This window comes from Gasterosteus aculeatus, chromosome 12 (genome assembly GCF_964276395.1).
Source record: "Gasterosteus aculeatus chromosome 12, fGasAcu3.hap1.1, whole genome shotgun sequence".
Classification (NCBI taxonomy): domain Eukaryota; kingdom Metazoa; phylum Chordata; class Actinopteri; order Perciformes; family Gasterosteidae; genus Gasterosteus; species Gasterosteus aculeatus.
This window is the reverse complement of record NC_135700.1, coordinates 22,231,798-22,301,268: the sequence shown is the minus strand read 5'-3', so window position 1 is coordinate 22,301,268 and position 69,471 is coordinate 22,231,798. Positions and strand designations below refer to the sequence as shown.

General features: G+C 44.8%; 3 protein-coding genes across 6 annotated transcripts; 1 reads left to right on the top strand and 2 right to left on the bottom strand.

Annotated features, from left to right (window-relative positions):
• Positions 1-19,289: 19,289 nt before the first annotated feature.
• On the bottom strand, positions 19,290-27,296 carry apip (APAF1 interacting protein). 3 transcript variants are annotated; one of them, XM_040160095.2, is made up of 8 exons: positions 27,034-27,296; positions 24,212-24,280; positions 23,025-23,125; positions 21,932-21,980; positions 21,717-21,834; positions 20,937-21,072; positions 19,844-20,011; positions 19,290-19,754 (listed from the first exon to the last, which is right to left on the bottom strand). In XM_040160095.2, the coding sequence occupies exons 2-8, from the start codon at positions 24,275-24,277 to the stop codon at positions 19,655-19,657; spliced, it is 738 nt and encodes a 245-aa protein (XP_040016029.1). In that variant the 5' UTR covers positions 24,278-24,280; positions 27,034-27,296; the 3' UTR covers positions 19,290-19,654. The 3 variants fall into 3 exon arrangements, with proteins under 3 accessions (XP_040016029.1, XP_077941904.1, XP_077941906.1); XM_078085778.1 differs by having other exon boundaries at positions 24,212-24,442; positions 27,034-27,134; XM_078085780.1 differs by having other exon boundaries at positions 24,212-26,326; positions 27,034-27,133.
• A 6,307-nt stretch (positions 27,297-33,603) lies between these two features.
• LOC120807754 (uncharacterized) lies at positions 33,604-38,225 on the top strand. The gene is made up of 5 exons (XM_040160082.2): positions 33,604-34,950; positions 36,525-37,217; positions 37,309-37,374; positions 37,471-37,549; positions 37,653-38,225. Exons 1-5 carry the CDS (start codon positions 34,716-34,718, stop codon positions 37,822-37,824), a joined length of 1,245 nt encoding a protein of 414 aa, XP_040016016.2. The 5' UTR covers positions 33,604-34,715; the 3' UTR covers positions 37,825-38,225.
• A 100-nt stretch (positions 38,226-38,325) lies between these two features.
• Positions 38,326-57,318, bottom strand: slc1a2a (solute carrier family 1 member 2a). 2 transcript variants are annotated; one of them, XM_078085777.1, is made up of 11 exons: positions 56,764-57,318; positions 47,608-47,757; positions 46,533-46,685; positions 44,916-45,166; positions 44,710-44,818; positions 44,253-44,379; positions 43,909-44,142; positions 43,201-43,395; positions 42,573-42,707; positions 41,897-42,104; positions 38,326-40,895 (listed from the first exon to the last, which is right to left on the bottom strand). In XM_078085777.1, exons 2-11 carry the CDS (start codon positions 47,735-47,737, stop codon positions 40,824-40,826), a joined length of 1,614 nt encoding a protein of 537 aa, XP_077941903.1. In that variant the 5' UTR covers positions 47,738-47,757; positions 56,764-57,318; the 3' UTR covers positions 38,326-40,823. The 2 variants fall into 2 exon arrangements, with proteins under 2 accessions (XP_077941903.1, XP_040016004.1); XM_040160070.2 differs by lacking the exon at positions 56,764-57,318 and adding an exon at positions 49,357-49,635.
• Positions 57,319-69,471: the final 12,153 nt, after the last annotated feature.

Below are 69,471 nucleotides of genomic sequence, written 5' to 3'. Positions count from 1 at the left end.
AGGGATACAGATGTTAAACTAGTTGGTCACACATGGGGGGGTTTTGTGTTACACCGCACTCCCCACAATAATAAAGGAAACAAAGCGCCATCTTCCAGTTTTTTCTCCTTATTTTCTCTTGGAAATGTTTTGACAATAAAATTCCAGGAATTACAGAGAATATGGTGGAAAAAAAAGAAGAAAGAAACTCCAGCTGCACTCATGACGCGATGGCCATTGTGACAATAACGTGCGTTGGATAAACCAAAGAGTTGGACTCTATTAGATTTCGACCTTGAGTATAATTCAAGGCATCAACAAAGTTGAGAACGTATTAAAGTAATAAAGTATCTTTTAGCTCAGGGGGAAATATATTTTAGAAAGAATGGTGCTCCATTGCACTTCTGCAGTACACGGAGCTTTAAGTGGACGTTAGACTCAAAAGGTGTAAATGCACATTTCCTCTTGCATTTACTTCTATGCGTCCTTCTGTCGTATCAGCAAACAGGATTCTGTGATTTCTTCCGACTCCCTCGTCTACAACACATCCCTTTTTTCTAAGCCTGAAATCTGTGGTCCGATGAATTCACTATAAAATGAATAACTTCTGCAGGGTTTCATACTGAGATGAAATAGTGCAAGTTGGTGGATCATAATGAGAAACAAGTGAACTCCCTTTTGTCCCAGTGGTCCTCAGTTAGAGGAAAATACTGGTTCATATGTCTACAAATCCCCCTTTGAGTCAGCTACCAAAGCCTCAGTATGTTGAGCTAAAAACAGCTGGTGGACCATCAAACGTCTCAGTGCTTTTTACACCACTGTAAAAAGTCCAAACTTTCCTCCTCGCGCATAACAGGAAAAGGTATCCGGAGAAACAGGAGCCGATTCCACAAAGATCAAACATGATCCCGGTCTGAGAAGCATAATCGCTAGAAATCTCATCCGAGCAGATTTTCCGTTTCCAAACCGGACCTTTAGCGCGTTTCCCTCTGAGGCATAATTGGACTTTGCTTCAGCCCAATTTTTCCTACGCTGCACTAATATTAATGTGGCAACAGTTACGTAACACTGGTTCTCCACCGTCTCCCCTACGAAGACTGGAGATACATTTGATACATTTTCTGTTATCAGCATTTTATTCAAGCTTTGATGAAATATGAATTTTAATTCCTTGAAATCTCCTGAGCAGAAAAATTGAAAATAAAAGCGCACTAAAGAGGAGGGGGGGGGGGGGGGGCCTGCAACACCCTGCGCTGCTGTAAACGAAAGCCTCAGCAGATCTGCACGATCAAATCAATGTCAACCACATGCTGCTTTGACAGTTGCACTCCCTCATTATGATGCGGACAATATAAAATTACTCCATTTCTTATTTAGCTGCATTCAAATTCATGCAACAGCAACACTGCGTGTCATTGCCAAAGATTGCCAGCCCACAAATGACGAGGGTGGTAAATCGACACATGGAGTTTAAATTATTTTCGACAGCTTGACAGCTTCTATTACTTCTATTTGCTGTGAAGAAGTCACATTTGGAAATGTTTTGGACCACGTTTGTGTTTCTTTGCACTTTCATAGTCGAAATCAATCAAACATTGCCTGATGGAAGTGGTCTGGATTTACTCGAGTGGAGTCTTGAAGTATGTATGTTTACTTTCTGCTTTTATCCAACCAGAAGAACGAGTCTAGAAGAACAAGTTGAATACTTCATCAAAAACACCCTCAAATACTGTCTCTGTCGACCAATTTGCTTCTGGTTTCCAAATGCAAATGTGGCCACATTGATTCTAGCGTCTGTAACGTGATTGGTAAAAAGCACAATGTGGATCACAAGTGGTTCAACTGCTTGAGATGTGATAGAACAAACGTGTCAAATCTAAAACTCCTCTATGCTTCATTCGGTCTTTTGGGGAGGAGGAAGGTTCTTCTCGCTGACTTATTTAGACGTCATGACTTTAAAGTCTGTCAAACAAATTGAAGGACCCAGATGGGGAAAGCTATGTAAAAGTGTTTAACAAATTACAGGCAGAGATGGCTTTAGCTGATTCTTTTCATCCCCCCGTTTTGGTCCACAGCCATTTTTCTGTCAAAATAGATTTGGCCTCCATATATCTTTCTCTCAGTGAAACATCTCCTTCCCCATCTTCTGTCTTCTCCCATCAGCCTGTTGGGGTTGTTTGGATCGGCTGCAGTCGCAGCGCAAGTCCCAGGCTGCTTTCTGGGACAAACTTCAAGAAGGCGGGCTGGAAAATAAAAAAGATGGAAGGAAAAATATTGTGGAGAGAGAGAGAGAGTGTGAGTGTGAGACAGAGGATCCTCTCGCACCGCGGAGCCTCTTCAATTATTCAAATGGCCGCTGTCCCTCTGCACTTGTTCTCTTTGCTTGGTTTGAATAATAAAATGGCCGCCCTCCAAAGAAAGAGATATGCAGGAGACGAAGCCCACGCAGAGAGCAGCCCTCCGAGCAGCGTGGTATTCCTACCACGCCTGGCCTGAATTCCATCCAAGACGAGCCGAGGGACGACGTTGTTAGCATCAATTAGCTCATGCTAGCTGTACGCCAAGGAAGACGTGTGAAGTGGATCGCCCTGATCCGTCGGTCGGTTGGACGCCACCATCAGTGAGTCGCTCGGATTTACAGTTGTTGCAAAGCGCCATTCGTCGGATAATGGGCCTGAAGTTGAGGGAGCCTTGGAGAAAGCATCCCTTCATTCATTTATACGTTCGTATTCATTTACTCATCTTTAAAATGCACTTATAACTGTTTTCGTTGTCCCAAAAGGGGATATTTGTTCTCACAGCCAGCATAACGCGCACAGAGGCAGCGCATAAAATCCTCATTAATATATTTATTCTACACCGTCGACGGCGGCCTCTTCAGGGCTGCTGTGGCAGCCGCACAACAATGTAAAAATACTCATTCGTGTGTAATCGTGTCTTTGGTAAACTCTGAAACTGTGACTCGTAACTTCCCGATGAATGAAGCGCACCCGCCATGTCGTGCGCTCAGAGGTTCGTCGGCCACGCGGCCGAGCTGCTGTCAAAGGATCCATTTCAAAGTGTTTGGAAATTATTTCACAGTTTGGGGTTAAAACTACGGTTTAAAATGAGACTCCAGTGACATGAAACTGTAGTTGTGCGCGTTGTCCAGAGCCGACAGCTTTATATGTTTGTCTCATTTTTTTGTATTGACGACTTTATCGGTCACTCACTTATTCAGGTCACCTTTCTAAATATTGAAGCTGCGAGTACAGGAGGCAGGGAAACACAATACAGCCCATTGTGTAACTTTTTTCTATTGCGGCTCAATAGAAACTCTCCCTCGAGGCGTTTTATTTGCTATTTCTCTTCTTCGTTTCATTTAATTTTGTTGGTATTCAATGATTATAGTAAGCAGCGTAGGAGGGTGAACCTTAATGGACCGGGTTTCTTCTCATTACAGCAGTTCCAGATAACTCATGTGAATGCACATTAGACTAAAGCCCCATTGTGGATTAAAGGGAAAAATAACTGCCGGTGGAGCGGCTGCGGAGGCTCCTGTATCTTTCTCCTTTTATGATCGTATTGAACCATCTATTCACATTCTTTGCCGTGGGACATGGCTTCTATATTGACCCTTGTATCCTTTGCATTCAAAGCATCATTTTTGTTGAGGCCTTTGTGACCCACTTTGCAAAAATGTACGCAGTGAATTCATTTGAAGCATTATAAATGGAATATTTATCAGTATATCAACACTCAACAGCTCGACGTTAAAGGTCTGTTTGTCAATTCACTTCACAGCACCTCTGTACTTCCAACTAAAGATGTTGTCGGCAATTCAGAGGCAAATTTCCCCCCCTGTAAACATTCATATGTAAATGCAGCGGAATCTGCAGAGGCAGTCGGACATCTTTTTGTTCGCTGTTTAACACAAAGCCACAGCGCCGGTATGCGACTTCGTTGTGTCACAAACGGCGACGTTGTGGCCCTGCTCGTGGGTTCCAGTCCCGATTATTTTGGGTGCAGAGAAACAATGGAGAGTTATGCAAAGCTGCCTCCGCCCCCACGCCCCCTGGCGCCGAGTCAAGTACGCTCCCATCGTTTGCACAAACGCCGCCGTCCAACGGGGCCTTGTTCTGCCAGGGTGCGCTACTTTGATTAATTACACCGGGTCGTCGTTTAATTTGAATGACCTCCAAAGGAGTGTACCAAGACCTCGCCACGCGGCTTCCTGCGCGGGCGCCGCTTTCTATGAAGAATCCTAATGAGCCGTATTAGCATAAACACGAAGACAGAGCCGGGCGTTTTAAAATGAGGGCGGGAAAAGACGAAAACGCACGAGGACGGCGAACGACGCGGGAAGCGCACATCGACCGCAGCTCAGGGGGGATTTAATGCGTCACGCCGACGGCGCCCGGAGTCACGAGGCCTCCGCCGGCTGCGAGAGAGCCACGAAATCACCCGATTACGCGCAGGCTGTCACGCGTGATCCCGTCCCGAGCCGGATGCCGGAATGCTCCGCAGGGTTAAAATGATCAGGCGTTCCAATTAAAACGCTCCTGTGTCTCGTAGGCAGGTGTGTGTTGGTGAGGCGTGCAGGTGGACCGGCAGGCGCCGCTGCTCCCGTGGCGGTTCAATGTCCTTCGTAATCAGAACAGACAGCGGCGTTCACAATGGGCCGGAGCCGTGACCTTCCATTTGCTGAGAATCGCCTCTCGCGCCGCGAAGCCAATCTTCTGCAGCGCTGATCGCTCGCACGCTGAATCTTCAGCGTTCGGTTACCTCAAATTTTCTGAATGTCAGACGCATTTATGTACAAAATCAATGTTTAGAGAAAGAAAAGAAGAAAAGAAAGATCTTGGCTTTGTGGGCTTTCTGTAGTTGTATTGGCGATAAAACTTTCCCGTCTGAAGAGACCATTTCCCCCCTCTGGAATCCTGTGAAACGGCTGATGGATGAGCGATATGATCAGGGGCTTGTACCAATCAATACTCAGAATCTGATGTTATAGTGGCCGCCGCCATCCAGGAGCCTCCTTCTACCCACCTGCAGACGCCAACCGGGCCATAAATCTGTGGGACAATGTGACAGGCGGCACGATTAATTATGTAAACAAATAATGCCGCCAACTAATTTAATTATTAGAGGTTATGTCTCCCGGGTTGCTCAAATCCTTCTGAATCAGTATTTTTCTGTGTCGGCAATAGGTGATGTTTCTGGAATGACTAAAGACCACCTGGAGGCCTCTTCACCAATCGATACCAAACCTCATGGTCGACGTTATCTCCCGAGGAGGGGAGGGAGGTGGGGGAGGGAGAGAGGGAGGGAGGGAGGGGGGTGAGATTGATTGTCGTTAAGCACTTTACAGGATGGAAAGAGGATGAGGACGGATCATAAAACGCCCACACACCTCCTACCCATCCCTCTCAGCGGCAACCGAGTGCAGCCGATCGATAGGAGCGGGATCAGCAAAAAAAATAAATAAATAGAAAACAGTAAAAGAACAAATATCTAAACAAACAAGAGAGCAATAATAAAAAAAAGGAGAGATGTTACACACAAAAATGATCCAATCGCCGGTGAAATGAGGAAACGCTGCTATTCAGAGTGTATGCAAATGAGCCTTATTTCAATGTTTTATGTTAATTTGACCTAATCCCTGTAAGATGCATACGTTGTTTTATTGATTTGTTTAGTCAGAGGAGTAAGTCTCTGGATCTTTCTGCAATTAACTCCTGTGTATTCCTGACACGAAAAGATAAAACTGGCTCCAAATGAATGAAGGCAGGGTGGAAGCACTCACCGAGGAGCTAACAAGTGTGCACAGTGGATCTTTAAACGCATGTGATGGATTTAGATATCATATTAAAAAAGTAGGTGAATACCAGGGGGGGAAGTTTAATGTACACACAATAACTCTGAAGATAAGCAGCCAGTTTAATATTACAGGATACGAATGGATTGAGAATAACTATGTTCTCGTGGCCTCTTAGCAAGTATTTGCTGAGATAAAGAAAAAGGAAAAGCATTTACTGCTGAGCTCCTCATTTAAGCACTTTACACTTGCCCTTCACAAATGGAACATCCGCATGTGTGTGTGTGTGTGTGTGTGTGTGTGTGTGTGTGTGTGTGTGTGTGTGTGTGTGTATGATACTCTCACTCATAACTTCAATGGGATTTTTATACATTTTCTCTAAAATCAGCCTCCTGGGTGTTGAATCTTAGAGGACTCATCGTATTACCACAAGTTGACGTGGTTCCTCGGGGTCTGAATGAAATGTCTGTGACATACTTTGGGGAAAATACCACAAGGGTCATTTCAAACCGCCTCACGAAAAGCCTCACGAAATACCACATAGTCTGTGGCGTGGTGGATATGGTCCTTAGTGCAGCCGACCACAGCGGACCAAGGACCAAGGCCGTGTAAGACAGACTCCCCTTTACATCGTGACGACACAATGTGAAGGAAGTTCATTCCAGTCACTCAAGCATCACGTTTCTGACGGTACCAGAACCATAACAAGTCGCGGAGTTGTTGTTGTTGTTGTTGTTGTTGTTGTTGTTGTTGTTTTGGGGCGACCCACACTATCACTTCACTTTAAATCAGCCGGGAAGAGCCTCAAAAAGTTTAGTGCTTGATTTTAACTCTTGAAATCGCTTCGTGACGCATACTGAAAATGTGGGCGAGGTCATGTGACACTGAGTCAATTTGTCTACTAACTGAAATATTGGTTGTGCCGATATGTCACATTGGGCTTTTACATTTATAACCAGCCCAGAAAAGAAATGTAATGAGCAGCTTATCCGATTCAGCTGATCATTTCTTATTTAAACATCTTCTGCTGTTGAATTAAAAAAAAATTGAAACTTATGAATATAAAATAGTCTAACGTTGATCAAATTGTTACTCAAATGTACTGTGAAAGAATTTGGGAAATCGTGAAGTGAAATGTGCTTATGAGACAGAACGAAAACACCATAACAAATCATATGGAAGTATGTTGGTTCTACTTCAAAGCCTTTTCTTTAATTCCTACGCCGTATGGATTAGAATAAACAAGTGTTGAGTGTGCAATGGAGGTCATCCAAGGAAGAGACATTTTTGGATAGTAAAACAAATCTGAAAAAATACTTTTTGATTAAACGTAAACAGAAATGTGGAAATTCAAATAAAAAGGCACATTTTTTAATAAAAAAAGTATTTTCAAACGATAGGTGACATAGTTATGTAACATTTCAGATCTTTGCCTCCAGGGGGTATAACATTTCTTTAAGGAAACATCGGTTCCGGGTTCTTTGGGTTAATCTTGCGAGTTGAACGCAGAATAACGCGGCTCAAAGCGCTGATGGCGTTTGTGCGTCCTGAGCATCTCCAGTGCGTCACTGTTTGATCTGCTCGTGGAGGAACGAACCCACGGACATGACAGCGTTTTCGTCATCTCAGGACGCAGTTACTAACAATCATCAGTCGTTTGAGGGATTTGTTCTTCGTGTCAACTCCTATGACGAAATCTTTCCTGAAAAGCAGCATTCACAGCCGTCAGAGCGATGACTCTTCGAGGCCCAAACTCCCCCCCCGAACCCACCCGAACCCCCCAATCCGTGACCGAGTCATCTCAGCTCGTATAGTCACACTCACGGCTGAAATGATGAAACCTTCTCTGAGATGTAAAGGAATTCATAGACACTATAAATAGATAAACGTGCTTTTATGCCCAGCAGGTGGTAGATGTACGGAGGACGGGCTGACATTTTATGGTAGAATTAAAACACATATAAAAAGAGTACATAAATAAGAATTATGTAAATTACTCAAAAACAATTCAAATAGTATGATTAAGGATGATCTAACGCAAGAATAGAATGAATAATTATGAATATATGTCCATATGTTGAGTGTCAATTTATCTGCAGTTCATGTTAACACAGTGTAATACGAAGGGAAATATCATAGTTAATATAAAAGCACTGCTTTGCAATTCAAGAAAAGAAATCCTCAAAATCCCCCTGCTTCCCGTGGCTGTCACAGAGAGTACTTTTATATTGACATATTATAATTGTGACAACAGACTCGGCTGCTCTGGATTTCAGCACGGTTTGTACCCGAGCAGGACGCCGCCGTCTTTTCCCATGAAAGAGAAAGTCTTCGTCCGCCACAATTAACATGAGAGCATCAAAGCACTCAAACTGACTTCTTAGAGCCGCTGGATTCCGTTTTGGATTCCACAAAGAAACAACACTAAACTGCTTAGGTTGATTTTCGGTTAGAAACGTTAAATAATGTAAATTCTTGATGTTTTATTGAATTGTTTTTTTCATGTTAAGTTCAGCAAGTGACTCATCAATATTCATACGGAGCACATGAAGAAGAACGGAACATCGCTCTGCTCCTTCACTCGCAGATGTCTTCCAAACAAAGAAGTAGCTGAAGTATACTCGTTTCTGAGAAATAGGGGAGAAACGCACCTACGTTAAATTATGAAACGGGCTTTGACGGGTGCGTCGGAACTACAGCAACTATAACAACTTTTTTATTTCCCTGAAAGCAAATGCAAACGAGGTGACTAAAACTTCGCGTTTCTCAAAATCGTCACAGCCGTCACCTGCAAAAAAAAAAAAAAAGGTTCATGATTCATATTTTTGCATTAAAGCCTGTTTGAGTTTAACATAGCTGAGAGCCTTAAAGTAAAGCAGCTTCAAATGTTATGAAACGCCTTTAAAGACAAGATTCCAAAGTATTTCTGAGAGACTTTGGCCTAAACTCCACTGAAGTAAACAACACTACACTGAGCTACAACTTCCACCGGACGGTTTCATGACCCATCACGGTCAAATAATGCAGATCTCACAGTGACTCACTGTTTTTTAAACTTTTTATTTTTCTATCTCCTTTTTTTTTTAATATTCCACGTTTCCTCTCCTCGATGGGAAGAGGGGGGGGGGGGAACCGGAGCCGAGTGGGCCCGGCGCTCGACATCGTAGGTGTGAACGGAGTCGCGCTCCGATGGAGGAGGAGAGAGAGAGCGCTTGTGTGCCCGCTCACCTCATCCGTCATATCTCCGTGCATGTGCGTGTCTACGTGGGCGAGGGGAGACGGGAGGACGCGCTCTCCAGCCGGGGGCCCGGGAGGAGGGCTGAAGGGAGGGGGTGACAGATGACGGATGAGGCGCCGTCACGCTTTCCCGAGAGCTCAGTACGCTCCGTCTTCTCGCGCCACGTCTAAATTATTAGCCCGGGCTTCGCGGGCGCTCTTTCCTCGGCGAGGCTGCACACCCCTTTTGGTTTTTATTGCCAACTCATGAGTTTGTTTTTATCATCCACCCCTGCGTGGGAAGTATCATCTGCATGGCTCTCGCTCTTTGAATTAACGAGTGCCTGCCGGTTCCTGGAGGCCGCGTGGCGCTGCTACATATGCACATCTCCCGTGTAAAATATGTAGCAGCGATGTAGCAAAAAAAAAAAAAAAAAAGAAAGCCTGACGTCGAAGCAGAGCCGGTCATTCCCATCCGCAGGAAGCCAGAAGCTTTACACAGCCTCGTTTTCACGAGACAGGTGCCATGAAACCTCACATCCGACGGTCATCCATTTTTTATTGCCGCGCTCCGACTGCTGCAGGATGTGTAAGCCCGCGCCGTTCCACCACTCGACCAACGCCGCTGAAGCTGCACCTGGTTTGGGCGAGGAACGTGCACCGCCGATAGCAAGCCCCCCCCCCCCCTCCCGGGTGTGCCTGCACATCCCCCGGCCAAGGCCGCCGCCGCCGCCGCCTGCTGCTGCTGTCATACGACGACCCTTGACACAAACGAGGCGCTCACGTCGAACCCTCCGGCGCACTTATTAATTCAACAGTTGGAAAAAACACGCCGGCGGATCTGGCTCCAGATCTCGGCGTGAGCTCGGATCCCGTCCCTCCGTGTTTACAAGACTGTGGCCCTGGAAAGCAGAAACTGGCATGGAAGCTCGCGGAGAAGAGAAAGCGTGCAGTAGACACATGCGCCTGCCAGGTCGCGAGTGCTGCAGCGTGCCGAAAGCAGGGCGAAACAATGCCATCCAAAACAGTGGACGTTTTTCTTTTGAGTGGAAATTACACACACGCATATGGAGTGTGGGGAGGATTTGCATACATTTGCATGAATGAAACAGGAAACAAGAAGCCATTGTTGAAGCAAGTGCCGCTTTCCTGCAGTCCGGCGGCACATTTGGGGTTTTGCGAGCTACAAAAAAGTCTCGCACAACTGCAGCTGTTGTCAGTTTGTGTCGGTGTTGCCGATTGGACGCCCGAAGACGGGGAGGACGTGATGACGTGTGTTGCTAAGAGGTGACGCATATCTCTGCGACATCAAGCTTTCCCTTTATCAAGGTGTGCATTATTCTCGGGTTGCATGATGAGAGCATCAGGCCTCACCGAGGAGGAGCCGGCGGCCCGGAACCAAACAACAGGTGTTCATTTGTGATCTTTTATTGCTTTTCCAATTGTAGATCACTGCGTATGACTCCCACGATCTATTGAAAACAGATTAAAGGTGCAGTGACCCTGACCCAGCAGACGGGAACAGGACCTTGAGGAGGAAAACCGGGTGGCGATGACTAATCCGACGGAGGCAGCTGCAGCGGCCACAGATGTGTTTCACTCTCCGCTTCTTCCTTTTTTCTGTCTCTCAAGGCCTCGTTCCCTTGAGGACTCATTTGCGGAGGATGGCCGGCAATTAAAGTCAAAATAGAGGACCAAAGAGTTACGGGCGAGTAAGGGATACGATTCCGCAGAGGTCGACACCCTCCAACCCTCAGCTCAGGGAGTGCAGCGACCCGGTGGTGGGGGGGGTATTTCTGTGCACAGGCATCATCTTCAGCCTGCAGTGTGGATGTTGGATGTTCTGCTGGAGACCCTCTCAGCTCGGCTTCTCCCCGTAACCCGCGAAAGTAGACGCGGGGATTTTTCTGATGGAAATCGGAGAATCTCCTGGACGACGTAGCAGTGCGTCGTGGTGAGAATTAGACGCTGGCTCTCCACTGTTCGACTCGAGTGGCGCTTTAACACTTCATCCCTTTGTATTTTGATATTTCCACGGACGGGCAGTCGTAGAGCAGCCGTCTAACGTGAAGGTTCAGGGTTTAATTCTGGCTTCTGTACATACGTTTCATCATGATCATTGGAATATGCAACTTGGACCACAATGTGGAACGTAGGTTAATGCTTTCATGTTATGAGTTTGTTGTAATTTGTACAATATTGTAATTGGTTGTATGTCATTATTAAACTACTGGTTATAGATACATATGCTGTAAATTATAAAAGATATGCTCTAAATTCAGAGACAGTCATCTAAAATGTTTTAAATGTATTTAAACACTTGCTCCGTGTTATCCTGGTTTCATTTACCTTCATCAGCAATGATATTTGAAGTCATTTTCAACATGAAACCTGCTCTGGATCTCTGCAGTTTTTTCACTCACAATGTATTTTTCCAGTATATTTTCTGCTGAATAGCAGCAGCAGTAGTACTGCTACTAGTACTGGTAGTAAGATGCCTCCCAAAGCATCAATTAGAAACAACATGGCGCCAGCAGAGCCCATCCAAAAAGCAATCACGTTCCCAGCCAACAGCTCCATCAACCAAGAGCCCAAAGGATGCGACGGGACAACCAGGGAGGGTAAAAGAGAGAGCGGCTGGACGTCCGTCTGCGTACGGTGGCTTCTGCGGGCGACGGCTAAGCCGGGCCAACATATCGCTGTCACGTCGCGGTGCAGAGCGGCCGCGAAGCTGTCGGCTCGCTCAAACCTTAAAGTACCAGCAGCGCACAGCTGGACGGTACCCGCCCGTCTCGGAAGCTGCCACTCCAGAGGCGGCCGCGGCCTGCTTGGCGCCGGCGGTTTGAGCATTTAAGAGGTCGCGTCAGAATGAGGAATATTCGGTTCCTTGGGGTCATTTATTCGGCGCTCACCATGAACGCAGCCAGTTACAATTATGACTCTAAAATAGTCTCATCATAAACATGTTGGGAATTAATACAAAAGTGAAGTGAAGCCTTTGGCACTTGGTCATTTCCTGGAACGTTTTAAATTGTTACATTTCTGTGTCAAGAAAGTTGTTGGCCATCAATGTGTTTTCGGTACTGAAGATGTAGCTTCAGTTCTTCCTTATGGATGAACTCTTCATTAGGCTTCAGGTTTTAGGTCAGCATTAGGTTTCAGCTGCCGTCAGGGGGGGGTGTTGTTTGAAACCTCCAGGAGGACGAATCCCTGCGTCTCTTTCCTGGGAATGCCTTTTTTTCCCTCCCAGGTTGAGAGTAAGAACTGATGCAATCGCGCAGCCCTCCGATCGCTTCCCCCGAGAGAACAACCTCCATTCCTCAGACGTCACGTAAAACAAGGTTCTGCTCTGATGATACAGCACGTGTAAAACAGTATCGCATTACATCTGCTCGGCTCACAGTTCATTTTAATCCAGATGTGCCGGTAACTAGATTAAAGGCGGGTCTGCCAGATCTCAACTGGATGTATCCAATCACGTTATGTATGAAAGACGCTGCGGGAGGACCAAATAATTGAACTGTGATTGCCTCGATGTGCAGCGGCAGCTGCATAGGCGCTCTGTCTTTGCGGCTGCTTCTTGGAGAGGGGAAGTGTGCCAAGAGTGGACTAAGTCCCTTTGCAAATCCATTCACTGGGAACGGTTGTCATCCCTCCAATCCATTTAATTTGATTTGGCAAAAAGTAGTTTGCATGACAGAACCTTGAGATCCAGTTGGGGGAGGAAAACGACACACATGACCAGGAGGCTAATTCAGTCGGGAAGAGGAAGCCGGGGGCTGAAACAATCCACTCGGTGGCGACGTCCGGGACCGAGTTCTACTGCCCAGCTTGTATGGACATGCAGACGGATTGAGCGTGGAGCCGTGGATGCATGATGGTGCCTCCTGGTGGAGTCTGAGCCTCTGGCTGTCTGATGTCCACGTGCTGCCTGAGTCTCCTCCCGGACACCGTGTGGACGCTCCGGTTTGTGTCGTGACCTTTTGTGACATAACGTGACTTTTTATGAGCCGCAATTTAAACTCAACTTTTTAAGTGCTTTTTACTGTGACTATTTTTGACACAGTGTGACGTTTTTACAACACACAATATTACCATACAAACAATACTACCATATACACAATACCACCATACAAACAAAACAACCATACAAACAATACTACCATACAATTGTTTGTATGGTAGTATTGTTTGTATGGTAGCAATACAAGCAATACAACCATACAAACACTACTACCATACAAACAATATTACCATACAAACAATACAACCATACACACAATACTACCATACAAGCAATACAACCATACAAACACTACTACCATACAAACAATACAACCATACAAACAATACAACCACACACACAATACTACCATACAAACAATACAACCATACAAACAATACTACCATACAAACAATACTACCATACAAGCAATACAACCATATACACAATACTACCATACAAACACTACAACCATACAAACACTACAACCATACAAACAATACTACCATACAAGCAATACAACCATATACACAATACTACCATACAAACACTACAACCATACAAACACTACAACCATACAAACAATACAACCATACAAACAATACAACAATACAAACAATATTACCATACAAACAAAACAACCATACACACAATACTACCATACAAACAATACTACCATATAAACAATACTACCATATAAACAATACAACCTTACAAACAATACTACCATACAAACAATACAACCATATAAACAATACAACCTTACAAACAATACAACCATACAAACAATACAACCATATAAACAATACTACCATACAAACAATACAACCATATAAACAATACTACCATACAAGCAATACTACAAGCAAAACTACCATACAAGCATAATGTTCCATCATATCTTACTTTACGGCATTATAAATGTAATGAGACGGACAAATAACTACAGCTGAATGTTTAAAGTCAAAGCGGATACTTTATTTTAACCCAAGGAGTATTGTGTCCTGCAGTTAAAAGTGCACGGACCTAGAATTCACTAAAAAGTTCAGCAGAATAAAAGGCGCTTAAACAGAGTGCGCAACAAAGTTTTATAGTCCTTAAGGGCATTTGTGATTGGTCGGACTGCTGTTGGAGGGGGCTCTTCCAGAGGCCTCATTGGAGCACAAGGCGGTCCCGCCCTCTTGGCTCACGTTCATCACGCATCTGGTGTTCATGAGTTCTTCATATCAGGATGTTTACAAGATGTGTGTAAAATGATTTGCATATAAGCGATTGGCGTAGTTCTATGTATGGACACGTTCTTTATGAAATGGGGAACAAGTGGTTCCTGTTGGACTGCATTTGATCCAGATAGTGCTCCATCTTTTTAGAACATGTTTGCGTGCTGGTGTTGTGACCTGAGATACATGTTGTTCGTGCAATCCTGCCTTTAAGCGGCCTTCACCCATTATTACTATGCATTTATAGTTCAAGTGTAATTTCATGCTAGCGTAAGCGTGCATGTTTATATTTTAATACTCAACATGAATGATTACGTAAATATGACTTTCTACTCTATGACTTTTTCAAATGAATTTAATGGCATTTGTAAGACCCTCACATACAATAAATGTATGATTTACTGCTCTACTATGACCATGGTTCAATCCCTTTCTATGAATTTAATGACTTTTCACGATTCCACGAAAGCAGAGAAACAAACAAACAACAAACAAGCAATTACTGTTTCGTTCTGCATCACAAAGTATGTGAAACGGCATCTTATAATTCCTACTTCTCAAGATTACATAGTGTGACTTTTATGACATTTTTAGGACACACTTAAGTAAAGTGCCATGTCTTACAGGATACTATTCTATGGCATTTACGGTAAACGTTTTTTTCTTTAATACAACGATTGTTATTATTATTTAATACTTTTTGAGAATTACGGTTAACAACATGTTACTCTTAATTAAAAGGGAACAACATAAATAACTTAAGATTGAGTAATATTGTCACAACTTCGATTCAAACGTATCAGCATATTTTGCGCTGCAGTCCTGACGGCACTGCATGTAAAATGAAGGATGTGAGAGAATGCATAAGATGATTCCACCATTATAATCCACTTGATAGATGTCATGTCAGACGTATTCATCACCGTGGCTTCCAGGACAATTCAACACAAACGCTGACAGAGTGACCGGCTCACAGTATCGGCCCGTCCGGTATTTAACAGCTAAACTAACCCGGTGTTTCACCTACAGCCAACTGGAGATTGATACCTTCCTCCCCAGTGTGCCTCTGGGGAACAATGTTGCATCAGCATTATCAGTTAGTGGAGTTACTCTGTCGACTTGGGTGTCAGAATAAAAATGTATTTCCATCAGCGTGATGACTTTGTGTTGTCTGGGTCCTGGTTGAAGGAGATTCATAAATGATGCCAAACATCCGTTCTCTTACTACTTGTAAGCAATATTACTCAGTAATGAAGGATATATTTGGCGTAATTAATGTATAAGGCATGTATAAGGTCATACTAACTCTGAGTTTTTATTGGTGATCTTTCATGTCCAATAATGAACCTCATGCGTTTGAAGTCAGACATCTCCTCAAAGAATAACAAGTATATCAAATGAGTATAAAATAATACTCTATTAATGCAGTCGACTGACAGTTGTATTCATCAGGTGACTGCTGGTCATTGATCATCACACTGGTTTTAATGGAGCTCTTCAAGCACACGATATGGAGACGAAGTTACGGATAAGACGGCTCACAACCAGTCGCACTGGATAAACACATTCAACGCCTTCTTAATTCATGGCAAACAATAATTAGCTAAATTAATAATGTAAACACACAGAGTAATCTGCAGTCACATAGTTTATCCAACAAAAGCATTATGTTTTATCCTACAACCACGTCTGATACTTGTATTCATTCATCAAATGAATGATCGACTTCCCACACAAACGACGGAGGACTTTCCCTTTTTTTTTCTGAAAGGGAATTGTACAATAAAATGCTTGGACTCTTGAGCACACACCTTCAAGAGGTAAATGCAATCTCTACAAGAAGTAATATGCAGTTTGAAAAATATGCAGTTTGAAAAATAATGACACACGAGACTTTACAGTTCGGCCTGAAATCGTTTCACTTTGTGGTGCAAACAGAGGTTTTCCAGCAAAGGGCATTGATGTTCTTCACATCTCTATCAGCAAAGTCAGAGCCGGCGAGCAAACAAAGTGAGGCCCGTGTAAAAAGGATTAAGGGAAGAAGAGGGCCCAAAGCAGAGAGCTGCTGCCGCTCTGATAAGTTGGCGGAAGAGGCTGATTCAGACGTCAAGGACAAAATCCAAAAGGAGACGGCTGGTTTTTTTTTGTTCTTACCGCAGCAGCGCGGGCCGAGGCCTTTTGTTCGTGCGGGTCAAACGCGCAGAAGCTAAAGCTCGAGGAGGCTTCTGGACATCCACCTGCCGCCTCAGGTCCACGTTGTTGGCTCGACTGACCTGGTGGCTCACGGACGCGAGGGGTCGTCTCATTATCGCAATCAGTATTTTAAGTGCGCGAGGTGATTGCTGAGGGACGACCGATGATTCTTCAACCTCGACCTGTGTGGAAAAAGAGATTGCCTTTTCAGCGTTTGAGCGTCTGGACTTCCGATCAACCCATGAAAATGACAATCGAGTCAGGTGACGGTTGCATAGATCATAAAACGTGTGAAACCATCCTGTGATTCCAAAAACCCATTTTGATTTAGCTCCCCGTGTGTCACACACTCGCTCACAGATTGTGAACTACTTTCACAAACCAATCAGAGCACACTGGGCTTTTTCTGAGAGGGGGGAGTAGGGGTGGGAGGGGGGGGCTCAAAGCGACATGCACTAGAGCGCTTCAGGCAGAGAATAAACACAGGTGGGGACAAAAATAAAGTGCTTTTTTTTGTAAAAATGTTCTAGTATGAAGCTGAAAATCAGCACGCGATGTCTCTTTTACAGGCGGAACATGGAGGGGGGGGGTTACTCATGGTGAGCTGGAGAGGGAGCACCACCCAACTCTTCTCTCTTCTACTCGAAATGCAAACGTGTTGTTGTTTTGTTTTTTGGAAAAAATGATGTGTGACTGAAATCATAAGTGGGGGTATTTTTGTGACGGGGTAGAAACGATTGACGCGGGTTGTTGGTCAATTACACAAACGTAAGGTTGTTGCCACTCAGAGAAAAAAAATCATCTGTATTGCTTTGTTGTCAATGAGCTGTCAATCAGCAGAGGAAAAAGGTGGTTTCCACGTTGAAGGGCTCCCATAGTGTTTATTCTTCTTAGGCTTTGAAATGCATCGTTTTCTTGTCAGGAAATAAATAAATATACATTTGTTTAGTTTCTTTAGTGTTTATCGTATTAAAAACGATGTGCTCATTGACTGAGTGAAAACCACATTCAAGGACCAATGTAACAACTGGATGTATCCAGATGTCTCAATAGGATCATAAAACACCTGCGATGTTCAGCCTTCAAACGCTTCACTTCATCATCCGTAAAACTCAAAAGTCAGAAAGGAACAGAATAAGATGGTGAAAATGCAATAATGAGCTTTTAAATGTTGACCCTGAGATACATTAGTGAGCTTAAATGCTTCCTTGTGCCGCTCTGGTGTCCGAGCATCAATAACATGAGCTTATATCACCGTTTTGCCCGTCACGAGGCTTTTACCGAAGCTAAAAATCATACAACACATTAACACTTAAATCAATACCCTAAAAAAAAAAAAAAACGGCGCAGCGACGAGACCTTTCTCCCGAGACGTGGCTGCCAAACACGTTAATACAACTTGAACATAATTTATGGGATGAGAGGCGCCGTTACAGCCGCTGAACATCCGCACGTCGCCCAATTGACTGAGGAGGAGTAAATAACGGTTCTTTGCAGCGCTCATAATGAGATGCGCTGCACGGCGCCCGATAACAACGAGAAGAAGACGGCTAATGGCTGCAGTGATGAAGGACAAAGGGATCAGAAACCTTGATGGGGTTTCTTGTTTTGCCCCGGCCGCATTCACGAGCACACGAGGACTGAAACGAGCTCTTTGTGGGGGGCGGGGGGTGAAGTGCAAACGGCTCCTCGTAGGTCACGGAGGGCCTACAGGAAGTAAGCGTGGTCGAGGGGGAGGAGAGGCGGAGGGAGGGTGGGGGGCGGGGAAGGGGTGGAAGTGAGGCGGAAGTGGAACCTCAGACTAACTCCGCCCCCGCCGCGTCGTTCTGATGCTCCGGCGCAAAAAGGGGGGACGAGGGACGAGGGACGAAACCAGGAACGCCGCGGCGTCGATCGCTCTGACAGCCGTGGAGGCGGAGACCAAGGCATTGATTAACGTGCACCGCCCCCCCCCGCCGGCACATACGGCAACAGTTAAGTATACGCAGGAGGATGACAGCTGACACGCGGAATCAATTGCGATCAGATGAGATGGAAGCTCATGTTCTTCTGCCCGTCGTTTGATCACAAAAGAATAAAAATCTAAACACATGTGAGCAATGATTAGAGTCGTTACGTGTAGAAGAAGTGATGCTGAAACCAGTGCAAAAAGAAATAAAACCCAATCAACTCCAATAGAAGACGATACAAGCAGTTATTTATGTATCTTGGGTAACGGATGGATGGATTCAATGGCTACTGTTGGTACCTCTAGTTCGGTCTGGAGGGCTTTTCATATTTTCATCATGTGGTATTGATTGATACTTTTCCGTTTAGTTATTAAAGTACTTTTTGATTTTAAATTTGAGCACGTTGACTCTTTTGATTCATCGTTTCCGGCCGGGACGAGAACAAAGGAGTGAGGCCTCCTTCGAGGGCTTTCCGAACCCCTTAAAAATGCCTCGTCCCACCCTGGTGACAGGTCATGTGATACGCTGGTTTGATTGGTGGGACGTCTTGAATAGAACGCGTGGCTTCATTGGTGTGGAGGTACAAAGTGATCCCGCTGAGCGTGTTGATCCTCTGCTCTTCTCAAAGGGGCCGACTGCACATCGGAGCTTTGGCTTCACATTCCACTCACATTACGTCGATTTATAACGATTGTAGCCGACAGGTAATATGTACAATTTCAAATGCATGACGGCTTATTGGGAATAATTAATATGCATTCTTGACATTTGGTTTCTGGTGGATGGTCTGACGTTGATGATGCGTCAAGCTTTAGTTCAGTTTCGGTGAAGAAAGATAAATACACATTTATTTTTTTTAAAGGAAAACGAGGGAACAACAAGACCTCGCCATGAAATTATAAACAAAACAACAACAACAACAACAACTTTGATTGACATTTGATTGATTTTTTTTATTTATTTGAAGGCGTTTATCCCCGTTCGGATCAATCGAGCTGCACGAGTCATCCAACGGGAAGCATTCGAACCAGACGGCCGTCTCCTTACACAGTTGTCCCGACGTGTTTTTTTCTCGCGTCCCGTCCCCTCCAGGTGCTCGCAGCTCACAGGCGTTCGATCCCCGCAGACCCCGAAACCGCCCCCCTTCCCCCCTCAGTCAAATCTCATCAAATGTGAAGCGGCGCCCCGGGAGAGAGAGAGAGAGAGAGACAAAGGATTACAACTCGCTCTCCTGCATCCGACGCCGCTGACCTTTCCGCAACACGTCCGTCTTGGAGAAAAAAAGCCGCGGTGAATGTCAAACTATTCCCCGTTCTTCTGTGGGCCGGGCCGAGGGGTCCAGCCCGCACTGCTTCATCTGCACGGCGATGTCGAACAGGTAGTCGAAGCATTCGCACCTACGCAAGAACACAAAAAAAACAAAATCCACTCATTTACGGCTCGTCACAGATTCACCGATAGCGGGCGGCGGGAGGCGAACGCTCACATGGTCTTGGCTTTTTCCCACGACTCCCCCCAGACGTAGACGCCGTGGCGGCGCACGAGGACGGCGCACGACTCGGGGTATTCCTCCATAGCTCGGATCATCCGGAACGTCAGGTCCCTCTCCTCCGGCGTGTTTTCGATAATCGGCACGACGAGGCTCTCGTCGTATCTGTGGGAGACGCGCGGCGCCGGTCAGAAGGGCGCTCGCGGCGACTTAATCAGGCGACAGTTTCCTGAGTGACCTGCTGCTCCTCTCTGCTGCGCGTCGTTAGTGGAGCTTCAGGTCGATTAAAACAAATCAAACAAGATGAAGTCGTCGCTGCAGTTCTTTTTTTTTTTTCCCATCTTTTTACAATCTGAACAATTATTTAAATGGACTATTAAAAATTGGCTCCCGCTGTCAGCTTCCTTCATAGCTCACAGCAGAGAGAAAGCTATGACCTTCTTCCCCCTGTTCACGTTGTTTAAAGCAAACAAACGTCGCTCCTCAATGGATTTTTATCAAGTATGAAAAAAAAAAACAAGGGCTGTGATGTGAAGCAAAAACACCACATGTATCAGCCTGTGATTTGCATCGCGCACATTTCCCCACAAAAGGGGTCACGGCCGAGAAAGGAGGCGTCCATTTCGTAACTCCTGCCGTCCCCAAGCCGCAGAAGGAGCGGACAACCGCACTCCTCATGTGGTTGATTCGGTGCACAACGGTTATGCTCTTCCCTGATGAAGCCCATTGAAAGGTGAAAGGACTTCTGACGACTGTAAGCGCTTTACGCTGCGCGGCAACGTTCACCTATTCACTCACACACACACACACACAACCCGTTCTTCAGGATCTAATATCAATTCCCCCCACAGTTTGGGAACCACGGGGGGGGGGGGGGGAGGGGGGGGGGCATGTAGCCATGAAGCGGCTGGCGTTATGACGTGTTAAAGCCTCGTGGAGCAGAAGATAACAGAGTTAATTGTAGTATTTTCATAAGGTGTTTTAAAGCTTTGCTGAGACACCCGCTGCTGCTGATTTCCACTGCGAGTGCAGAGATCATTTCTAAACTTCCTCTCTGGACTCCTCGAATCCTTGGACCCTGATTACATACCGGTAGTTGGTGCCCGAGCAGTCTTTACGAATCCCCTTGATCATCTCCTGGTGTGTAATCGTGAACTCTTTGCCAGGATACAGCAGCGTTGCCATGACAGCAGCCTTGGAGTGGGTGTGTATGACTGCCTGTGCCCCTGTGTTTTAGCAAAGGGAAGGCAGATTGGGATTTTTGAGCGTACTTGTAGACAAGACAAAGCAAGCAACCGCCCACAGACGGTGACGGATCGACGTACACTTTGCTTTGAAATGATTTTTTACGTTTCACGTCGGGGGATTAATGGGTTCGGGTTTTACGATTTGTGACAGATGCAAACTGAATATATTTAGTTTTTTGAGAGAACCTTTACGTCACATGAATTTAACTGTATTTTATGAGTGGAACTTCTTTGAGTTACTTATTTATTAAAGATTTGAGAGTATATAAGTATCTTAAGATAAACCTGGCTGATGAGTTTTTTGTTTTTTTTCAAATACTACATGACATGTTTATAGAATAAAATGTGCGTGGCGTATAGTTTTATCAAGGAATACGAGGGGGAAATGATTTTCTGTTATTTATTTCACCATTTTTCTTTCCATGGCTATTTATTACATTCTGTTCAGCGACATTCAGCGAAAAACATATCCCAACGCTGACATGCAGGCATCATGCTTTCCTTTTTCCATTAAGCCTAAACGATTTTCTGAATTCATCAATGACTTTGTTGAAAAGGACAACGGCTGCTATTGGAGGGGGCTGGTTAGCACGGAGGCCACGCACACGTATGACTGCACTCACCTCGCATAGTGTAGGCGTTCATGAAGAGCGGCGTGCACTGGCTCTTCCTTAGGTTCTTCCAGGCGGGTGGACAGCTGATGTCCCTCTCCGCCATGTCACACACGAACATGTCCTCTGGCTGCGTAGCGCAAACACAGAAAAGATGGTATTTAAAAAACGGGGATCATTTGTACGGAGCAGAAGAATAATTGGCGGTGCGGTCAGAGCCGACTGACCTGTATTCTTTCTTTCTGGACGCCCGACGGTGCGACGTAGATCTGGTCTCTGGGAGGCACACAGCAGAACATTCACAAGCCATTCTTCAAAGGGCAGCCGGCTTTCGGGCACAGACTGGATTCTTGCGTTGGAACGCAACTGGACTCTCGCGCTATTGTGTCTTTTCTTCCGAGGACAGCTTTCAGTGTTAAACACGCAGCGTCATTTCATGACCAGAGTTGTGCTTAAATGGCGACAGCCGGGACGTTTCCCCCCCCCCATAGAAAGAGGAGGAAAGAGCGATTGTGCTCTTCGGTGCCGAGCCAGTAAAGGAGTATCCTATTGATTTCGGTTGGTGTTCGGCCTCAGGCTCAGAGTCTTTTCTGAGTCAAACGCAGAGCAACCGTGAAAAGGGAGAAACAAAAGAAGCTTCAGACCTTAAACTCTGTGGGACCGGCTCTCACAGTAAATAAAAATACAGCAGCTCTGTAAAATGACACTGCGGCCAATTTCGATTGCGTAACGCGTTTCCTTTTATCCACCTTCCTTTATCCGGAGTAAATGAATACGTCTTAAAGGCTTTTGGGTTCCTAAGCTCAACAAGCACAGACCTGTAAACATACGACTCGTGGACTCTACTCTGAATAGCTTTGGTATTGCTGCGGAGCAAAAGAACTGCATATTAGATATCAAAACCAAAAGGTATAATCATTAAACACTGCAAGGAAACGCTACGGTCGGCCTTTTCGTTTAGTTTAAATGTTCTCCCATCTGAGCGGAACGCCGCTCCGCACCGAGCGGCAGTCAGCAGATGGAGTTTCGTTTCCTCTGAGGTTTCATCACGTTCCCCCGTTGGCTCAAACAAATGTCCGCCATCCGCATTTCAAACGGGGATGATTTATAGCCGCCACCTAAAAGTTCAAAGGTGTTTGTGATGGTCGAAGCCAGCAGCTCGAGCCCTGGTTCTTTGAGCAAACACGGCGGCCTTCTGCCGCCACAACTGCAACCTCAACTGCAACCTCAGCCTCGCGGCACAAAAACATTACATTTCTTGGCGTGATGTCCAACACCAACTCCTTGGGAGACCTTTTCTAGAAGAAGATTATGACGAACCCTCGTCTTAGACTGATGCCTCCGCCCGTCCCCGTCACCCATCCCAGCTGGTAGAAGAGCCGGCACAGCTCGGGGATGAGAACCCGAGGATGCTCCTTCTCCTGCAACGGACACAAGACTCTCGATTAAATGATGTCCGCCCAACGTGCACCTTTCCAAAGCAGCCCGCTAACTAGCCAGCCGCATGATTCTCTATTATTGTTCTGGGTGGCAAGTTACGACTTAAATGGCATGTAGTTCGGATTCAATCCCACCCAAACACCCATTCAGCTGTTTGTACTCAACTGAGCACTGAATGTGTATTAATCCACATCTAAAAACAGTCTTTGACAAAAGCATCATTGTGCAATTGGCTTGAAGCTGCGTGCCAGGAACACAAAGGGGAAGTCGGAAGGAATTGCGTGCAAATGCACTTTGCTTCTGAGACTCTTCTGAGAGTGCATCCGTCTTCTTTTACAGACTTCGTAACAGCACGGAACGACAACTGCTGCGCCTCGGACCGGAGGCCGTGAAAGGAGCTCCATTTCGTTGTATCTTTTTCGTTGTACTTCCTTCCCTCCGGGAGGCGCAACCAGACTGTGTTCCTGGAGCAGCAGGTTCAGGATCAGCCGTCTGCTCTCTGAGCTCCGAACCACTCACATCGCTGCTTCTCACCGCCACACTGCTGCGCACGCACTTACCTGGGCTGTCAATGCAATACATACTTCGTGTCCTCTCGGCGTGTATTCTTACTCACACCACGCCCATACTGTGGTACCCATCGTGAACACCGTAATTATATCATACCTCCAGCTTTTAAACCACCACTTAGCAGCACTATATTTTTTGCCTGCCTACTGTATATATCTTGGCGTATTCACCTCATACTGGTTATACTTTATAAATAGGCTGTATGTGTGTGTATATATATATATGTATATGTTTATTTATCTATTAGCATCTTCATATCCAGTCCCTGATGTTCGTTCGAGTATACACTTCTGCTTAGATCTATTGTGTTGTCCCAATAGCAGAGATCTCTGCTGTTACAATAAAGTGGAATCCAGCCTAATAATATCGTTCAATTCAACACATGCACGTTTATGAATAATGCTACTGGATCATCCCTCACTTTGGCAGTAGAGGTATGTTTCCAAAGCATAACGTCATACAAAATGCATGGAATTCAAGCGTCCTCTCATGCTTACTTGTTTCTCTGCTGCCGCTTGATCTGCATCTTGGCAGCTGCTGCTGGGGCCACACAAAGAGGACATCTCCTGTGAGAGAACCGCCGCGCACATTAAGAGACGACTCACAACGTCGAGGGAAGAAGTGTGTGAAGCGGTTGCAGCAACATTGATTTTAGAGTCGTTCGAGACAGACTCGGGGCTGGTAGGTCACAATGACAGCATGGGGTCAGCCTGATGTGGATTTATTCCCTGTTGAAATCAGACACGATTGAGATAATACAGGGAAGAATAAAAGGCACACACCGATTTACAGTTCTCACCCATTCCTTCCTCCCACTCCTTCTCCTCCCACCCGTCTGTGAGCGAGGGGCCACGCTTCTCTTTTGATGGAAGGGCAGATAGGCAGAGCTGTTCAAAAACCTCAGATGCCACCATTGATTTAAATTTCTATTTATACAAAGAAAGATGCCCAATGGAAAACCCGTAAAGGAATCTCTACAATAACAATCCAGTAAACAAAAGTGTGGAATTGACTGAAATAGACGACGGTAACCAAATCAATGTTCATATTCTGGTTTAAATAGGGTGTATTTCTGAACAGGTCAAATTGACAAAGTAGGAATTAATATGCGTAACTAATAAAAAATAAATCAAATCTAACAACAAATTGAAAATACAATACACTTTTCTTTTAATGTATGCAGTAACTGTCATAGTTAAATGAAAAATATTTTAGGCTTCTCTTCAGCCTTTTGTCTCTCGTTCAGGGCTTTCTTTAGTTGTGACATGAATGGACGACAACGGCTTTCAAACCAGGGGACGCGCCTACCAATCGTCTCTTTGTTTTAGTTGTTTATTTAAATCTTTTCTCAGCACAATTTTGAACATCCTAACCTTCTACAATCAATCAGGATAAACTGGATAATAGCTTAATTCACTTCTGTCCAGAAATGTGTACATAGTATAATCTATATAGGAGACATCGGGACCTGGAGAACTAGATTTAAGGAGCACAGTACCAATGAAAAGCCAGGTTTTCCTTTTTGGTAATGGCTTCTTGAGAATATTTTATACAATTAAAATCACTTCCTGCTGGAAACTCGGCAGAACTTGTCAGCACAAAAACTGGTTTGAACAACACCGCACCATTTAAGTATTAGTACGAACATGTTTTAATTCCAAAGAAACACGAGAAGGATCAGGAAGTCGTATCAAATTGGGTTTGATCTGCTGTCGCCTGGGTGCTGGTTTGGAACAGAAACGTAAGATTATATAAATAGACTATAAACACACTAAACTACAGTCCCCTCAATAAATTGCTTCAACTTTTGATGGTTATTGTTTACTACTCTAATTGTTTTGGACAATATGTGAAGGAGCGCATTGGCGCAGGTTGAGCCCTGTCTCTTGTGTTAGGGTCAACACCGACCCCTTTTAAATGCATGAAAAGAACCACATAAATGTGTTACTGCATCAAGGCTTTTGGACTTTGTCAGACATCTCGATTTCAACTAAATAAAAACATTTTCTTTTCACTAAATTATGAAATGCTCTGGTTGAAATGATGACCTTTATGTTGTTATCATAATTAGAGCCAAAACTAAAATCATGAGTACACAGCCAGCCAGCTCCTCTGCCGATTATCATGTGACCTCTCATTTGACCTTTTTATTCAGTCTACCTGCACACAAACAAGCAAAGACCACCATATGAGGTCAATTCAGTATCCAGTGAGTGACTCGCAGTCACCAGCTGACAGAGAAAAGCCCCTGAGGCCCACACCAAAAAATATTAAAATCAATATTTTCATGGATTAATAAGCCTAACAAGGTAACCAAGAGATGAGAAACCAATCGGATGATAGATGATTGTTTTTAGTGTATTTTACAGCTGACTTGAGAGATGGTAACAAAAAGCTGACACAAGAGGAAGGTTAAGAGAAACGTCTGCGTGTGTTATGACATTAATTTAACTTTCTCGTGTTATCCTGTGAATTTCCCCGCCGCAGGGCCAACAAAGGAGAATCTTATCTCTCGTATCTTCGTCTCCAGGTGCAGCCCTTGTTTTTCCTGCTGTTCATGTGATACCGTAGAAGCCCAGAACTGGTTTTGAAAAACGATTCTTGTTGCTTCGCTGGAATTTTTGACATGTGAACACACATGACATTTGGATGAGAGATGTTGCAACACTATAATAACTGAATTTAGCAAACGTGGGTTACAGCGTAAGACGGCATGTATTAACGTTTGATCGATGGTTTCACTGATAAAACACTTTAAACAGAGACCACCAGCTGAACTCTTCCTAGAATAAAAACTATCCCAAAAAGAACTTACACACGTCTGATTATGCACGTGCCCCGCTAACTTACTAACGATCTTTAAATTCCTTGTTGAACAATTACCACAATGCACATGAGGTTGACGTTACGCGTTCCCGGTGAGAGCCACTGATTTACTTCATTTGCTAAATGCTAAGCTAACGTTACCATGGTTGCCTGCGACATCGGATGTTTCAGTTGACGTTAGCTTAATAAAGTTGTACTGGCGTAACTTTATAACTTGACGTTTCAGTATAATAAACGCGGCTGTTGTGTCTGTTTGGTGGCACGGAACTGTTCCGTTTTTAGCTGATTAAAAACACATCAAATTAATGTTAAGTGATATGCAGCTTCTTCTGTCGTTGCCTCAGATGAGTCATCTGTAGCAACTTTGGCTAACCTGCCGTTAGCAACTGGACCAACTTTTAAAACAGGTTGCAAAAGCGTTGTGTTGCAACAGCGAATTTGCCCCTGAAATAACCAGCGAATATGCCACTAATACCACAACTTCCTACTTTACCTGCGTTTTGAAGTCAGTCGGTGGTTAAAACGCAGTTACGATGTCAAAATAGCTAACTGCTGTTACTGCGTCATCGACGTGCGACACCCGGACTGGATCCCTTTCCGGATGTGATATTCGTTCAACCATCCTGTGTTTCTCAAGCGTTTCGCCTCAGAATGATATTATTTTAACAAAATGTAGTGTATTTTCTTGTTTCTTTCTGTGCACATCTGCGGTGGAACAAGCATTGTGATAACAGTTTTATTTTGAAACGTGCACGTGGGAGCAGTTCGTTTTTTTCAGCCAGGTATGTCCTGTGGGGGGTTGACTCATTGACTTAATGGTCTATATACAATCAAAGTAAAGGAAATAGTAAGGTAACTTAGCCTCAATGTACACAATGGCCCATGCCAGTGCTACCACAATATTTGCTAAGCAGTTGTCAAGGAGTGTAGCTGAATCATTCCTTTTATTTTAACCTTCCGGGTCTCACATTTAAGAGTAACTCAAGTAATAACCTGGTGGAGTAAAAAAGTGAGCCACGATAGTTTATTTTTGTACTCTTGTTTTCCACCACTGCATTGTAGATGTGTTTGTGTGAGTGTGGGTATACTTTCTCACTATTAGGCTTTAAACATGCACTTTGCCAACGTTTACACCCTCTGGATTGATGCTAAACTACATTTATGTTGTATTGGCTCACATAGTGCAGCCACAACACCACTGGATCGAATCACTCTAATCTTTTATCGTTAATCTCATTGGGATGCAAATTTCTTCCACCGACGTCGTCAAAAGACGTGACCTCACGTTGCATATCGAAGGTGTCTTTTGAGGACCGTCCATTGCATCCACGGTGTTAAACATTTAAGCTCCGTTCAGGCCTGATATAACAAATTACAGATATTATTACAGACAAGCACATACAACTCATACTGTCATGGTAAAATATTCTGGAATAAGCATTCAGATATTAACATATGTTTAATTAAGTAATCTCTGCCTCTAAATACTGTAAATGACACAGAGCCCCTGTTCCCCATCATCTCCTAAATCCACCTCAATGTTGAGACCATAAAGAAATTTAATATAGAAACAGGTTGTATATATGTCATAACCAATCCATACCAGTCAACGCAAGTGATAAATGTTGAGGAAGTTGATTTAAAAAGAACTGCGTCCAGTCTCAACATGCTTTCTGTTGCTTCACACTCACTGGTGTAGTCAGAACAACCCGGAGCTAAAAAAAAAATTACTCGAAACTGTGGAGATGACCGTGGACTTTAGGAAGAGCTCCCAAAACACTGCCCCTCCTCACCCCTCTCAACAACACGGTGTCCGCTGTGTCTGGGCTGCGCAGTCTCCCGGAGGCTGGACAGCTGGACGTCCAACTTCAAAGTTCAACCTTCCTTTAGGAGCTGCTGGTCCTGTTCTACTCTGCGTGGGAAAAGTTCTCAGTGGAAGTGTCTTAACTTTTGGCGGATCTTCAGCCTGGCAGATTCAGTTATGCCTCTCATCGGAGTGCTTGTCGGAGATGGATTGAAGTGTCATTAAATTCTCCAACTGCACAACCGGCACAAACCCGCCCGAATAAGGGTGATAGAAAAGGAGGTGAAACAGGCCCAGTAGTACCACCATCTTTTTTGATCACCTCAATGAAAGTTTTGATTTGAAAAGCTCTTTTTATTGGCGTTTTGCTACGATTTAATACAGATATTCTTTCTAAAATAAATGAGGGTTTTTACTTTTCATCTAGGGCAGCGGTTCGAGAACTTTTTAGGCCACGTGGACCGGGTTCATGCAACCCCATACCTCCACACTGAAAATAAAAAGTCTATTTATAGCTGCATTAAAATTGGACCAATGACAGAATAGTTTGCTAACGGGTGGTGCTTGTTTACAATAGTCCGCTGTCAAATGTTGCAGTGGGAACACAGACCAAACAAAGCGGGCAACTACAACATTATGTTATATTGTTTCCGGATCAGGACAAACAAAAAAACTACATAAATACCCTGAAACACTGCAAAGTTTCAATAAATTCCATGTACGTCACTTTAAAGGAGCAATAAGAAGGACGAGGACACACGCACAGGCTGTGAGGCAGATTGCATCATATTCCAGTTAACCATACATAGTGGCTAAATTATTTAAAACTCAAAATGTAAATTTACGCATCACAACTGATCATCGGAGGGGAATTTGAAATGACTTAAACACAGTAAACCACGTAAAGAACAAATAGTGGCACATGCATAGTCTCAGAAACGGAACTGAATAAAAAGGGAGGATTCTATCTGAGGATTTCACACGCAGCGCAGGGGGCGAGAGAAAGGTAACGTTAGCGAGTAAGTATTAACTCTGTTTCTATCGCCTCCGATTCCTCCGTCTATTTGTCCTCTTCTCTATTGCGGCTGATAGCTTCAGATGTTCACATGCATCTCACACCACCTGACACTCTACCGATGTTAGTCAGCCAAGCCAAAAGTTAGCTGTTAGCTGACGTTAGCTTCACAAACTAGGCTAACGTTAGCTAGTGTGTACGTAAAAGGAGGAGCTGAAGGATATTTATGTATTAAATTGTCCGTTTTTTATTTTAAATTATAATTATAGTTCAACAAGTCATGTCATGTGATTCTTTACAAATTATATTTAATATGAATTATTACTTCATTTGACCACCATCACATGTTTTGCTCTCGCGCACCCCAACGGGTGCCCGCACCACACTTTGGTAATCCCTGATCTACGGCCACTTGTTCTTTTACAGAAATACTCTTGAAGTAGAAGGATATTAAATGTTGCACACACTTTATTCATAAATATAAACGCAACAAAAGAACCTTAAAAAAACAGCAGACACACAAACATAGAATAAATAACTGTGGAAGTGTAACTTTTGGCCGATCTTCAGTCAAAAGTTAGCTGTTAGCTGACGTTAGCTTCACAAACTAGGCTAACGTTAGCTAGTGTGTACGTAAAAGGAGGAGCTGAAGTGTATTTATGTATTAAATTGTCCGTTTTTATTTTAAATTATAATCGTAGTTCAACAAGTCATGTCATGTGATTCTTTACAAATTATATTTAATATGAATTATTACTTAATTTGACCACGATTACATGTTTTCCTCTCGCGCACCCCAACGGGTGCCCGCACCACACTTTGGGAATCCCTGATCTACGGCCACTTGTTCTTTTACAGAAATACTCTTGAAGTAGAAGGATATTAAATGTTGCACACACTTTATTCATAAATATAAGCGCAACAAAAGAACCTTAAAAAAACAGCAGACACACAAACATAGAATAAATAACTGTGGAAGTGTAACTTTTGACCGATCTTCAGTCAAAAGTTAGCTGTTAGCTGACGTTAGCTTCACAAACTAGGTTAACGTTAGCTAGTGTGTACGTAAAAGGAGGAGCTGAAGTGTATTTATGTATTAAATTGTCTGTTTTTTATTTTAAATTATAATCGTAGTTCAACTAGAACAAGTAGAAGGATATTAAATGTTGTACACACTTTAATCATAAATATAAATGCAACAAAAGAACCTTAAAAAAACAGCAGACACACAAATATAACAAATAAATAACTGGAATAATTCATGCAAACCAATTAGGAAGCATTTGAGACTGAATAATAAAAACAAGGTATCCGCTTGATTAGCGTGGGAGTCTGGCAGCAGCATTTTGTCAACCAGTAAAAGAATATTACAGCTGAATAAACCAGGAAAAGACAGTTGGAATTAGAGTAGTATACAATAAACCTTTATAACTTTTATCTTGGAGTAAGAACATTGTTTTTCCTTTTTGATTTCAACGGATAGAAGTGATGTACAAACACTGCGATCAGTTTAAACTTAAAAGCAGACTATTGTTCCAGTGATTAAGATAAAACCATGTTTCTGAAAAAGAAAAGCAGTAATCATCTACAGGTGAAAGGGAATGGCTTGTTTCAAGTAGACTCTTGCCGTGGCGATGTCATAAAATGTTGGAAATGAACCCTGAATAAACTCCTTTGGTCCTCATGCCCTCCCTTAACATATCTATGAAGCTGCATGTTTCCAACCATGATATTTTATGTGGGAAAGAATAGAGACTAATTACTTCAGGGACTTGAATATAACATTTGCATTCGTGGTTCTAGATTCAGATGACGTGACGGATAACGTTTTCAAACTTTCAGTGGATTTAATATTTTTTGCCCGCCGGTTGAAACACAACGTTATCTTCCTCCCTGTTTGAATTCATAAATCCCTTTTCACATTTCACGGAAATTGTCAAAATTGGAAAAGGCGACAAACAATACTGCCTGAGAACACAATGAGGTCCGCTATTATGTGTTTTTATGAATCCGGCGGAGAGATGTTCAAACTGAAGCGGATATTTGACCACGGTAGGATGGAGGCGATAAAGGCTGACGAGCTTCTCTTGATTATTCGTGGTGGCAAAAGATGTGAGAGAGGGGGGGAGGGAGAGAGGGAGAGAGAGAGAGAGCTGGGACTTTGGAGACAGGGACAATGGCTGCTGCCATGAAACACGAGATAACAGCAAGGTGGAGGGGAGGACGGGGCCTTCACAATGGCAGCTAATTGTTTTGCACACGCCCAGAGGACCTGCCCTTAAAAGACCCTGTGTTCTGCTGCCATGCCAGAGTTTAGCCATTCATGCTCTCGTTTGTACACGAACACAGAGAAAAACCCTGTGTCATGTTTTATAGTTTGGCGACGCTCGGACGGGCCGGCGTGTGTGTGTGTGTGCGCGTTTCCTCCACTTTCACTTGGTGTGAGGAAGCCAAGACCGAGTGACTTGGTAGGAGGCAGACAAGCAAGACTTGGTCCAGGTATCAGAAGGTCCCTCGTACACGTAACGTTAAACATATGTACAAATAAACCTAATTTATTAACATAATCAATCACGTGCACTCAGCCACACGGATGTTCCAGTCGTGCCCCCCAGCAGTCAATGTCCTCTTAACTTTTGTAGCACCGTCAATCAATCAACCTGCTCATATATACGTGTGAAACACCCATTACAACTAACCCCCCCCACCCCCCTTTCACTTGGTCTAGCCGATGATGTCACTGCTGACATCATCCCCCGGATAAACACTAGGCCTCAATGCCTGCTTTCCCCTTTAGCCTCTAGCATACCTGCTGAGTACGACACAGGCTAACATGGGGACAAATGTTTGGCCATCTGCTACAAAGCAAATAGTCTGTCTGGCCGCTTGCGTGGCCTTCACATATTATTCAATCGACTTCACACCCGGCAGGTGTGGCCTATACTGCACGGGACCCCTGAGGGGTGTTTTTGTAGGAATTGTTACAGATACTCGACGTTCAACGTCAAAATGGAATAAATACCCGAGCAGCACTGTTGAGCGGCGGGGCTTCAGGGCGTCGAAGCTCTGCAGACTGAGTCGCTCACGGCGGTCGGGCCTTGGGTGCAGTTCACATTACGACCAAACGCTTCCTCACGTGTGCCCAGGAGGATTTGGGGATCGGGGGGGCTGTAGGCATTCGCCATGTAGCTTTACTTTCTCCCCATTTCTTTAAAAGGGGTGGTGGATATTGTCAGTGATAAATAAAGAAAAACCTAATAGTAAAACTGGAAGGTAGAGCTTTAAATTTTAATGCTAGTTTCGTGAACAACAACGCGTCATATTTCAAACATTATATATTCTGTGACTCAAATCTTGAACTTTGACATTAATATGTAAAGTGAATGTTGTCAATGTTTTCCTCTGAAGTAGAAGCACAGCGTAAGTAGTGTTTATTTTTACTTTCATAGTTTTCACAATTACTGTTTGGGCACCTTTTAGTTCGGGGGCTCAAGTCGGCAACTTTTCCTATCAGTAAAGGCAGTTTTTTTTTACCTTGAACCAGAGTGTTTCTCGCTGAGTAGTCACGTCAATGGAATGTGACAGAACTATGTTGTTGAAAGTTGACTGAGCTTTCTTTTGAGTTTTCGGAGGGAGCTACGAGCAGCAACACCGCAGGCCGAGCATTCAGCCTGTTCTGAAAAGGCACATTTTGAAACGCTGGCGTTTAAAAAAAAAAAAAAATTGAGGCTGTTTCACTTTTCAGCATTTAAATGTACGTATAGTTCTGAGGAGAAACGGGGGCCAAATCTCCATGGCTTCATGTCTACGCCGGGAGAAAGATGCTCAACCAAAGAGAAATACTGCTTGTCGAAGTCTACATATCTAAAGGAATGTTTTTAAAATGAGAACGCAGTAAATAATTGAATCACCCTCACGCTAGTTGAGAAGCCATTAACAAAGCCGGTTAGCCGTCATAAATCTTCCCCAAAACTGCCGAGGTTGTTTCACTGCGGGCATAACGGTGCGCAATGTTGGCGTCTGGTGACTCATCATCAAGCGTCCATTCCCACCTGTGACGGACAGGAGGAGGAGGAGCCTCCTCAAGGTGCGGAGCGCAGGACCGAGCACGTGCGCGCCCACGCACGCTGAGCAAACCGTGACGTCCGACAGGAGAACACCGCCGCTGTGACGCATCGACTTCCGCCGAACACCAGACGATCGCTAAACACGCGGCAAGACGGCGCGCAGGATGTGGTGAAAAAGGCGCTGAGATGACATGCGCAAAAAAAAAAAAAGTTGAAACCAGACCAAAAGCGAAGATTGTGTTGCAACCCATTTTTTTTTTCCCTGTGGGAATAAAGAGAGGTGGAACGAACAAAGAACTTATGAGAAGGAAATAACTTATCTGCTGAACATTGACATGTTTCCAAAGCATTTCTCCCAGCTGGCAACTGTTCTGCTGCCCGTTAAAGCCGGTTCTCGGGGGTTCTCCCGTGATCAAGCGGTTGCTTGGACTTCCTCCTTGTACCGCGATGTGCTAATTGGAGGTTTTAGTCCAAGTCAGTGTGTCCTTGGGTTGACTGGCACCGATGGACGGTTGGCACCTTCCCACCATCGATGTATGAATATGCACGACAAGAGGTGTCCGTGTTAATCCGATTCATTGACGTGTTTTTAATCATTTAACTGCATTAGAAAGAATAAAATACGTACTCTAATTAAAGGAATATTGGCCATTATTTTGCATGTATATATTAGGACAGGGGTCTCAAACGCGTGACCCGCGGGCCAATTGCGGCTCTCGGGACGATATTTTGTGGCTCCCACCTTAATATGAAAGTTTAATGTTAGTTTAAGTTTTTACACCCTCCCTCGTCGGACTGTTGGACCGCCAGCGCCCCCCCCGCAGGCCGTAATGGTCTGACCCGCGTTCGGTCGAGGTGGGCTACATCTGGCCCGCACCTGAATTGAGTTTGAATATTAGGAGGAATGTTTTGCATTCTTCTTTTTTTTTATACTGTCAATGTTGTCAATATTTCTGACCGAGTAACTTGATAAAAATTCTGCCATTATTTTGTCTCCACTCAATTATCCGCTCCTTACAAATATATGCATGTATCTGAGCATATATGTATATTTATTTACCTATTTTGTTTTATTACCATAAATTCTTTTTATGGTAATCTTTTTGTACATCAACATTGCATATGTAAGACTTTTAATTGCGTAACATTTTAAAACTCAAGGGTTAAATGTGACTTTTCTGTTGCTCTTTGATCAATAAGTACCTACAAACTGTTTATTCTTCCAAGGGAGCAGGGGGAGTGTGAGAAAGTTTATTAGGAAGAGGGTGTGTCCACAGGTGTGCCGGCCCATGTGTGTGTGTGTGTGTGTGTGTGTCGTCAGCCATTGTTGTACTGATGTGACACATACCTGCTGCTCCTATAAAAAGCCAACACATGATTGTCAGTTCACCGCTCTCAATAGTTTCAGCTCAGTCAACGTCAGAGCCATGGACGCGTCCCAGGTTTCCTGCATCAAGATGAGGAGTCTTCTGTTTGGGGTCCTTCTCGGACTTCTCGCGGTTGTCCACTCGTCGCCTGCTCACAGTAAGTAACCGTTTCTCATGCTTTCTGTTTAAAGCAGTGAATATTTCTGCAGCACTTAAAATAACCTTTTTTGTAGCTGCAGGTGACTTGTCTTAAAAGATAAAACTAAGGGGGGGGGGAATAAATCAATATTCAGGTAGATCTCTTTTGATCTGATTATTCCCCCACGTAAGATGATCACCGTTAATCAAGCAGATTGTTGGACTAAATGTAATCCTTTCACCTGAGGACCAGTGAAGCCGTTCTCACGGCTTTTCCATCTGACAAAGCAGTAATTCCACAGACGCCCGAGGCGTCCGCGGCGTCCTTATTCTGACCCCGGGAGTGAGCGCGTTCTCCTCCCTGCCTGAGATGCTCTTCATGTTCCAGGTCTCGCTCCCTCTGCGAGAACCGCAGAGTAGTATTTCACCGCCGGTGCACAGGTTTCACTGGCACCTCCTGATGACACACAGAGATCTTTTGTAAAGCGTGGCGAGCTGCTCCAGGAGGTGCATTAACGCCAGTGTCTGGAGTAAGGTGACACCAGAGATCAGCAAAAAGCTGTCACAGAAGTTTGGGCAAACGTGTAACTTCATAGGGAACACTGCAGCGGAACATGACCGGGCAGAAAGGGAGACCTTCCCTCATTCCCTATTTAATTAACTTTTTACTTTGAGATTTTTCAGGCAGCACTTTGTTTCTCATTAAGGCCAGACAAGGAAAGTCCAATTCAAGTGTTCAATACATAAACGTCAAAAGTGAATGTTTTGCAGCATTGGCAGCTGTAACTTTACAGGTTACTATTACATTACAGGTCATGTAGCTGACGCTTTTATCCAAAGCAACTTGCATTTATAACCCATGGCCTTTTTACATTTTTGCCCAGGGAGCAATTACGGGTTAGGTGCCTTGCTCAGGGACACTTTGGGGGGCTCGAACCACCAACCTTGCAGTTCCCGGCACACCCTCTTTACCTTAATATGATACATTAACCAGACTGTTGCATCAACGAGCAAGTAACATTCTACTGTTGGATAGTATTACATATGAAGTCACCATTGGTTCCAAAGGTTTGGGGAATCGGACCCGTTTAAAGAGGTCACAAGATTAACCTGAAAAATATTCTTTTAATAAAAGATCTTCTGTTAAAAAGCAGGTCGGAAGACAATAACTTGAGCAAACGCCAAATGTTAAATATGTTCTATACATTTTGGATCATGGTGTGCTGAGATTTCCTATTCGGTCCTCTTGCTTCCTCCTCCATACTGGTACAAAACCCTGAAACTGGCTTCCTACCGACTTAAGCAGGCGGAAGCAACAGTCATGGTTTTCTGTGGTACAGGGTGAGTCAAAAGAGCGGTCTGCTTTTGTTAATGTAATACTTTGATGAGGCTGCCCGTCCTGTTTGCCGATTAGTCACCAAGGTTAATCATTACAAGAGACTAGCGCAACAAGTTGATACAAGATGTTGGGTCAAAGCACTTGTGCCCCAGTAACTTTCCTCTCCTTTCATCGTGTCGAGGCCTGCTGAGCAAACTCTCAATGTGACCCGTGGATTTTTTTTTAATTATTTTTTTTATTTCTCTCCCTCCCAGCTGCGACCCACATCCACAACAACGCCGAGGACGAGGTCATCCGAGAGGCCGCCACGGACGGCTTCCTGGTCGACCACCTTCTCCTCCCCTCAGGCGCACCTGAATCACCGAGCGCAAACCTCAGCGGGTCCCTGCGGCCGACCTCTGGCCCACAGGAGAGCGACGCGGCGGAGGGCAGCGCCGGGGAGGCCGGCGACGTGCACGCGACCTCCGTGTCCCTCCGGTTTGAAGCCACGGCCGACGCACGGGCCCCGAGCTCGGCCGCCACACAGCCGCCGCCGATCACAGATGACTCCAGTTCGGATCAACCCGCCACACAAAGCCCCCGGTCCAGCTCGACCTCGGCGCCCAACGAAGCCCGGCCCGGCGTCACCCCGGACCACCTCTCGACCTCTAAGGCCGCTGACCACGCCGTCTCCACCTTTGGCTTCCTGAGCAACGAGACGTCCGCCTCGGGGTCCGGAGACGGGGAGATGTTTGGCCCGTACGCCACCGCTTCCACGACCTCCGGCTCCGCTACAGAAACCAGCGCCGCGTCGTCATCCTCCGGGGCCCCTTTGAGCAGACGAAAGGTCCCAGAAGTGTTTGCAGAAAGCAAAGGTTCAGGCGACGGATCGGGGGAAGAATCCGGATCGGGATTGGTGACTAAAACCATTCAACGTGATGTACGAATGTTTAACCCTAAATACGGAGGTAAATATCCCAAACGGTACCTTTCCCCATCAGTGACGCTGCCAATAGCTTTCATAACTGCTTTACTGAACAGATGTTTTCCTTTCCTTAGTTTCAGAACCAAACGTAGGAACACCGAATGACGCACCGGCATCCTCCACAGCAGGTGGTACACCAGGTGAGCCCGAAAAGGAATGCTGCCAATATCAGTTTTTTTTTTTTTTCTGATTCAAGCCGTTCCTTTTGACTAACTCCTACTTCCCCAAATCTCCAGGATGGATGATCATTACTGGATTTATTGTCGGTCTTGCAGCACTGGTTGTGCTCTTCGTGGCCATCGCCACTAGAGAAAGGTGAGCCTTTAATATCGGACGGAGATGAGCAACATATGATAATTGGGCCTGTTTTGAGCGTAGAATTCAATTGTTAATGATCCTTTTTTTTTTTTTTATGAAGGTGGAACGGACCGCCCCAGGCGGCGCAGCTCGACGGCAAAAGTAACCCGTCAGACCAGCAGAGGGAGCTGGAGATGGAGACGTTCCTGCACAAAGAGGGGCCCAAGGAGAACGGACACGCGTCAGAATACACCGTCGTCCCGCTGGAGGAGCTTTCAGAGAAATCCCACTGAGGCTCACAAACTCGCACCTCTGGGGGATCGTCCCAGAAACGCAGGGCGGCTTCATGCAGATCAGCGCAAACACGTTGAGCGAAAAGTTTTCTGTGGACTTTCACAGCGTTTGAAACGGCAAAACCGTGGTTTATTTCATACACTGTAAAATACAAAACGGGTCAAGTTTGACAAATCGGCTTCATTTCAAGTTTCTGCTTTTGTTTTTGTAAATATTTTAACTTGTTGACGGGAGGAAAGTTTGTGTCCACCCTGATGGATTATTTTAAAAGCTTTATTATTACTTTGAATCCTTTTGTTATGACGTGATTGACAACTGTGTTGTGGATTGTAACTTATATTAAGCTGTTCTGTGGTTTTGCAGATTTTTTTTATTTTTATTAAAGGAAACAGTGATCAGATAATCAACTCCTTTGTCAGCCAACACAACGCAGCAGCACGGGCACAGATTCCACCGCGCAGCAACAAACACGCACATGTGAGAAATGAAAACCACGGAAGCTCGGCAATAAACATTTATTTGTTTCCATTAATATCCACACGCAAGTATTAAAACATTTACACACGTTCAGTCCACTCGCCTGACAAATGGGGTGTGCGCTCCGTTGCAGTTTGTTTGTTTGTTGTCGAGTGCACTCAAGTGTAAGACGTTTTCCATCACAACGAACGTCAGACACAAAGAAAATGGTGAATACATTCTTGGAGCAACATGTGCATAGAATCAAAAAAAAGCAAGATAGAAAATACATCTTTTATTCTGTGAAGGTCGTAAAGTTTCTCGTAGAGACGCGCCTTTGCTACACGAGGGCAGCGCCGTGAGAAAGCTGTTATTTAGATTGAGGCCCAATAGGGAATGCGATAGATGGGAGAATGATGTTGTGAATTAATAGATAATGGGGTTGTTGAAATGAATTAATGTGTGATGTTAATTACCGAAGAAGGCTGTCACAGCATGTAGACACATTGTACCTGCCAACGCCATGTTCCACACAGAAAAACAACCCTAATGTGCTCGGAACCCTTTAATAATGAACAACATTCACTAATTACAGAAGTAAGAAAGGTTGGTCTTTGTTTTTGTTTTTTTTCTCCCGCACAAAACTTTGGAGCTCAGTTTTAAAAACATAAATTGAATGCATTGTTTGTAAATAAATACTCCTAAATTCACAACCTATAGGGGCAACTAGTGGCCCATAAAAGGAAAATTGACATTCTAACAATGATGCATATATATAGTTATAGAAACTTTTAGCATAGCAAAAACAATCCTGATAGGTGACGTAAAATGTCAAATTCTACACATTTGATTGATACACTTTATCTAAAGACAGTATATACACAAAGTGCAAGGAGGCACTTTAAACATGATTACATAAGCTGTCGCTTATAAAAAAGGACAAATAAATAATCCCGTTCTCCCTTCGGTTTTGAACACAGTTGCCACACTGAGTCAAACCCAAAATCGTGCACATATTCGGCCACGTCCAGTGACCTTGTTGTTACGGCTGGAGGCAGAATCTAGTGCGCACCTGCTAAACTCGACCGCGGATAATCCTAGCTTGTCGCTTTGTGTCTAAATCTGCTGCGTGGAACCTGCAGGGAGCTCACATGGAGAACTAAGTGATATGTTGAGAGGGACGCTGGAGAGGTGAACCCGGGACGCGGAGGAGCGTTTTCTTCTACCAAACTCGTTTTAAAGTCTAAAAATATGAGTCCCAATATTCAAATTAAATGAATACCTCTAAGAGAGCTGTGCTGGTCATCACACTGACTGCACTCTGCAGTTGACATCGTCAAGGCAAGGTTGTCACGTAGCAACGAAAAAAAAAAACAGTTTGAAATAAAACACAGAGCAACCCACCGGCCTGCTGATCTTTTGTTTCCCCACCGTCGAACCTTCATCTTCCTTTCCTCGTTAATCTTCCCCTTGCTCTCAGAAACACACATTGAGTACACGGCACACTCCAGCACACAGGCATGCATTTTGACTGCAGAAACGTAGTGCATTGCTCCTACCGAACACGTGTACAAAAAGTAATAAATCGACGAAGAAATAGCTGTGAGGGCAGCGTTCACTTACTCTATTTTCTGCTTTAAAGCTCCCCGCGACACATCCTGTGCTGGTTGATTGCCACGTTTAGAGGTCACCCTTCCTGCTCTTATGGTCTTAGCCCTAAGCTTTGCTTCTTAGGCTTGGCCATGTGTGTGACATCACCGTGTAATCCCGTTAAGTCAAACAGTCAAAAGGTAACACAGTGTTTAAGCGTCACACGCATCGCAACGCCACACCGAGCGATATGTCATCCTGTTCCGTTTTCATTTGGCCAGTTTGCAGTGTGTGGAGCTCTTGGTCCAGTGTTCCTGGGCGTAGTCCCACAATATGCAAATAGACAGTGACGATAACAACCGTCTGGTCGAGTACTGATCTGCTGCTCTTCAACAGTCCGGAGTCATTTACACCAACTTTTTTTTTCTCGCTCTGAACTTGCATCGAACAACAAAGGACGTCGTCCACGTATCACCTCTGCCCTCTAAGCTACAAAGACAACGCTCAATACAAAATAAAAATGAAATGTTGCACGAGGATCGAAGAAGTCTTTCGTTGACAGCGGCACCAAGTAAGGCCCTGGGTGCAGTCAACCGCGTGATGTATTCTTCTGCACAAAGCGCTCGAAAATGCACCAGTTCGTTAGTTTGTGTCTAGTGCAAATGCAAAGATCTAAACACAAGTTCGCGGAGTCATCTGTCGCATGCTCCAGCAGCTCCCTGGATGGGAAACCGAAAAAGAAAAAGACCGTCCGACCGCTCGTTCTCGTGGTACAGTTGACTCTGCTTGCTCCCCCCCCCCCGTTTCGCTCCTTCGTTTCTATGTGATTGGTTTTTATTTTTGTTTGTTTTTTTAAATGTGCGCTTTTTGTTCACTTCCTACAGTTGTGTCGGCAGAAAGTTAAAGCTGTCGGAAAACTCGGGGTAAGGCGCGGGCAGCGTCTGGATCTGCCTTACTCGCATTTCCACGGTCCCTCCTCAACAAGAGAGAACCCTGCGGGGTTGCCGATTTTGCCATTGGTGACCTGCAAGCAATTATCAAGAACATCTATCTGTGGGGCCAAGGCACCGTCATTTACACACCGTCAGCGGTTGGGAGCAGAGAAGCCATTGCGTCTTTAGGCCGTTGGCCTCGGGGGCTGAATTATTGTGCGAATGCCCCCCCCCCAAGCGTGGACACACACACGTGCTCTCATACGCCGATACAATGAGACAGGGACGCTGCGCACATGTCAATGTGGTTTGTTGGAGACAACGTTCTACGGGAATGGGAGTAGTTTTTCTCGGAGTTGGCCATGTATTTTATGGATTCTCTGCCCAACCGAATTACAGTAATCAGTCATCGAAGTTGATCGGCATGCAAAAGTTGCATCATACAGACATTGAAATATCCACAGAAATCTACCGTGTGAGTCAAATTCCCTACAAATCACTTTCATAAGCATTTCATAAATTGTATGAATCGCTCTTGATGAAACATGGTGAAACAGCAGTCTTTATGTATTCCACTGGCAACAAAAAAAACATCTTTTAAAAAGATGGCCAATGATTGAAAAGTGTAATTTGGTCAGGGCTGCCATAAATACATAACCAATGAATTACAAAAGAAGAAAAAAAAGAACAATAAAATAAAAACAAACAACATCAAAATACAACGTAATTATAGATGTGTACAAGACAACGCATTAGATAATGGTTGATGGATAAATGTGATAAACACTTATATTTGAGTTTTATCAGAGTAAAACAGAGTTTTTTTTAATATAGTTATATTATATAAAAAAATACTTTGCATTGGTCGAAGCTGGTAACAAAAAAACTGCTTTTTCATATGAGTAACAAGTGAATAAATATAGAAATATTTATTCACTGTTTTTTTAGATAACATTTTCTATTCACACACGCACAAATACGCCGATAGAAGACGTCACACAAACATAGAAAGGTAAAGAAAGACAACCACAGACACAGAACTGGGGAGGACTCACTACATGCACGTCTCTATGTCCGTTAGTGTGAAATGTACCTTGCAGTCGTCTATCAAGACTGAGTTGTGGTGAGCGTATGCATTCTGGTTGCTGTTATTTTCGTAGAAGGATTGTGTCTTTGCCATCTCAAAATCCTCCATCCGGGCCTGCTGGTCGAAGGAGTCCAGCTCGTGCTTGGAGAGGTGGTACACGATGCCGGCTCCGTAGGAGTCCCCCACCACGTTGACGGAGGTACGGAAACGATCCCTGCGTGCCGAGCATCCGAAGAGGTGTGAGAGACGCCGGGGGCGGGGGGGGGTGTAGTTACCGGTTACCGGAGGGAGGAAGAAGAAAACAATGCTGCCAATGGGTGGGGTGGTTTTTGTTTTTCATTCCTGGTACTTTTGCTACAGACCCCGGATTCAAAGCACATATGACGAGTTTTCAACCAGGACGCCTTGTGTTCGCGTCCCGAGGTGTTTTGCCATGTTTTTTTTTTCGACTTTAGTCGTGTGTTTCATGCAACCGAAGTGGTTAAGAACATGTTATCTGAAGTCTGTGTGTTGGTGTTGGAGCTATGAAGCTAGATTACTCATTTACCCAAAAGCCACTGAGCAGAACGTGTTTTCTCATTTTCTCGGGTTTCTGAGGGAAATATTAAACGTGGGCCCTCACTGGGATTTCTGAGGGGCGGACGGATCGGAAGCGTTTTATTTGTGTTGCCGGTGAACTCACAGCAGCCAGTCGACAGCGACCAGGAGGCTGATGTCCTGAGTGGGCAGCCCCACCGCCGTGAGGATCAGGAGCATGGTCACGAGTCCAGCACTGGGGATACTGGCCGCTCCAACGCTGGCCAGAGTGGCTGTCATGCTAAAAAGGGCAAGCAAATTCCACTCTCAGCAGGAGGACAGAGAGCGCTGCGACTAAACCCTGTTAATATGCAGGCAACGTATTCTAATAAAGGCGGAATGACGACAATTGAAATGACTCACCAGACACACCGGGAAGTGCACGGGTAATACAGTGCCTGACCTTATCAAGATAATTATCTTAAAGATTAAACACGGTGTGTTTAAGCAGATCCACAATTGTATGAAAGCCCCAAAGTTTTCATTGAAGTCGTGTAGTGAAAGCAGGAAAAACCAAGAGGTTTACTGTGTTTAATAAACATTGCATTTTGCTGAAGTTTTGACCTTTTCACTGCTTAAACGCTTGGTCATTATTCATGGAGGAAGAGAATGATCTGAAAAATCATCATCCCTCATACTTTGGCTCGGGCGGACGTCAAAGGAAGAATCTGGCCTATCCGCCGTGTAAATACGACCTCGCAAATGGGCCGTGGCGTCTGCGTCTTCAGCCTCACCTGACCGTGATGATCTGGCCCCAGTCGAGGTTAATCCCGTTCATCTGGGCGATGAAGATGGCGGCGACAGCCTCGTACAGCGCCGTGCCGTCCATGTTGATGGTGGCGCCGACCGGGAGGACGAAGCGGGTGACCCTCTTGTCGATGCCCAGGTTCTCCTCCAAGCATCGAAATGTGACGGGCAAGGTGCCGGCGCTGCAACGACCAAACCAAACGGGAAGACGTGTGATTTCTTTTTGCAAACTCTTCCTCCAAAGTGGCGGGAAACTTACTGAAGAAATAAAAAAAACCTTCTCGAAAATCATGGACTGTCTGTTGATTAATGTGACTGGGGAGCACTTGATGTCGCGGTAGGTTTTACTCAGTTCTCCTTTTCAAAAGAACTCCACTCCACTGATTTCTTAATTTTAATTAATTTGTACAATAACATGGAAGACAGCAAGCTGGCCAGAACCAGACCAGACTGAGCTCACCACGGGAGGGAAAGACTGAATCCGTGCTGTTAACAAAACATATGGTAAAGGGAAATCAACCCACATGGAGGCAAAGTGAGGGGCCAACAAAGGCAAGACTTATTAATATCTACCATTTGATATGAAGCGTGTATCCGGTATGTACCATATGGCCATGGGAGATACGGTTGAATGTGAGTATTTATTAAAAAACACACGCTGCTGGCAGCGGCCTCAGTTCTCAGTCCCCTCGTACCTGGACGCTGTTCCGAGTGCCGTGACCCAAGCTTGGAATATCCCCATGAAGAAGGTGAAGGGGTTTTGCTTTACTATCACAAAATATATGAGCGGAAGGAAGATGCCTCCGTGGATGATCAGGCCCACTATCACGGTGACCATGTACATGCCCAGCTGCCTGGCCACCACCTCCAGGTCCGCGATGGAGATGATCTTTCCACAGATGAGGCAGGCGATTCCAAAGGGGGAGTACCTTCAGGGAGACACGAGATGATTGCACTTCTCTGTTATGGCTGCAGGTATACATTCACAGTGTTTTGAATATATTGAGGAGTAATGGAGCCTGTAGTGGACAACACTTACCACATAATTGCTCCAACAAGCCTCATAACAATCTCATTCAGGACGTTGAAAAACTCCAACATCAGCTTGGCCCTTTCCCCCATTTTGCCCATAATTACTCCAAAAGCGACAAAGAATCCAATCAAACCTGTGGAAACACAGTAGTGTTGTATTTCTCTTGGATAAACATGTTTTTAAAGAAAATAGATAGCCTGGAATGAGGGCAAATCATGGCACAGACATGTCAATTTGTTCGAGGCACAATTACATGAAAATAATTAATAATAACATTCCGTAAAGTGCAGGCGAAAAGGGACAATTAAACTTATTTTTAGACCTGCCAGGGCTTGGAGGTTCTGTTTAGGTGCAAGTGTGTGTTATCTTATTGTTTTATCTTGTCATGTAATTAAAAATGAAAAAGAAAATGTGCCTTTCTTCAACAACCTTTTCAGCCCTGCATTGGGTGTGTTCCACCAACCTAAGACGTTCATGCCTCCCTTGAACTGGAGCGACCTCTTGACCGTGAACTGTGGGGGCGCTTTGGTTCTGTTAGTGGGCACTTGCACTTTGGTGGTTACTGTTTGGATCTGGAAAAAGAAGCGGAGTGAGTAACACAAAGTGACACATGAACTAGACCAGATGCGGGGGGGGGGGGGGGGCGAGATCTCTCGCTCAGACTCCCACCTGCTGAAAGCAGGCCTGCACCAAATTCTCTGGGAATAGATTTCGGATGAGATCGAACAGAGCGTCCACGCTGGACACGTCGTCGTTCTTCTTTCCCTGCCCCAGGTTGGCCTTCAGCTTGGGGTTACCGGGATGGATGACCAGCACCAGGATCACTCCCAGGACGGCGGCGATGACCGTCGTAGACATGTAGTACACCATGGCCCTGGTGCCCAGGCGGCCGCTGGATTTGGCATCCAAACCCGCCAGTCCTGGTGAGATTGCACGTTTTTTGAGTTCAATCCAATAAGTGCTCAATAATTAAAAATGTTTCTTGTTTTATCTGACGGTGACAATGTGGAGTATCTTTGCTTTTCCATGTATTGGACGAGGTACTTGGCTATTTTTCCATTCTCCATCTCTCCGTCTCTCTCTGCTGAAAGCTGTGCACGAATGCGGTCGCTAAAAATAGTTGAAGCTCAAAATCGCCGTTGAGTTGTTCAGCTGCCTTCACCAAACAGCAGCTTCCAGTGAAACCAGCTTGCAGCGTTTGGACTCCGAGACCTCCACCTCCACACACAAGGCCTACCTCATGTAGATAATTGTTGATTTTTTTTCTCGCTGGGAGAACATGTTGTGCAAATGTTTTGGAAAAACAAATGTTGTACAAAATGCTGCCAGAGTGCAAAAGAAGCACATTTCTGAACATCAAATGTTCCATTTGAACGGACAATAGAACTAATCTATTGAAGTTGTTTCTCCCCCAACTGCCTCGACTCTGGATCTGCACAGAATGAATAACTGCAGTCGTCAACACATTAATTAATCGAATTTTAGTGAAAGCTTTGATGCAAGTCGTGTGATGTGGTGTGATGTTATGTGTAAATCAACATGTGATGTTGAAAATGTGCCTGGACGCTGTAGCCTACTGTCGACAATAAATCATCATGTGTGCATCATAATAAAAATAAAAAAAAGCTTCTAAAACAAAATTGTGGACTACAGTATTTCCAACAAAATTCATATTACAAAACAAATCAACCAAAAAAAAAAGAAACGGTCTGCTGGGATCCAGATGCACATGAACTGAGCTGGACGTCACAATCAAAAGAACGTATAGACAAATGTTTAAGACTACCACGTGCTCCTCAATTTATAGATAAGATTCAATAAGAAATTGCAAAGAGAGTTAAAGCTTTAAAAGGAGAGTTATGAGGCTAAATACTCAACAACAATACATTTTGTAAACCCAGTCGCTGTAAAATAAGTTTGCGTGGTAAATTTCTGCCAACCACGAAAACGTTGAATCACCAAAGTGTTTAAAATGTTAGTAAAAATATCATAATGTGTGTTAAAATAAGATTAAATCAGATGACAATGTAAGGTAAAAATACAGTTTTTCTGGTGAAAATACAGTTTTTGAGTGTGAAAAATAAAAAAAAGGAAAAATCATCTGTATGTTTTCGTCCTTAAACTGGGTCCTATTTACACACCGAATGCCTGAAGAAAAAACTCCGCCTACACTCGTAGCTCTCCTCCAGCAGCACCACTTTCAGGTAGCAACAAGTTGCACCGTGCGACCTCATTTCAGCAAATTGAGCGGAACATTCGCAGCCGCCACTGCACCAACTCACCCACCTGTGACCAGACTGGAAACAACAAGAGGCAAAATGAGCATCTTCAGCATCCTCATTAGGATCTCTCCGGGGAAGGCGATGATCAAAACGACATCGGGAGGGAGAGGCGATATGTGCCGGAGCAGCATTCCAGAGATGGAGCCCAGAAACACACCTGAGCCGGTGAGAAATAACAAATCAATCACAACGCGGGGGGAGACTCTGAGCCGCCGAGATGCTAAACCTTGAACCCTGAGAGTGTCTGAACACGGCGCTGTCAACGCCTGTGCCGTGAATACGAGCTCACCTTCTGCTGGTTTTAAAATAACAACACGAGCCGTCACCCGAGTGTCGTGATGCCGGCGGGTTAGCTGGCAAATTACAGCGATAATTGTTTACATGATGAATACAAGTTTTAACCCCCATATGCCTGCTTAAGTTACTCCCTTAAAAATGAATGACAGTGAAGAGAACAACTTTAAACCAAATGTTTTCCCACGTGTAGAGTAAAAAATATAAGAAATAACACCAAAGACAACAGCATTCTTTGTGTTCACTTCAAAGGAAATATTAGCGTAGCTCCTCGCGTTAAAGTATCGCCGGTGTCTGATTCCCCAGGCTCCTCCCACAGTTTAGCGGCCATTTTTAAGTGCTCCGTAGTGGGAAAACTTTCACATGAACGAAAAAAGCACAGAAATAGGGCAAATGAGTCAAAATGTAAAAATGAATGCTTCATCCACACACATATGAATTATATTCTATAACCAGTGGCATTTACACGCCAGCTGGCCAGCTGGTGGGCCGCTAGTTGGTTAGCTTAGCTTGATCATTCTACTATGCTAATCCAGTAAACAAGCCAAACTACAGAGGCCGCCCGGCCATCGAGCCCGCCAACCGTTTCACCGGTTTTCACCAAATTTCCATTGGTATTTTCATTTTTTGTCTATTTGTTTTGCAGTGCCGTGCTGGACTAAACATGCATCCAGACTGTACACTGTGTTTTGTTTAATGAATGCTGGGAAAGGCTCCAGTCCTCACGAGTGGAAGGGACAAACGGACGGGCCGTGAATGCAACTGGCAGTAATGGAACAACTCACCCAAGATTGTGAGAGTGAGAACCATGTTCTTCATGATTTTATCACACAGGCTGCTACACATGCTTTCAGGAGTTTCCACTACGGGCTCAAGGTGGCTCCCGTCCATCTTGACCTCCACTTGCTTCTGCATTTTGTTGGCACTGAAAGAGGCTGAGGAGGAAGAAGAGCTGGCATTAATTACCATCTGAATTGTAAACTTGAGAGTAGTCATTCACAGCATGAAGGAGGCTGGAAATAACAACATAGTAACACTAGAAGGTCATAGAAGTACCTTTCAGTAGACACTTTTTTATTTCTTCCAGAGTATGGAGCAGCATAATAAATATATATAACCATATCATGTATAACTATGTGTCCTTGTTGAGGGTATCAAAACTGTCCAGAGTCAGCAGATAAGCCCTCATGGGTGCAATTAGTGACTGAAATCCCCCAAACAATCAATAACCTTGTCATTTTTCCAGTTTTACTCATAACCAGAACCACAGCTGTTTCTGGTGTCCTCCTCCTCTGCTTCTGCTGGATTCCCATACATCATCATTTATGATCATTTTAGATACTATTTCCGTGTTCAAGGTAAAATACACGTGGTCGGTGCTTTGACTTCATGCTTTCCAGGACTTTCAAAGTTCAGAGACGTTCACTTCACTCATCGTTCAATCTTGCTGCTTCATCGTCTCACCAAAGCAAGTATCTCTAGTTTGTTGTGGTCGGCGGCAAAGCCTATTTGACTTAAAGATCAGCTTCCCCATGTGGCCGACAAATCCTCTGCAGAGCACAGACGTGCACAGTTATGCAACAGCGAATGGCCGTGTCATTCAGACCGTGTCGACCTTCGTGACTTTAACACCTGGAATATTAAGAGTTTTTCTTGGCGACGTTGGTGAAGTGAGTGAGGTGTTTCCATCACAAATAAGTACGTCCCTTCAGAATGACACAGAATACGTTGGTCGTTGACAAAGCTTTAAATATAAGCAAAAAACAAACAGCTAATGTATTATTCTTCTCACATTCAAAAGCATTGAACGTCGATAAATGAATATATGAATGACATTCCGCCGGAGCTGAGAGTGAAAGAGGAACATACGGGCGAGAACAGAGCAACTGCAAGTCAATTTCACCTGTCTGATACACTGTGCTCGAGCATTAATGAGGCTTAAGCCTTCTAAAGAAGGTCAACTTAGCGCCTGTAGCACCCAAGTGGTTGAGTTATGCAACACAAAAGGGGCTTCACAGGAAAAGTCAAGGTGTCACCGCCACTCAGCTTGACCACTGTTAAGCAGGAGATTACTGATTTGAATAACAAACTTCATTGCTATTTGTTTAGTTCTCCAAAAGCATTTAACAGATCCTTCAAGACCTGGACGACCAAAAGGTGTATCATGAATGACCAATGCTTTTTTTTTTCAATGCAAAATGGTAATGTTATGCAATTGCTACTAAAAATAACACAAAATAGAATATCATCATCTCCGCCTCTGCAGCTGATGCAAAAGGGTTAAAGGGCGGAACAAGACAGAGTGCATGTGCTAAATGACAACTAAATCTGAAAAACATTATACTCCAATGAGTCAATGAAAGGATTAGACGGATGTTTTCTATTAAACGCGCTAATTCTGCTCCCAAAAGGCTGCAGCTGTTATTGCAGAGATTATGCTTATGTTATATCGACGGCCACCTTCAGAACCAATGTTTTGATGACTCATCTCATACACTACTACCAAATCACTGCGTGCCACTAATAATGCTTACCAGTCGTTTTTGTATGCTGCTCTGGATTTAAATTGTACTTGCTGAGAGCTACTGCACAGCCATCCGCATCAGAGGAATGAATAACAACGGCATGACGCTCGGGCTAGTAAATCCAGTCAGAAACTCCAAAAAGTATTTTAAACGGGGGCTCGACACTCCTTTTAAATATCGGCGGACGGGTCCTTTCTCAGCATTGGTTGTCTATTCCCAAATCACAGATCATTCAGCCTCAGGTTAGTGCGTAAAGGTAAACTGACTCCTGCAGGTCCGGCGGGAGTCTCTCAGGCGGGGAGGGTGGAGTCAACCAGCTCAGATTAGCAAAGGGGTGAAAATCCTTGTTGCTTTCTGTGTTGTTGCTCGGTTCTATTTGTTTACTTCTGTTCTGAGTGAGAATGGTTTGTATCTCCTCTGGACGTCCAATGAAATCAAGTCACAAAAGTTCCCTAACGAGGGGAAACAATCGCTGAGAGTTCTGTCTTGTTTCACTGGAAACTCAAAATGTGTTGGACTACGGCGAAACGCTTATTTGCTTGGATTTCATGAATTAAAGAAATGAAACATAACAATGCTTTTTCAGCAGGCAGTTCTTCACACTGGGAGAGCTCGAGTAGAAAAATCTTTATAAATTCATTGCTCGCAGTGTCTTCATCTTTTTTGGACATCCCTTTTGCCTTAAGTGTCAACACCTGGGATACGTACATTCCGTGCTTTCCTCGCATCAGAGTCGAGTAACCCGCCTCATGACGGCCGATCAAATGTGTACTGTTCATCCCCGCTGCCGCGTGGGGAATTTAAAATGGTTCACGACGATTTGTGGGCAAACAACGCGGCTAAGCTCCTCACAAAGCAAGTGATTATTTCGTAACCTCAAATGGGTTCGTGCTTCGTCGAAACGAGGGGAGGACCAAGGTAAACAGTCGTCAGGATTTTATTTAATGTTTGGATCAATCTAGTAGCTTTGATTCAACTTTATGGTCATTGCACAGGTACTGAGACAACAAAATGCAGTTCCAACCAGAAGTGCAAGAGAGAAGATAAAGTGCACGTGAATGACAAGGTAGTGTAACTCTAGCATAGTTGTGCAAATACGGCATATTTGAAGTACAGAATGTTCAGTGGCTGGAAAGTCATGTGTCAAGGGGAGTGGTGTAAGGGGGGGTGCGTTGGGGGAGGGGAGTAGGGGCTGTCCCCGGGGTGCAGCAGGGTGACAGAGCCAGGCAAGAAGCTGTTCCTGAACCTGTTGGTCCAGGAACGGAGGGCCCAGTAACGCCTCCCAGAGGGTTAGGAGGGCAAACGGTCTATGGCTGGGGTGGGAGTTGTCCTTCACGATGCTGCGCGTCCTCCGCACACACCTTTTGTGCTGGCCAGTCTCGATGGCGGTGACGCAGTTGGTGAAGCGGTAGAAGTTCACCAGGATCTGAGGGGACAGATGAGCCTTCTTCAGCCTCCTCAGGCGCTGGTGAGCCTTCTTGACCAGGGTTGAGGTGTTGAGGTTCCAAGATAGGTCCTCGGAGATGTGGACACCCAGGAACTTGAAGCTAGCAACACGCTCAACCTCCGTCCCGATGATGGAGATGCGGGCATGTGCGCCACCTTTGGCTTCCCTGAAGTCCACAATGATCCCCTTGATCTTCTTGGTATTGAGTGCCAGGTTGTTGTTGGCGCACCACTCGGCCAAGTGCTGGACCTCTGTCCTGTAGGCCGACTCATGTTGCTGATGAGACCAATCACCGTTTTGTCGTCTGCCAACTTGACGGTGTTGTTGGAACTATTTACGGTCTGCAGTCGTAGGTGAAGAGGGAGTAAAGGAGGAGGCTCAGCACGCAGCCCTGTGGAACACCGGTGTTCGGGTTGAGGAGGTGATGTTCTCTAACCTGACAGATTAGAAGTCCGGTATACAGTTACTGAGGGAGGTGTTGATGCCCAGAACCCTGAGTTTGGTGATCAGTTTGGAGGGGATGATGGTGTTGGATGCTGAACTGAAGTCAACGAACAGCATTCTCACATATGTGTTGCTATGAAGAGAGGCGTGAAGTGGAGATGGCATCCTCCGTACTCCTATTATTGCGGTAGGCAAACTGTAGAAGGTCCAGTGTGGGTGGCAAACAGGATTTGAGGTGACTCATTGGCTCATCGGTGTCACGAGCGATAGGATTCTAGCGCCAAGAGGCCGTACGTGAAAGGGTTCTGGTGTAGCCGGCCGATATCCGGACCCGGCCGTCTTTCTCTGCGCGCTGCACGTTGTTTAGAGTCCGATTAGCGGCGGGAGGCCGGAGCTGTCGTCAACTCCAGCATTTGAGAACAGATTGTTTTCTCAGGCAGCCGGTTTAGAAGCTGATGTTAAACCAATGCGAATTTTGTTTGATGATTGAAACAGAATCATCCAAGATTGCGTTCAAGATAATAAGTTCCTTTTGTTCCAACTGTTTAGCTGCAACCAAAACCTGCTAGAATGTAATCGGCCGATAGTCGGACCATGCTGGGAACACAGAACGCTTCCGGTACCAACGTGGTGTCCTGTTCAGATGAGTGTAGAATATGTTCACAGAGATTAAGTCCACTGTGAACAATAATTAATCTGCATGAAGCTTTAAGGAGAACTCATTGAGCAGAATAAGAGTTGATTTTGAGTGCAAAACCGAAAGAAAACCACTGATTGGGGCTTTTTCCTCCACACGTTCTTGAGTATTTAATCAGGCATCAATTATGGCTTATGTTTGAGTACCTTTTTGTATTCTGACTGATTTGAATGGTTTCAGTATGCGTGTGGTTTGTCATTTCTCAATATGGCAACGCTTGAGAGGACTCGATCATTTGGATGACGGCAAATATAAAAAGGGAAATCAAGCCAAATCTATACTTTTTACAATTGTATAAACTGCGTGTTTGTCATCTTCCCACAACGTGCCCCCGAATGTTTTGCCGCCGCGCACCGTGCCGGCACTAAATCCTCATTTGATTTGAGGCTTTTGCAGCGGCGCAGCCTTTTAGTGCCGCGCGGCCTTTGAGTGGCGTCTGTGTGATTCCACTCTTCCCGGATCCTTTTAGTGTCACAGTTTGCCACGGCCATTGGACATGAAGTCTTTGTGGTGGTGTTGCCATGGCAGCATTTACCCTCAGCTGGTATGCTGGGACTTTGGACGAGACGATTACTAAATGTGCTTGCAGACACATTTTGACAGTTCTCATGCGCCTACTTGTTCTCTTATTATAGGTCAGTCAGGATGACGTGCGGGCTTACGAGGGCATTTAGCCGTATAATTCAGTTATTGAAATGGCAGTTTGGTCCTGATAATGCCGTATTGTTTACTGCGGGACGGTTGAATGCCAGCTGTCTGATTCGCGGATCGTCTTCTCTGCAGTCTGGTGAAAGTGTCGCGAGGCCGTCACGCTGTCTAACTGGTGAGTGGTGTGAAGCTGAGCTGCTCTCGGAGGCCGGACGCGGTGGCAAAGAGACAAACCCGAGAGCGCGTTTGTCCACGCGATGCGTCCGCTCCACGGCGAGCCGGCCTCATGCTGCAGCACCTGACAACGCACGCCACGCTTAGACAGCAGGTGTCTATAATTAACTAATCTGTTCTGAGCCTTCCTAATCCAGCACACATACACACTGAGATGGATCAGACGTGCTCAGAGAACAAGTCCTCCAGTGTGGAACACATTTCCACAAGTCATAAAACAAAGGTCTCATCCTTTATGTGGCGATATTGAGTGCAGACCGATTTGTGGGAGTGAAAGAGTACATTTGCTGAAAGGTTGGAGCTTTTTATACCAGCTGCTGTTAAAAACGGACAAAAACGGAATTATTTGATTCTTCTCTTCCTGCCAATCCGCTCGTTGACTCAAAAACGTTTCATCATCTGAATCGCAGGTTTTGTGATCTATTGCAGCCCTGCTGCTCAATATAATCAATAAGTCTGGGCCTCTGGTGAACATAAATACACACAGAGGATGAGGGAAACGGACACACAAACGCCCATGTGTGTAAGTCAGTGACCCGTTGGCTCAATAATAGAGACCCTAAAAGATTAAATCAAAATTTATGAAAAATACAATTTAAATTTCGGTCCTGTTTCAAGGATGTGGGATCCCATATGATCGCATAACAGCCAGATGTTTAGATAGGAATCTAAAAATGTAACCCTGGGATTGGAATTGTTTTAAAAAATATATACGGCCACAATTAACAAACAAAAAATGTCAAAAACATCAACACTGACCACGAGGTGGACCATATAACACACTTATGAAGTGGAACCGTAGGACACACGCCGTGCAGAAGTGCACCGTGGTGTCTATATTCACACAGACGGATGCCTTCACCTTTTCTTTTTCTTAGCTGTGTGAGAAATATGTCAGCGTTTGGAGGTCACGTGTGGGTGCGACCCCCAACCAATAAGTGGGGCTGCAGAGAAACCTTTTGTGCATTGTTCATTGAACTGATCCCCGTTAGCAGGCGCCATGGCGGCCGCTAATTCACCTGCACTCTGCAGGCCTTTGTCCTTCGCACTCGACTTACAAAGAGCAAGAAGTCAGAGCCGCGTTATCAGCGGTCTGTATGAGCAATATTCCAAAAAAAAATACCTACAGAAAGAAAATCTGTTTTGATGACAAAATCTTTCTGACAGTGTCAACCTAAAAGTGAGAATGTCTCAGGAAGAGACTGCAGGACATGGTGTTCTGTGTGAGGTTTAATAATAAAACCAATAAAACGTATTGCTACATGGAAAGTACAGCATAATCACAAATCAAAATCAGCTGTAGATTCCCAGTCAGTGTTCCTTTATTGCCGTCCTGTTTTCAGTGGAATAAATACATGTGAATAATAAATAAGTGATATATCAAGGGTGAACCTTGCTGGTGTTTACTTCCTCTGCATAATGTTAATGATTTAAAAAGAATACAACTCCCAGCATGCACTGAAGCTCGTTACATAAGAGACACGAGGTGCATGAGGAAAGTCCATTAACCGCAGAGAATTGGTCTAATGATGTAACTCGGGGGTCAGCCGGTCGGTAAATACTGACGATTCATGCAGAATCCATGAGGATTAATGGGCTTTTCTGATGGTTCCATGTGTCGAACTGTCAACGTGTTTTGGGATTTCATGCCTTCTGATCACTGGAATATTATATGCTTCACTGTGGGTTTATTTATCTCTATATGCTGTGGAAATGTTTCCCAAAGTTAGAAAAGTTGCCATATTTGAATATATAGACGATTTGCATTATTTATATACATTTATAGTCAAAGGATGTTAATTTATTTTAAGTCTCCAATTAAAAACAGCCATATATTGTAGCAAGCACACAATGCAAACCCACACATAGAAATTACAGTTCGGAGGGTCATAAAATAACGCAAATATTTAGTCATAAGATATTTCTTCAGTGTACACTGAAACATTGCATCTATTTATTCATGAGTTGAGTGTGTCTTGTTTTTCAATTTCTCTTTTAATTGTTTCAAGACGTGAAAGAAGTTGACACACACCTCATTTTTTTTCTTTTTTAAATAACTGTTCCGGTAGCTCAGACTACGCTTGTCCTCTCGGCGTGAACGTGCACATGTAATCGTGGCGTTCCCATGCAGGGTCACAAAACAGGACAGATAATAAAACATCTGGTTGAGTCCTCAACCGGGTTTCGTCCAGGGCAACATGTTTTTGCCACGAGGACACACACTCCGATTCTAAACCACAGGAGGAGACGTCTGGTGGAAATCAGACGTCAACACAATGGAAGCTCATCAGGGAAGGCGAGGCGCAGTGAGTGTTGTCACTCACTAGCTAACCGAGTCCCTGCTTTGCATCATAGAGGCATGTGCCACGGCTGATGATCCTGCTTCCCTGATGATTTTAATTACATCTGTGCGTGAAGAGCAGGATTTTAAGTTGGATCGCAGCCAGAGCTCAACACCGGCTGCTGATTATGAGTTAACTGCTCTTACTTATGCAGTAAATGCACAATTATAAAAAATTCAGATGGATAAGAAGCTCTTGACTTGCTCCGCCATCATGCCCTCCACTCCAGAGTGAAGATAGAGAGGAGATTTCGTTTCACACAGCCTTCTTGTGCATCTTCAAGTCAAACGAAAGCTGGATGATATCGATCTCCATCTTTCTTTGTGCCTTCAAAAGAGCTTCCACAAAGTGTTTTGCTCTTCTTTCAGAATGAGAATAAGGAATAAGGATAAGAACTTACTTACTGCAATTTGTTTGTTTGCAATGTAATTTCTGATCTGTAGCAATAATGGCCGTGTAGAAAATACTGCATGGGAAAGACTAGAGTTCCTGTGATAAAGGTCAGGACGCCTTTTGATTATTAGTGGTAATCACACTTTACACGGACAACGTTTGAAGGAACATCCATGTTTTTCTCATCTAGTCCTCCAGTTAGTGCCCGGATCAAATATATAGAAATGTTTTGTTAAAATGTTCTCCTGTTACTTCGGTATAGCGTCTTTCAGATGCAGCTGCGGTGTGACGGCACATTTGGTCGAGTCCAACAGACAGAACTGTCACCACGTTTAACCCTCTCTTAAACCGCGACGGGTATGTCTTTTTCACGGTGGCACGTGCTGGTTTACCTGGTGAAAATACCGCCGTAGGTTCCTGATATGTGCGTGTATGTAGATATATTGAAATATGTGAAACACTGTTTTATTCATACTGTGTGGTTGTGATTACGTTTGTAGTCAGATTCCCTCAAAACAAGCTTAACGAAAGCAGAAACCGTTGTGCAACCCATCTACTCGGGATTTACCGCGTCACCCTGCGGGCGATTCTTTTGAACTTCATCTTCTCGCAGCCTTGTCTCGGCTTGGGGAGTGTGGTGGGAGTGGATCTCGCAGAGCGCCGTATCTCTAATGATGCACATGTGGCCTAAGGCCAGCAGTTTTGCATTGCTTTAAGAAACTGTCACTTCCATGAAAACGCATTGGGTTGACTTGTTCCTGTCCCCGGATGTGAAGCCGTTCATCTTAAAATTCACCCAACAGTTTTTTTTCTTCGGTGGGTGAGGACCAACGCGGCTTGTTTTCACTGGAAGCACTTTGCCAGCACCCTGAGTTGACCTACAACGAGCTCTTCATCCAGTTGGAAATCGACCGCAGGCAGCACCGGCTACAGTCAGGTGTTCTTAGAATTGGGTCACAGCGGTAGAAAGATTGTTACAACCCATCCTGTAAATCTACATGTGCAACCTGCTGGAGTGCGAGGAGAGTCATCCAGCATCAACATGCACCACACTGCAGAGGAGGAAACTTGGGTCACCTTGAGGGGAACTGTAGGCCCAGTTGCTCTACTCTACGTTCATTCTTACTTGCAACTACCTGGTTTTACAATCAGCCGCATGCAGAAACAGCGTAATCCTCCGCCTCTAGCATCTTTAAATGAAAAGTGCTCACCTGCTGAAGTCCTGTCTTGGTTAAATGGATGGGCCTCCCTGATTGAAGTTAACGTTAATTTCCTTCAAGTGTGGCTTGATTTAAAGCAGCGCGGAGAGATTTGTGGAGAGAAATCATACAGGTGTTGCAGCATATTCTCCCTCTCCTCTTCTAGGCAGAGACGTCCTCCTGCCTTCCCCTTCAAGCGCCCTGCACGTGCACAGCGCGGGAAGGCGGGTGGGGATTTGAGATGAGAGGTCAGTGCATCCCCTCGGGCGTCCTCTCGGCTAAAGAGCGATGGATTCGCAGACTTCCACCCCACATTAAGCAACGTGACATCATCGATGCAAACCCCTTCTGTTTGTGCCCGAGCCCATTATGTCAACTCAAATGCAACTGCTTACTGTTGTTTGTGTTTGCTCCTGTGGCTCTTCTTATGATTTCTTGATGTGACGTAGAGTCAGTAATGTGTTTAAAGTTGCAGCCTAATGGACTGAACGCTCTTGTACTCCGGTGTGTGTTCTTGGCCCTCATAGAAATACATCGTTCGGTGGCTGTGTTGGGAGCGGCAGAGGCAGACCCTGCAGAGCTACTCATTGTTTAATTGGCCGAGCTTAAAAGGTGTCCTGCACAAAGCCGCGGAGAGCACAGCGGGCGTCTGCGTCTCAGGAGTAAGAGCTAAGTTTAGCAAATCCTCTCAGTGTGTTTCTCAATGACAGCACATGCTGTACAGTCTACGGGGGGAAAATCACCAACGCATCGCCTCACAGGCGACAAGCGCCCAACACACTCGGGTGCGGCGCATGCAGTAATTTAGTGGGACGGATGAACACACTCGCACAGCTTCTAAAATGCATGCAAACAAGTGGAACAACCCATCGCTGCACTCTAAATCAAGGGCTGTATGATATATATATATATATATATAATGCTTTTCATAATGTAAACAATGCATGCAAGCTGAATAAATGTGCTGAAGACAGCTTAGCAGAAGTTAACATATGCATGTTTGCACACGTATGTTCCCCACTCGGCAGATAATGCATTCAGATAGTTGGAGGTTGGTTGGAGAAACTGCCTTTGGCCTCTTAAATATTTCATATTATATAACTATTTTTCCTATGTTATATGTTCATGATAGCAGTGGTTTAAAAAGTCAAGCCATAAGCACCACAGCAGAAAGAAAGGACATATAAAATCGGCCTGCTGACAACTTTTGGTTTTAGGCCTGGATTCCTTACATGGTGACGGTCTGTAATTCAAGGAGACTTCAGACAGGAGTTTTTGTTCTAGCTCGGCGGCATGCACTTCATCAAAGACTCAACGTGGCACCCGCCAGATTTCTTTATTTTGATCGTGAGAATGTGTGCGTTTTAACAAGCTTACCTTGTTTGAAGGGGCCCAAACACAGAACAATAACACACACACACACACGCGAGAAATACGAGAAGAGAGCGAACAGGTCTGTTGACACAGAGAGCAGGTGTGTTCAGGCTGCACGCTCCACTTCCATCTCCACGCGCCGGGAGCTTTACAAAACAGGAAAGAAATCTAACTGGTTGTAAATTGGAATAAAATAAGAAGGCGGGATTTACTTAATTTTTGTCCATGTGTGTCTGAACTGTGTCTCCTCCTTATAGCTGAGTCTCCTCTTGACCCCTCTCGTGGTGGCAAACACAGCCGGTGCGCTCGTGATGCCCAGAGTGACTCTGGCACGAGGGCTTAGCGGACTGGTCGGCATCTGAGCGGCATCGGCCAGCGCTGGCGGGATCGCGGCGGCTTGTGTGATTCGATGAGGCCCACAGCCCGGCGTATAAGCCTCCTGCGCCGTCGCCTCTCCACCTCCACACCGGCAGCACGCTCTCGCCGATCCGGGCGCCACGCCGGAGTCGGGTGAGGAGTGAAAACGCGGATGGACCAAAGCGTCTGAGGCCTGTTAGAAAGCGGGGAAACTGAAAGTGAGAATACCTGAGTAGTGCCTGACGCCGCTAAGGAGCCGCCAACTTCTGTTGTTTTTGTACTATTTGTCAAGATTAGATAATACGCGCCAAGATGCGCAAAGATTTTAAAATCCAAATCAAATACCCCGCTAAAGCTTTAAGTGAACATTTAAAAAACCAAAGGATTTCTTCCTGTTCCATTCACAAACAAAAGCCCATCCAGCAGATTACATCTATTTAATGAAGACTCCTTGCTTAATATTATCACAGCATCTGCTGTCTGGCAGTCAGGAGAAACTTTTACACACTGTTTGGAAAATATAAATCAAACTATAAGCACGGCTTTAGTAATTCAAGGTCAAATAAGGTTAAAGCTTCAAAGTGGAATAACTGAGGTTGAAAATCTTTTCAGAGCAACCGACTAAATAAATAATTAAACTCTTTCATAAAAGGACCTTTTATAACATCTAGAAATTTACTGTGAATTTTCTTAAGTAGAAAACGTAATAACTCTCTCAAGCGATACAAAACTTTAGCCAGCATTCATTTAATGAGAAAACATCTATAAACCATGTGATGGATTTTCACACTTTAAACCAGCGAAGCAGATTCTTTCTGACTGCGTGGTACCCTGAGGCCGTGCAGGCTCTTTTGCCGGTCCTTGGCTGTCTGGTCATGCGCGCCAATGGCAACCTTCAGATGTGCCGAGTGAAGGGTCACCCGCCGCTTGCCCTCGTCTGCCACGCGCGGAGCTGCCGCCAGGACGCCACGCTGGCTGAGCAGAGCCGCGCTGCAGGCCCGGTGCCCGCATGTGGACTCCTGTGAGTCCCCCTGCTGGACGGACAAAGTCATTCCGCGGGGCCCTCGGGGGTCGGCGGGACGGTCGGGAGGTGCCACGTTGTGTCTGACAGGTTGTGAGGACGGGGAGTGTCGAACCCGCCGCAGACTGCGGGAAGGTGACATGACAATCAACAAGGAGTGCTGGAGCCTTTTATTTAGCCGAGTATCAAAGGGTCACACTCGGGTAATTATATTTTTGAAGCGTTGCATTTTGGAAAGTCTGCTTATCGCTTTTTACTGCGGAGAAAAAGGCATTACCTTTGGACGGATTAAGATAATCCATTTCTTTCTTCGCACATTTGTACACAGAACTCATCCAGATAATAGAAAAGACAATTGCTATGTGGCCACGCGAGACACACCTTGCAAACCAGCCGAGGCTCCAAACACACACACACCTCTAATCAGCACCACGGACAGCAGCCAGACACAAAGCCATCAGCCTGCCCAGGACTTTGACCTGTTTTTAATTCATCAAATATGCACCAAGGATCAGGGACAAATAAAAATCCTACACAAATAAAAGTCTATGACTCAAATATATTATACACAAAGCAAAGAGGTGGTATTTATGGCTATGACATTTACAAGTACTTTCAGTATTATAATTTAATATTTAGCCAGATATATGCGAGAGGGCCCATCTATAATAATGAAACAAAGAATTGTGATCCTAAATGGCCCCGTAGGGTTGAATATTTACGACCATGTCAAGAAATACGGCTGAGTAGTTGAAATACGCAATCTAATGTCAGCACAATATCGCAAGTATTTGCCAACATTAGCCACTGTAGTTATTGGTCAAATTGGTTAAAATCAGGCTTTTGTTTTCCTAATCTCACTTCCCAAGCGGCACCTATTGCTGCTCTCACCTGGTGGGCAGGAAACGCAGAGCGAGGGACGCACACATACGCTCGATGCCCCTCGTCAAGCCACGAAGGAGCCCCGCCAAGGCGCTGATGTGTTTGTGGAATAAAACCAGCTGACAACAAATCCTGCATGTTGTACCTGGATGAGAGGTATTCTTTGTGGAAAAGAGAAAAAGGTTTCCCTTAATAGCTCCCTATGTACGAACTTTAATTAAAGCATCAATTTACAACAAGTTATTCAGTGAGCCTACGAACGTAATGATTAAAATCAAGTAATTCATCTCCTCTGCATCACACGAATGTATCGATTAGAACAAAACCAGCGCGAGCTTCTGTTCAATTACCTTTTTTTTCCCATTCAACTGTTAAATAGTTAAACCGCCTGCTTGATAATGTCCCATCAGCTCATACTCAGAAATAACAATGAGGGCATTTCTTAATACCCAAGTTGAATCAGTATAACGCAGTAATTCATAATAAATGACATAGTACAAACAGTGTATTACTATGCAATAAACTAGTTTATAAATGTGTGCTGAAGCCCACAGATGGATTAGTATTTTTGCACTTTTGCTCTTTTAAAACCCATTTGGCTCGATACTTGAAATAGGGCGTGCGGTTACCACCATCTCTTTCTACTATATAAATACCTCTCTTGTGAATTTCCGAGCTTCTAAATGGCTTCACAAATGGCTTCATGAGACTACAAAAGGGCGTCATGCCGACGCGACCGTGGTGTTATTTGATAGTAGCCGAACATTAGCTTAAAGGCCTTCTTAGCCAGTCGATGCCCACCAGTAAAAATGCTTGTTCTCTCAGCAACTTAGTTTAGCATGTGTTAGCATGTTGTGCTAATTGGCAAATGTCAGCATGCCAATTAGCACGACAGAAAGCCCCAATGGGGCCGGTTGGGAGTTTAAATGCCGACCTGACGATGGCGCTCGATCAAACACTACGGGACCAAACAGGCTGCTTGCACAGCTGCACGTCAGGTGGACTGAGCCCTTGAAATACGCATGACGGCGTGATATCGCAAGTGGCTTCCAGACACCAGAAAATTTGGCCTCTAGTGGGAAAATCAAGCAGGAGCGCACAAGAATCCCTTTCTGAGCTCCCACGGCAGGAACGCGGTTAACGGTGTAACAGTGACATGAATAATTACGAGCAAAGTAAATAAAAGAAGATGTCTACGCATGGATGGGACTATCGTATCAATTATAGAGAAATCTTCAAAACCTTTGCTGCAAATGGCTTTATGTGCACACATCATTGAGTTCTCATTTCTACTGTTTTATGTCAGGAGATGTAAATGGTGTTGGGCCGTCAGGTAAACTCATAGGCCTCTCACGCTCTTGGGCGGCCTGCTACTCCAGGATCCATTCGAGAGGTGCTCCGGTGGTTCCTACTTAGAATGCAGGAATTCTTACAGAAGAACCCTGTGCACCTCCAGCTGCGCCCGGAGCCGGAGTTTGGGGGGAGGGGAACACCGCGGCTCTGCTTACTGGGTCTGTATGTGCTGAAGAGAGAAAAATAAACTGTGGCTTTTACATTGTACAAACATCACAGAGATACGAAGCTACCAGGTGGGGAAAAGGATGTTGGAACTGTGCCACTCCACGTGCTATTAGGCAGACGGATTGGGAGCCCGACAGGGTGAAAGGTGGAGGGCGCCGGGTTACGGGTACAAGCTCCTCTTTGTGGTTAATATTACATCCATCAGTTTCTCTGGGGTTCCCGAAACTGAAGAGAAATGACCTGGTGGTGAATGAAAAACACGGGCTATCACAACCCGAGAAGGCTTCCTTCTCCAGCTGGACGGTCGGAGGGTTACCGGCCGTTGATGCCCCTCGAACCTCCCCGCCGCTGCTTCAGCAACGGAATCAAGATTGATCATGAAGTTTGAAAATCTTTGTGGTCAGATATAGTTTTTACCGCTTTCATTTGGAGAGAAGAGAACCACATAATAATAATAAACTACTTGTTTTACCCTGTTTGATGTAACTTTCTTGTATTTACAGTCGTTCACAATGTCCATATTTGCATTGTGAGTAGTTACATTAACTTCATGCCATTTATCTGCAGTTCACCACTGAAACTACAATTGCCATTATTTATTTTATTTTATTTCAGCATTTCTTCTGAACTTCTTTCCTCTTTTAGCCGCAGTCTAACCGTGGTTGGTGGCGTTATGTCTTCTGGTCTTTTAGTCCAGTCCAGTACACAAATTTGTTCAAAATTATTTTTTCGCCCCAAAATAATTTTGATAATTGGAACAATTTCATACAAAAACCCGGTGCTGATATTTGGGACAGATATGGACATTGAAATATCCAATGATGACTCGTTGGCTTCCAGTTTCCCCCCTGATTCATTGGAAACGTTGACCTTTTGTAATTGGAGTTAAACTAAGGAAGGAATTGAACCCATCTGATTGCCCTGCCTCTCTATTACCAGCACCTTTTGGTTTGGCCTGTTTTGATATCATCTCAAAGAGGTTAATTGTTTGCCCTCCAGAATTAATTACATGCTAAACTTAACCCTTCTTTGACTGATCAGAGTCATCTCCTCAGAAATATTGCCAAATGGGGGGGATCCTCACAGTTCTAACGATTGCTGCAGTACCACTATGATATGATCAGGTGAGCTAGCAAGAGGCAAGGAAGGTTGTGTTAGATGCATAATTTGCTTCAAAGAGGGCAAACAGAGAGGAATGAGTATGATTAATCTGCATGGTCGTCCGTCGCACACCGCTGCCCTGTGTAGGCGGCCGCACACACGAAATGAGGGAAAAAGGTTGTGGGGCAATCAAAGGAAGGTGCTGCGTGCATACAGAGGGAGAGCAGAGTATCATCTGCATCAAGTATTCATCAAGTAAATACCTGCAGTAAATCACGAAGGAGGTGAATCTCAAACGGAAACTTTCTCGATCTGCGTTATTAAGATTCCACAGAGGACACCACATCATACCGGGCATCATCTCAGCGTGCGGTCAGAAATAAGAATAATAGCACACGTCAAAAGGCAATATAGTCCAACAAAGCCGCTATGGCAGGTTTATGAGATTGCATTGTAGTGCCACAAACCAAAACGATTTCTTGAAGGCAGATGGAGATAAAGAGCCGCTCTTTTGTGGCTGTAGTATCCAACACACAAGAAGGAAACATGTCCACTAACTTCAAAAAGCAGGAGGTCACATTTTCTCTTTTGTCTCTTCCGTCGGCATCACACGAACAGCTCAATTTGTCAGCGCCGCCCAAGACGAATATGATCGACTAAAGGAATACAAAGTCTGAGCATTTCTTTTTTTTTCATACTAGATAATAGTGTGGAGCTAGACCTTTCTTTTTAGCACTTATTGCACTGTGGAGACCAGTCTAATATAAACTCCAGCGGTTTCACAGAAAGTAAAATGCCAATGGCCTTTCTCACTATTTCTCCCATAAAGTGACTTTAATAAACAAAATAAACAATATCAACCTCGATGGCGTTACAAATAAAGACTGACATTATTTTTTCACCTGCAGTTCCAGATTTTCATTCCTTGTTTGTTATATGCTTTGACCACCTGAGCTCGACGGGGCTGCCGGCCTCCACTAGCACCGGGCGTTTGTTGGGTAGCTCCCTGCGGCTGTGTGACTCTCCGCATGCTACAACACAAGAGAACTGTAATTACCTTCATTTTTCACCTAGAATTAACCTCCTCATGCAAATAGCCGCTTTATTCAGCCCCCCGACACGCTGTGCGAGGGTTGGAAAACTGTGAGAAAAAGAAACAGCAGCATCGATGACCTCGAGTTCTTAAGGTCGTGCTGCCGAGGCCAAAAAAAACAAGAAATTGAGATCTGTACAAATTGATTTCTGTTTGTCGCTGCTTAAAAGGGGCCCAATGTTTAAAAATTGAAAACCCTTTCTTCAACTTAAATACATTGAATGTGAATTTGTGGCCTCTTGGACCTATTTAGACTCCAAACAGGTTGTGTAGGACAAGAGACGCTGCATAATAGCACCAAGCCTTCCCTGGTGTCTGTCAAATTGATAGAACACGACACAAAGGCATCTAAGTGGCACTTTCCCCCAGGCCACATAATAAAAACAACACTGGAAAAATATAATGACTTTGAATAACATAAGTAGCAGGCAGGTGAGCCTGTTTGCGCTCCTCTATTAATAGCATCACGTTGCAGAGGGATTTGCCAGCACACATTGGATTTAACTCATTTGGTAGCTGCTGAAGCACAACGCCCATAATTATGACGTTCATGTTTTAGTGAACGAAAAGTACAACTAGATACGAGCGGTGGACCGTGGTTGAAGTTTGGCTGAAAACAAACCAAAAGGAAAAGCATTGTCGCCACCAAGTGTGCCCAGAGTGTATTACAAATGCCTTGTGCGGCAACAGGACAAATGTATTACACGCCCAGCTCCATTCTATGTGAATTTCCTCATAGTTCCAGATACTCAATCGGTTAATTACTGCTTCATAACCTAAAATATACTTATAATTGAAACATGCCAAGCAACGTTTGCAAACGCCAAAGGCTTTGAAACTGCACGAAACGTGGTATTGCTTTTTTAAGACGTCACGTAGCGTTTGTCTTGATATCGTCAGCTCTGTCAATCATTGTGGAACGATGACCTTGTGTATGACCCGGAGTTAATGATTTCATACGTTCATAAAGAGATGAATAGCTGGTATAAACACATCCTGTACCTCTTGGTAGTTGCATAATCGAATTGAATGCACTCCTGCTCATTTCGAAGGCCCCCTCCCCTCCTCGCTCCAGCCGTGCCGACACTGTGCCAAACTTTCCATTGACGAGGGAGTCGACGCTGGCTCTCCACCTTCCATTGTCGCAGCATCCGCAGTTGTCAAACAGGCCGCAGCCGGAGGAGGACGGAGGCAGAAAGGAGCATTTCATGTAGCAGATACTGATCAGGGAACGTGCATCAGCCTCAGGGAGATTGGACCTGGGTGGATGATGCAGGGGTCACAACGGCCCGGGACATTGCAGCAGCGGGGAACAGTGTAGCCGACCCTGTTCCCCCCCCCCCCCCCCCACCCCCCGAGGGGCAGCGGCACAACGCTCACCTCCGGGGTCCAGGGCGTCCAGGGTCCCCTGGCAGAGGTGTGGAAACAAAAAACAAAAAGGATGACTTCAAATGACTATGCAGAATATTAAAGCTTCCGTGTTCTCTGCCAATTCTCTCCATTAGGACCCATATTGCGGATTTGAATAAGCTCCCAGGTCAATTCAATGGGGCTTCATAACAAATCATACCAAAGGACCAACATCCAAACTACACGTTAGTAATAATATGAATATCGAAACAAAATTGTCATAATTAAACAATTGGACAATTGCACATTGGAACTCGTTCGTTCCTAAATAACCCTAAGATTACAGCAGAGGAGTTAGTCTAGAATTGATTATTTATCAAATGCCATATGCCCAATTTGCATCAACAGAGCAGTGGAAAAGAGGAATCTGAATCTCACGAGCTCATCCATACAAGCCTCATTCTTCCCGTCAATATTCATGGATTTTTGTGCCAAGTTAAATGTAAAAAGTCTCCCAGTTATTGAACACTCACAAATCTGCCCCACATCCAACCTCAATGTGGAGGGACAGAGATGTCCCTCGTTCGTTATGTGTTGTTCTTATTCCAGGGGGGGACACAGGAACATGACACGAGATGAAGGGGCGTCTAATGGACGTGAAACACCTCCTCAGTTACTGAGCAACGAGGCCACGCGATGTAAAGACAGTCCCACGTTGAATACTGTAAGAACCCAATTAGATTTAAAAACTGCCAGAAAGGGCTCCTTACGTCCCGTGTACACGAAGACAGAGATTCAGCAGCAGGCGGTAGAGTTGACACGGACGCCTTCCCCCTGCGGGCACAGCGAGCCTGCTGGCTGCCGACAATGAACCTCCAAAGACGTCTGGAGCTCCGAGAGAGGAAGAGTGATCTTCCCGTCTCCTCAAAACGCGATGCATCGGTGTATGAGCACTGGGACCCGGCTCAACCCCTCGCTTCCATGACGCTTTGCATCCGCTTTGAAATCGAACCAGTGTGCCAGGTCTCCAAACTGGTTCTGTTTCTCTACCTGACTATTACCTGCTGGCAAAGGAGATGGAAAGTGCATTTGAGGGGAATAAAATACATGCTAATGAGGAAAACAGTTATGAGTGATGAAGGAGTAAGAAAAAAAGCCAGCTGTCAGTTCGCTGAGAGGCTGCGAGGAAATAAACGGAATCTCACTTTAGCTACAAGTTAGACCTTATTTCTTTTTTTTCCAAAAGAAGTCGTGAAAAATCATTATATATATATATATATATATATTTGCAGGTGCACCGAGCCAAATGTGTTTAGTGACGCTTCATCATACACCAGCTGTCACGCGGGACATGACAGGTTCCCAAGTGGCCCGGAAGACAGATAACAGATGTCCCCTCTGCGAGATGTTTATGATGTCAGCCTATGCAGGTCTGCCGCGGGCAATGAGGCCGACAGCATTGTCACGGCCCATTTCAGGGCCAAGGTGGCTTTTCCACTACCTAAACCTCTAACTAGGAGTCCCCGTGTTATCTTCATCTGTTCTTCATCTTCTGTCAGGTTGTGAGCACACAGATTGAGGCTGATATTAGGTGACTCGTTGTGGTTGCCTTCCTGCGTCGGTGGAATCATCATTATCGGATTTATTTTCCACTGACATTACCGAAGATGACTGTAGATTAAAACAACGTCTATGTTAGAACTGACCTGCTTGCTAAACACCTTGTTCTTTTTGGGTTCACAAATATAAATGAGCCATTTTATGTAGTGTCACCACTTGCGGTGGGTTGGCTGCCTTCCTTGCATATAACGGGACGCCGACAGATGAAGAAACGCACCGCCGGGTCCTAATCTGCACTCCACTCGTTAGCCTCAATTCAGGTATGTCCAAAATGTATTCTCAATTTCCACTAAGGTCATATTTTTATGGGTGCCGGCCCATGCAGGTATCAGGAGGAAATTAAAGGTTGGACAGACAAGGGCAGAGGGAAAGGGCACCGTCCATCGCTTCCTGCGTCAGGGGATGAAGACACTCCACCAGTCACATCCTGCTTCTTGAATACTCGCTTTGTCCCATCCAGAGATAAATTAGGTGTGCGTTGTCCCAACTAGAGGTGGATTCGGTGTGCGTTGTCTCAATGAGAGGTGAATTAGGTCTGCATTGTCCCAACCAGAGGTGAATTAGGTCTGCATTGTCCCAACCAGAGGTGAATTAGGTGTGCGTTGTCTGAACCAGAGGTGGATTAGGTCTGCGTTGTCCCAACCAGAGGTGGATTAGGTCTGCGTTGTCCCAACCAGAGGTGGATTAGGTCTGCGTTGTCTGAACCAGAGGTGAATTAGGTCTGCGTTGTCCCAACCAGAGGTGGATTAGGTCTGCGTTGTCCCAACCAGAGGTGGATTAGGTCTGCGTTGTCCCAACCAGAGGTGGATTAGGTCTGCGTTGTCTGAACCAGAGGTGAATTAGGTCTGCGTTGTCCCAACCAGAGGTGGATTAGGTCTGCGTTGTCCCAACCAGAGGTGGATTAGGTCTGTGTTGTCCCATCCAGAAGTGGATTAGGTCTGCTTTGTCCCATCCAGAGATGGATTAGGTGTGCGTTGTCCCAAACAGAGGTGGATTTGGTGTGCGTTGTCTCAACGAGAGGTGAATTAGGTCTGCGTTGTCTGAACCAGAGGTGGATTAGGTCTGCTTTGTCCCATCCAGAGGTGGATTAGGTCTGCGTTGTCTCTAGCAGAGGTGAATTAGGTCTGCTTGTTCCAACCGGAGGTGGATTAGGTCTGCTTTGTCCCAACCAGAGGTGGATTAGGTGGTCCCTGGTCCTGCGATTTTACGACCTGGACATCAGACACATTGAAGGCTGGGATGATGAAGATGTGGATGCATTGCAACAAGCTCCAGCTTGAGTAAGGTAACTAACTTCATCTCCTCATAATACAAAAATGTCCTAACCATGACTGAATATGTTGCTTTATGAGAATCTTTCTCCCAACGCCTAAATTAATCCGATAACCATTGGATTGTTGCTTTTTATTAGTTGTTTAATGGAATAGCAGATGGTTTTGCAATACTTTTTATTTCATCACAGACCAAAGATATGCATCTTTAGATTCTTGTTCATGAGGCTCAGGCCTTTAGCAGTTATTAAAGGCTTGTCTTTTGGCCCTATCTTTTAAAGCTTCATTCATACATGTTGATCATTAGAGAGCCGAATATCTCCAGAATGAGCTGATAGAGGCATAGTGAAAGTATATATTGTTAAATGAATGAAATTCCCAAAACATCTTGCTCCATGTTTGACTTCCTCAAAGCTTTCTCTTCATTTACGTGCCGTTGGTTGTTTGCCAGCGAATGTGAAAATGTATCCGGCCCGACTTTGAGCCAACATCACCAGAGAAATGGGATAAAATATGAAAATTACAGGTGTCAAAGAAAATGAAAGCTGTAATTACTGTGGGATGGGATGTAATAATCCCCCGTTTTAGCAGGTTTATCTTCCAACTATATGTTTTCTCTGAGGATGAAGACCTCTGAGCATGACTCGGTCTCCTGTTTGCAAGTATTAAATATCTTGTTTTGATGATTTTACACCGGTGTCGACTGACAGTTTTTCTAACATATACGCCCCGCACTTTCAAATCCACGAATAAACAAATGTGATATTATGTTGTGGCTGACACGCTCATTTCACATTTTGCATCCACTGATGCTTTTTTCCGGCAAAATAAATGGTCGCAAAAAGCCAAATTAAGGCTGGTTTAAGATCCACTTAATAATGAGGCCGACAACATAGAACTACATGAAAAATACACATAAGAGGCTTTTAATATCTGCAACTCTCAATGCACGGCAAGTGTACACTAATAATAATAATCTGAACTGGAAACGTGGCGGTTGGTAATTAACTCTGACATCAACAAAGTGACAAGCACGTTTTGACCACCGCGTTGAGCTGACACGCAAAGAGACACATGACAAGAGCGCTGATGAAACCCGACGCCTTTGAACTGTCAATCACGTTGGAGAC

What these genes read in the sequence shown, in the direction of transcription:
- apip (XM_078085778.1), bottom strand. Translation starts at nt 24,304, where the DNA reads ATGTGCGCGGCGGTTCTCTCACAGGAGATGTCCTCTTTGTGTGGCCCC. An exon ending in GGCATCAGTCTAAGACGAGG is followed by an intron (nt 21,981 to 23,024) that starts GTTCGTCATAAT and finishes TGTGCCTCCCAG; the next exon opens with AGACCAGATCTACGTCGCAC. An exon ending in TGGGAAAAAGCCAAGACCAT is followed by an intron (nt 19,755 to 19,843) that starts GTGAGCGTTCGC and finishes GTTCTTGCGTAG; the next exon opens with GTGCGAATGCTTCGACTACC.
- LOC120807754 (XM_040160082.2), top strand. Translation starts at nt 34,716, where the DNA reads ATGTGTGTGTGTGTGTGTGTGTGTGTCGTCAGCCATTGTTGTACTGAT. An exon ending in CCACTCGTCGCCTGCTCACA is followed by an intron (nt 34,951 to 36,524) that starts GTAAGTAACCGT and finishes TCTCCCTCCCAG; the next exon opens with CTGCGACCCACATCCACAAC. An exon ending in CACAGCAGGTGGTACACCAG is followed by an intron (nt 37,375 to 37,470) that starts GTGAGCCCGAAA and finishes CCAAATCTCCAG; the next exon opens with GATGGATGATCATTACTGGA.
- slc1a2a (XM_078085777.1), bottom strand. Translation starts at nt 47,737, where the DNA reads ATGCAGAAGCAAGTGGAGGTCAAGATGGACGGGAGCCACCTTGAGCCC. An exon ending in TGCAGGCCTGCTTTCAGCAG is followed by an intron (nt 44,819 to 44,915) that starts GTGGGAGTCTGA and finishes TTCTTTTTCCAG; the next exon opens with ATCCAAACAGTAACCACCAA. An exon ending in GCACTCGGAACAGCGTCCAG is followed by an intron (nt 43,396 to 43,908) that starts GTACGAGGGGAC and finishes TGGTCGTTGCAG; the next exon opens with CGCCGGCACCTTGCCCGTCA.